The sequence below is a fragment of the Bos indicus x Bos taurus genome, chromosome 29, assembly GCF_003369695.1.
Source record: "Bos indicus x Bos taurus breed Angus x Brahman F1 hybrid chromosome 29, Bos_hybrid_MaternalHap_v2.0, whole genome shotgun sequence".
Classification (NCBI taxonomy): domain Eukaryota; kingdom Metazoa; phylum Chordata; class Mammalia; order Artiodactyla; family Bovidae; genus Bos; species Bos indicus x Bos taurus.
This window is the reverse complement of record NC_040104.1, coordinates 45,908,866-45,980,954: the sequence shown is the minus strand read 5'-3', so window position 1 is coordinate 45,980,954 and position 72,089 is coordinate 45,908,866. Positions and strand designations below refer to the sequence as shown.

At 40.1% G+C, this 72,089-nt stretch overlaps 3 protein-coding genes across 4 annotated transcripts; all 3 read left to right on the top strand.

The window, feature by feature from the left end:
- The first annotated feature begins 30,746 nt into the window (after positions 1-30,746).
- On the top strand, positions 30,747-33,268 carry LOC113886087 (tripartite motif-containing protein 64-like). Its single transcript, XM_027532019.1, has 3 exons — positions 30,747-31,157; positions 31,679-31,774; positions 32,993-33,268. Exons 1-3 carry the CDS (start codon positions 30,747-30,749, stop codon positions 33,266-33,268), a joined length of 783 nt encoding a protein of 260 aa, XP_027387820.1.
- A 5,781-nt stretch (positions 33,269-39,049) lies between these two features.
- On the top strand, positions 39,050-52,035 carry LOC113885836 (endogenous retrovirus group K member 25 Env polyprotein-like). 2 transcript variants are annotated; one of them, XR_003509333.1, is made up of 4 exons: positions 39,050-39,496; positions 46,058-46,329; positions 48,419-48,500; positions 51,791-52,035. XR_003509333.1 is itself a non-coding variant. In XM_027531551.1 (2 exons), exon 2 carries the CDS (start codon positions 46,147-46,149, stop codon positions 47,578-47,580), a length of 1,434 nt encoding a protein of 477 aa, XP_027387352.1. In that variant the 5' UTR covers positions 39,050-39,496; positions 46,058-46,146; the 3' UTR covers positions 47,581-48,395. The 2 variants fall into 2 exon arrangements, 1 of the variants encoding a protein (XP_027387352.1); XM_027531551.1 differs by lacking the exons at positions 48,419-48,500; positions 51,791-52,035 and having other exon boundaries at positions 46,058-48,395.
- Positions 52,036-55,194: 3,159 nt separating this feature from the next.
- On the top strand, positions 55,195-64,119 carry LOC113885840 (tripartite motif-containing protein 64C-like). The gene is made up of 7 exons (XM_027531556.1): positions 55,195-56,227; positions 57,563-57,984; positions 58,478-58,573; positions 59,232-59,462; positions 60,235-60,257; positions 62,681-62,778; positions 63,546-64,119. Exons 4-7 carry the CDS (start codon positions 59,280-59,282, stop codon positions 64,097-64,099), a joined length of 858 nt encoding a protein of 285 aa, XP_027387357.1. The 5' UTR covers positions 55,195-56,227; positions 57,563-57,984; positions 58,478-58,573; positions 59,232-59,279; the 3' UTR covers positions 64,100-64,119.
- Positions 64,120-72,089: the final 7,970 nt, after the last annotated feature.

Below are 72,089 nucleotides of genomic sequence, written 5' to 3'. Positions count from 1 at the left end.
CAAGAAGACTGAGCTCATTGAAAAATAAGGAATTAATCTGTAAAAAAAAAAAAAAAAAAAAAGACAGACAGACAGAAGGAAAGAAAGAAAAAGAGAGAGGATAGAAGTAATAATATTCTGGTAATTTGGTAATTTCAGGTAAAAAGCAAAGAGGCTTGGCCATGAATATACCTGTGTCCATCCTTCACCACACTTCCCTCCCATCCTGGCTGCCACACAAAACTGAGCAGAGTTCCATGTGCTCTACAGTAGTTCCCCAACTGTATATTCATGGGGAATAAAATACTCCACTAAGACATCATGGATGAACAGGAAGTCTCCAAATTCAACACTTTTCATATACAAGAACAATACTTGTGTGATACTAATTGTCCACAAGAATAAAAAATGAAAATAGTCAGCAACGTTTAGAAAAAAAAAGTTTAATGAGATGGCGCTAGCTTTAAATACAGTTGCAAATACATCAATAAACCAAAATAAAAATGTGTCACAGTGGCAGATGAATTCCCAAACAGTTTAATAACTGTGAATTAAAATAGTGACACACAAACTATAAGTCATAATATAATACAATTTGAAAGTGAAAAGTGAAAGTGAAGTCGCTCAGGCGTGTCCCACTCTTTGCGACCCCATGGACTGTAGCCTATCAGGCTCCTCTGTCTATGTGATTTTCCAGGCAAGAGTCCTGGAGTGGATTGCCATTTCCTTCTCCAGGGGATCCTCCTGATGCAGAAATCGAACCTGGGTCTCCCATATTGCAGGCAGACGCTTTACTGTCTGAGCCACCAGGGAAGCCCATGCAATTTGAGTCTATGGTAAAAACATGATTCACTTACAGCCTGGAGCAGGAGGAAGGTTGTGGGGCAGAAACCTGCAGAAATTCAGACATGGCCTGAAAACTCAGGGCCACTGGGTCAAAGGAGGCTGGTTTTAAGGAAAAGCTAATTCAGGTGGAGGGGTTACACGTTTTTAGTTTTGAGGTTTTGATCAGTAAGAAAATCTCATGGACAGTTCACAGGATGCACACACATGGAAATGCTGCTGTCCACGTGCCTGCCCCACTTTGAAGGTAAGGAAAGGCCAGCTCCTCACTTCAGAGAGAAGGGCCAGAGACATCAGGGCCTGACAGCTTTCTTTAAGGCAAGTCTCCTGCTCCTGCTGCTTCTGCTAAGTCGCCTCAGTCGTGTTCGACTCTGTGCGACCCCATAGACGGCAGCCCACCAGGCTCCGCCATCCCTGGGATTCTCCAGGCAAGAACACTGGAGTGGGTTGCCATTTCCTTCTCCAATGCAGGAAAGTGAAAAGTGAAAATGATGTTGCTTAGTCGTGTCCGACTCCTCGAGACCCCATGGACTGCAACCCACCAGGCTCCTCCGTCCATGGGATTTTCCAGGCAAGAGTACTGGAGCCTTACCCAGCTCACTGCCTGAGTCCTGAGGGACAAGGTCACAGAGAAGGGGCTCACAGCCCCCTGGAGCCCCTCACACGTCTGGCAGGCAGAGGGTGAGGAGAGCAAACCTTTCCAGTTCAGGGAGCTCAGTCTAGTCCAGGGTGCCCTGCAGCCCAGTCAGCTCAGGGTTTATTCCACGAGGCGTCATTGCATTGACTCTCTCAGGGTGAACATGGGGTGGATGGAAAGGCTAGAAATTACAGTACAAAATTCATTCTTTCCAACAGGTCCCACTTTGTATGAAGAGGGAGGGAAAGAAGGAAGGCAATGAAAAGGCGTGGAGAGAGAGCCCATGGACTTTTGCTGAAAGTTCTGTCCCTTCAGGTTGTGAACTAAACTCAGTTGGAATCTGAGTCAGAGGAGTCCCCCGAGGACGATGAGCTGGAGCTGCTGTCCTCCGGCTCAGAATCTCCATCTTCATCCTCACTGCTTGGGGCTGAGCAGCGGCTGCCTTCCTCCTCTTCCTCATTTTCTTCTGATCTCCCTGAGGCAGGAGAATGTTCTCCAGTCGTGTCTGATGATGCTAACTCTGCAGTCTGAAGCCCCGGGTCCTCTCTAGTCTTCCTTGCAGACTCCCTGATGATGGGGACTGCAGACCCATCCTTCTAATCTTGGGGTTCAGGCCCCCTGTCACGCTCATGTTCTTACGCTTAACACAGGTCACCTCTCTGTAAGCAGCATATTCTTCAGGAGACAGAGTCCTGAGCCAGAGATCAAGGTCCACCTTGTACTGTGTCTGCAGTCCCTCCGCCTGCTTCTTATAAAGCTCCTTCTGGTCCTGGGGGACCTGCTGCCAGCATCTACTGATCTCCACCATGTGCTCCCTCCGGGGCACCACTTTCAGCTCCCTGCTTGACCAGAGATCCTGGTGGAACTTGTGATAGCCATTCATTGGGGGCTTCTTGGGCTCTCCGTGGAATTTCCACTTCATGGGTAAACTCTTTTCTGGGGGAGACTTCACTGTTTGAACATTCTCCTGAAGCTTCTCTGGCACTTTCATTTCACTTCTTTGAGGGACACCAGATTTCTCAGGGTTTGGGACTAGATCAGGGTGCTGTGCTCTGAACAGAGCTATTTTCTCCCTAATATCCTTTTTCACTTTCTCAAGATCCTGACTTTGTTTCACCCTCAGCTGCTCAGGCACCTTCCTGTGTTCCTCAGAAAGAACCCTGGTCAGATCCTGGTTGCTTATCTTGGGGTGTTTTGGGATGTACTGTGGTCGCATCACTTGGGAAATGTGCCGGTAAGCTGTCAGGGATTTCTGGAACAAATAAACACATTTCTTGTGTTTTCTGGTGTTTTCTTCTGTTTTCTGTGTTTTCTTGTGTTTTTTTTTTGGAAGATTGCTAACATTCTCCTTAGCTTCCAGGACTAATTCTTTCAGCGTGTGGAACTTTCTCACCTTATGGGAAACCTCTAACCATTTGAGTTTGCACATTTCCCCAGAAAAATCTTTAAAAGCTACTTTTTCCCAGTCCATCACTGACTGGGTTGTTTTGAACGTGTGCCCGTCACTGGATGGAATGCTTTTCTCCATACTTTCCAGTAACTGCACAATGTCTTCCTTGGACCAGTCATCTTGGCGTTTAGGCATCGCCATTTCTAGGTCTTTGGGACACTTATGTGATCCCAGCAGTTCAGACACCTCAGCAGAATCTTCAGCTTCTTCACTCTCGAGATTCAGCAGGTGAGTTATTTCTGAAGTCCTGCAGTGTCTGTGATCCTCTGTTTCTGTGGAGAAAGAAAAGGAAAGTTACTCTCCTATGTGACACAGGAGAGAAGCACAGCCTGCTTGAGATATGTCCCTTCTGTAATTTCATTTACCCTCAAGAACGTAAATGAAAAATCTCTCAAAATCTGAGTTGAGAGTCCTGTTGAGCATTATGAAGCTTCTTTCCACAATTAAAAATCCTCAGGCCTGAACCCAACTTGCCTTCTAGTCTCACCACAGTGGGTTTTACATAGAAATGAACAAGAGCCTGAGGATTCACTCACAGGACAAAGGATGAGAGAAAAGGAAGGGAAGTTAAAAATTGAAATGTCTGACAAGCAAGAGGGCTTTAAAATAGCAATGAGATACCACAGCACATGGAGAAGAATGGTCAAAATCCCAAAGAAGGACCAGGTACTGAGGATGGATATCAGGAAATTGGATTTATTTCCTAAGGCAATGAGAAACAGTATAAGCTTTCTGAAAGAGAATAAGGCAATTTGTTATAAAACTAAATATCCTCCTACCACATAAGTCAGGACTCATGCTCCTTTGTATTTGTCCAAATTATTTGAAAACCTATATTCATAAAAAGAAAAAAAGACCTGCAATGGGATGTTTATAGCCACTTTGGGCATAATTACAAAACTTGAAAACCACCAAGATGAATGGATAAAGAAACTCTGGTATATCAAGGCCAAGAAAGAGTACTCAGTTCTAAAATAAATGAGCAATCAAGCCAGCAAGAGACAAGGAGTATTATTTTATTCATATCTCTAAGTGAATGAAGCTAAGCTGAAAAGCATACATATTTCATGAGTCCAAGTATACGACATTCCCGGAAAGAGGAATATGTGGAAAAGAAGAGAAATATATGAGGACAGTGAAATAAACTTTGCTTCCCAGCAGTTAGGATGGTGGGTCTGATGAGTAGGTGATCACAAATGACTTTCAGCAGTCTAACCCTTCTGGATATTATAAAGCTGGATACTTGTCACTGTATATCAGTGAAACCTAACAGAATGCACAACACCAAGAGTGAACACTAATGTGAAACCATAGACTTGGGGTGAGAATGAAGAGTCTGTTTAGGTTCCTAAATCAGAGTAAACACATCACTCTGAGACATAATGTGATAATGGGGGAAAGACGCTTGCTTATTCTGGGGAGGCAGGATGTAGACAGGAATTCTGTACTTTCTGCTCAATGTTACTGTGAATGCAATCTTCTCTAGAATGGTAATACTCCTTAGGACTCTGAGCATAGCTCCCTTCTAAGAAAAGTCCAGAAGGCCATAGACTGAATGTGCAGTGAGATGATAATAGATATAATTCATCTAAGAAACATGTCATAGAAGTACAAAGGGAAGATGAAGAGAGGAGAAGGGTAAACATGTTTATGCAAGGATTACAAAAGAGTTTAAGTGATCAATATTTCATTTCTGGGGAGGTCAATAGACATTATAACAAGGCATATGAAATACAACTGTATACAACAAGACCTTTCCTTGTGACTCAGCTGGTAGAGAATCCGCCTGCAATACGGAAGACCTGGATTTGATCCCTGGGTTGGGAAGATCCCCTGGAGAAGGGAAAGGCTACCCCCTCCAGTATTCTGGCCTGGAGAATTTCATGCACTGGATAGCCCATGGGGTCACAAAGAGTCAGACACGACTGAGCGACTTTCAGTTCACTACTTCACAATAAGCAGGGACTCTCTGTTTTGGCTGAGATATAAAGATGACAAAACATGTCTCATCGGAGCTCATAGAAATGAACAAATAGGAACACTGACCTGTGGAGGAGGCGCAGGTACTCAGGCACTGGCAGGGGAAGCCCTTCTCTTCACGTGTCTCCTGTACTCACACAGGAAGAGCCTTCTTACCACCTCTGACAGAGCAACCTGAGAAACAATGACACATCACACAGTGTATCACAGGCAGTTATCTACACTAAACAAAGGTACTTACGTTCAGTGTTCTATTTTATTCTGTTAAAACTCAGTCCCTTCTATCTCTAATAAAAATGACTCTTAAGCATAACATTTATCTTTAACTATAACTTTCAGTTCTGAGAACTCTAACAATTGAATTTTCTCTTCTCTTTGAAAATGACACTGTTCAATTTAAGTGACCTTAATGTAAGGGGAATCCATTTCTTTGATTAGCACATCAACATAGTCCCAATCATATCAGATTTGCTCTACTATTAGAAAAGTTTTTCCATTTGGAAACATACAAATTCCAGGTTACAATAAGATCAGTTCTGGGACTTCCTCGGAGGTTCAGTGCTTAAGACTCTGTGCTCCCAGTGGACAGGACCAGCATTTGGTCCTTCCTCAGGGAATTAGAACCCACATTCCACAGCAAAGTGTTCACCTGCCAAGACACAGAGTGCCCGTGTGGGGACTAAGAGTTTGCATGCCCCATCTAAAGATCCCTCAAGGTGCAAGAAAGATCTGGTGCAGCCAAATTCATTAAATGCATCAATCAGTAAACACACCATTCCATCTAATATTGTAGTTGTTTAGTCCCTGAGGCCTGTGTGACTCTTCTGAAACCCCTTGACTGTAGCCCCACCAGGTTCCTGTCCATGGGATTTTCCAGGCAAGAATACTGGAGTGGGTTGACATTTCTTTCTCCAGGGGCCCTTGAGATCCACGGATCAAACCTGTGTCTCCTGCAGGCAGTTTCTTACCCCTGAGCCACCAGGGAAGCCAGCCATCTAATATATTGTGCTTCAAAATCAATGACTGAAGTTAATAAAAGTTTTCACTTCTATATCAGAGTGAATACAGAATTTCTTTTTCTTTCAGGTATTTGGCGTGTTACCAATGTTGTTTTGAGAGCCATCATCAGGTCTGGATTGCTATTGGACAATTTAAAGGCAGAAATCCCAACTTTTCCTTACAAATATATTACTCTTCATGTTCTACAGCACAGTTTCTCAATCAAATTTTAGGTATCATGCTAAATGGAAAAACTGTCTAGGACTTCCCATCAAGAAACTCATATTTCCCTTTTATATCATGGAATCCTAAGTTCGTAGAATCACTCATGTTCATTCACAAATACCAATGATTTGAAGGTAAGTCTATAGTTTCAGAGTGAATTCTAAGTAACAACATAATTCTTACGAACCAGTATTTTTCATTTGCTTAAGAAATTCTTAAGCCTGTTACTGCTGAATTAAAATTATTCTTTTTAATTTTTGAGGGAAAGAAATATGAATCCACCTACTCAGAACAATTCACTCACCAGAAAGCTGTAGATTTGGTCTCCTCAATGTTGGTACAAAAATCAGTCCCAACCAGTCAGGAGTTCTGTGTTCTCTGGATGGGTCAGCAGCTGTAACTTTCAGAGTTGACCATGGTCCAGCCAACTCACTACACGTCTGAACAGAAGGAACAGTGTGTCTGAGATCTGACTATCAGGACCCTTGAGGCCCCTTCCTGATTAGATTACCACAGTTCCCTTAGATAAACCCAATCAACACTAACTGCACAGAATCTCTTTCTAATCTCTCTGTGTTAATAGGGTCTACAATTTAAGTCCCAGTCCTCATCACTGATTTTATATTGAATACCCATTCCTCTCTGATTTTAATAATGGCAACCCACTCCAGTATTCTTGCCTGGAGAATCCTAGGGACAGAGGAGCCTAGTGGGCTGCCGTCTATGGGGTTGTACAGAGTCGGACACGACTAAAGTGACGTAGCAGCAGCAGCAGCAGCATTCTTCTTAAATTCCCTCCATATTTGATTATAGTTTACTAAGATATTTGAATATGTATCCTTCTAGTATTTCATAATTTCTGCCCTTTATTCACAAGTTCTAGGGTTTAATAACATTTACAATGGTCATTAAAACCCCTTCAGTTCTAATCCAAATTCTACCAGTGTGTAGAATAGATAAAAATATGAATAATTATTGTAGATTAGTTTAAGAATTTGAGAAAAGTAGGCTCCAAATTCTGGCATCAATGATTGATTTAATTCTGATTTTAGAGTGATTAAATAGGAATATTGCATTTTTTAAAATTCAGTTGCATTGTTGAGAACAATTTGATTCAACCCAACATGGTCAAAAGCATATCTGGCTTGAAATGACTAGTTAATAGACCAAAGAATGCTTTCAATAACAGATTTCATAACAGTCTTGAGATTGACTTCTTCTATTTCCAAAATTATATATAAATATACTTTGCAACTAATACTTGTGAAACATGTAACAGTAGGATATCATTTGGAAAGCCTAAATCAGTGAACTATTTTGATACTTAGCTCCAAAAAACAGTCAATAACTATGACATCATTTGGGGTATATACTTTTACTTATGGATGTGCACAGGCAAAGCTGAAATCATGTATCAAAATATACACTGGATTGCTAAACTTTTTGGAGGATTCCATGGTAGTTAGTAGACGGGATTTGCTAAAAGTAAATGTTTTGCTTTCTATATATAATTCATAGATTTTGATGAACTGCTCTTGAAAAAGCAGAGCTATTTTTATTACATACATAACATTCACATAAATAGTTTGCAGAGGTCAGTAGTTCTAATTAGTTTTAATAAAATATTTTATCATCCATAAAAATTAAGGGAATCAACAATTGTTGCATTATTTATAATGCAAAATTAAGATTAAATATTAGTAGATTCACTATTAGAGAAAATTAAAAAAAAAAAAAAACTTCCAAAATGTTCAGGTTCCAAATAGGGAAAGGAGTACATCAAGGCTGTATATTGTCACCCTGCTTATTTAACTTATATGCAGAGTACATCATGAGGAACACTGTGCTAAATGAAGCACAAGCTGGAATCAAGATTGCCGGGAGAAATATCAATAACCTCAGATACTCAGATGACACCACCCTTTATGGCAGAAAGCAAAGAACTAAAGAGCCTCTTAGATGAAAGTGAAAGAGAAGAGTGAAAAAGTTGGCTTAAAGTCAACATTCAGAAAACAAAGATCATGGCATCTGGTCCCATCATTTCATGGCAAATAGATGGGGAAACACTGACAGACTTTATTTTTTTGGGCTCCAAAATCACTGCTGATAGTGACTGCAGCCATGAAATTAAAAGACGCTTACTCCTTGGAAGAAAAGTTACCACCAACCTAGACAGCATATTAAACATTAGAGATACTTCTTTGCCAACAAAACTCCGTCTAGTCAGAGCGATGGTTTTCCCAGTAGTCATGTATGAATGTGAGAACTGGACTATAAAGGAAGAGCTGAGCACTGAAGAACTGATGCTTTTGAACTTTGGTGTTGGAGAAGACTCTTGAGAGTCCTTTTGACCCCAAGGTGATCCAACCAGCCAATGGACTTTAGGATGTTTTGTATATACGCATTCAAGTCCTTAAAAAGTATATTTGCCTTTGACCCAGTAAATCTAACCTTGAAAAAACCTCAAAGGAATTCACTGGAAAAAAACTCACAAATCTGAAACCTTGCTTTAACTACTTCTCTCTCTATTGCATATAATCTATGTACAAATAAAGAAAAAATATTGAGGTTTTTACTTTCCCCAGAAAAATCTGAGACCTCTTGAATTTAGGATAACATTCTTTCATTCTGTTCACAAAGTAGTGAGTTAATGCACTCATTGTGCTAGGGGCTCAGTCGTGTTCCAACCTCTGCGACCGCATAGGCTGTAGCCTCCAGGCTCCTCTGTCTATGGGATTCTCCAGGCAAAATACTGGAGTGAGTTGCCATGCCCTTCTCCAAAATGTGCCCCTTATCTTCTCCCAAATTATGTCCAAATCCCAACAGCCAGTATCTCTGCGACTTTATTTTTAGAATAGAGTCTGTGCAGACATAATCAGGGTGAAGGTACCATGATGAGACCATCCAGGGTAGAGAGCAGACCCTAAAACTGCTGACAGGTGTCCTGATGAGAGAAAGAAGAAGGATGTTTTAGATGCACCAGAAAAGGTCCTGTAAGGAGGCAGAGATTCAAGTTAAATGTCATAATTTGAGGATTGCCAGGAGCCACCTGGCACTGGAAGAGACAAAAACAAATTCTTTCAGAGCCTTTGGAGGGAGTACGGCCTTGCCCACACCTTGATTTCCAGCCTCCAGATCTGTCAGAGAATACACTGGTTTTAAGCCACCCTGTGTGGGGTCGGGTGTTGTGGGAGCGATAGGAAACTGATAAAATTAGTGACCTCCAGGGACAATGGCTAGGCCTTCATCTTCTCAGCTTTGAGGTCCTTCACCACCTCTTCAGTTCAGTCCAGTCGCTCAATAGTTTCTGACTCTTTGTGACTCCATGGACTGCAGGATGCCAGGCTTCCCTGTCCATCACCAACTCTCAGAGCTTGCTCAAACTCATATCCATTGAGTCGGGGATGCCATCCAACCATCTCATCCTCTGTCATCCCCTTTTCATCCTGCCTTCAATCTTTCATGGAGTCAGAGTCTTAACTAATTAATGAGTTCTTCCCATTAGTTACCAAAGTATTGAAGCTTCAGTTTCAGCACAAGTCCTTCCATCAAATATTCAGGATTGATTTCCTTTAGGATTGACTGATTTCACCTCCTCTCAGTGCAAGGGACTCTCAAGAGTCTTCGCCAACACCACAGTTCAAAAGCATCAATCCTTCAGCACTCAGCTTTGTTTATGGCCCAACTCTCCCATCCATACATGACTAGTGGTAAGACCATAGCTTTGACTAGATGGACCTTGTCGGCAAAATAATGTCTCTGCTTTTTAATATGCTGTCTAGGTTGGTCATGACTTTTCTTCCAAGGAGCAAGCGTCTTTTAATTTCTTGGCTGCAGTCACCATCTGCAATGATTTTGGAGCCCAAGAAAATAAAATCTGTTGCTGCTTCCATTGTTTCCTTATCTACATTCCATGAAGTGATGGGACCAGATGCCATGATCTTCGTTTTCTGAATGTTTAGTTGTAAGCCAGCTTTTTCACTCTCCTCTTTCACTTTCATTATGAGGCTCTTTAGTCCTTCTTTACTTTCTGCCATACAGGTGGTGTCCTCTGCATATCTGAGGTTAGTGATATTTCTCCAGGCAATCTTGATTTTGGCTTGTGCTTCATCAACCCTGGCATTTCACATGGCGTACTCTGCCTGTAAGTTAAATAAGCAGGGGGACAATATACAGCCTAACATAGTCCTTTCCCAATTTTGAACCAGTCTGTTCCATGTCTGGTTCTAATTGTTGCCTCTTGACCTGCATACAGGTTTCTCAGGAGGCAGGTCAGGTGGTCTGATATCTCCATCTCCTGAAGAATTTCCCACCATTTGCCTTGATCCACACAGTCAAAGGCTTTAGTGTAGTGAATGAAGCAGAAGTAGATATTTTTCTGGAATTATCTTGCCTTTTCTATGATCCAGTGGATGTTGGCAATTTGATCTCTTGTTTCTCTGCCTTTTACAAATTCAACTTGAACCTCCAGAGGTTCTCAGTTCATAAAGCCTGGCTTGTAGAATTTTGAGCATTACTTTGCTAGCCTGTGAGGTGAGTGCAATTTGTGTGGTAGTTTGGACATTTTTGGCATTGCCTTTCTTTGGAACTGGAATGAAAATTGACCTTTTCCAGTCCTGTGGCCACTGCTGAGTTTTCCAAATTTGCTGGCATATTGAGACCAGCACTTTAATAGCATCATCTTTTAGGATTTGAAATAGCTCAGCTGGAATTCCATCACCTCCACTAACTTTATTTGCAGTGATACTTCCTAAGGCCCACTTGACTAAGCACTCCAGGATGTCTGGCTCTAGGTGAATGATCACACCATCATTGCTATTAGAGTCACTAAGATCTTTATATATATATATAGTTCTTCTGTGTGTTCTTCCCACTTCCTCTAAATATCTTGTGCTTCCGTTAGGTCCATACAGTTTCTGTCCTTTATTGTGCCCTTCTTTCCATGTTCCCTTGATAGCTCCTGAAGATTTCTATTTTTTTCCCATTATGATTTTCCTCTATTTCTTTGCACTGATCACTTAGGAAGCCTTTCTTATTTCTGCTTGCTATTCTTTGGAGCTCTGCATTCAGATGGACATATCTTTCCTTTTTTGCTTTGCCTTTTGCTTCTCTTCTTCTCTCAGCTGTTGGTAAGAAGTGACCATGTTCCTGTAGAACTATGGATGGAAGTTCACAACATTGTACAGAAGGCGGTGGTCAAAACCATCCCCAGGAAAAATGTTTTTAGGCATTGGGTTAACTCCTGTTATATGATTTAACCATTTTAGTATTCTCAGCAATGTTCACTAAATTTTACCCCCAGTTTATAAATAAAATACTTGACATACTGTGAGTAATATTTTACTTCTCCAAAAATCACATATGGAACAAATGTTTGATGCAGGGCTTAAAAACAGATATCACTGGAAGACAAAAAAAAAAAAATAGCTTTTCTATCCATAATTACCATTAAAGTTTCATTTTTAACTGTATATAGCTCAAATTCATCCTACCTGGATTAGAACTCACCTCAGTACTGTTACAGAAGTCTTCTCTCTTGTTCAGTAACTCTGTTAAATTCAGTTCAGAATTTAGGTGCTCACCTCCTGGTGGCAAACAGGTTCAAGTCTCCACGGTACAATCAATTCCAAAGGCACCAGCTCTGGGCTCTGGAGAAGAATGAGCTTGGATCTTTGCTGGTTGCTTTATACATCCTCTGAACCAGGTCCACTTCCTCAAAGTGATAGGGCTATCAACCCTGCACAAAGGTATAGGGACATGTGATTAGATTTTTCAAGAATTGTAAATCTAGATGCCAAGGATTGAAGTCAAACTTTCAAAAAATTTACTTAATCCAATTACCATAATCCAATCTCAGGTAAAGAGTCACAGATTGAGTTCACACTTCCAATCCATGAATTTTGGTTAATAAATTAACTCCTCACTTATCAATTTCGTATCTCCATTTATAGTTTATTATAGTCCTAGTTGAAGCGACCCATTAGTTTTGGTTACCTGTCTGAATTTGCCTGCATTACTTCCTGGATATTTCTCCAGGAAGAGGAGTTCTTCACATTCTGTTTTTCAACCCAAAACAGTTAAGCTCCCCAGTGAGACCACTTACTACTCTTGGCTTCTGCTGTTTGATGGATGGCCTCAACCACTTCAGAACTAAAGTCTATTAACTTTTATTCATTCAGTTTTCCATGAAATTCTTCCCTCCGAGGCTCACTTTGGTGACACATTATTGTTTTTCTCTGGCTATAACTGCACACAAAACAGCAGTTGGTGGTTATTCTCTAAGACTCTGTTCCTTTTAGTCACTCCCTGCATATCACCTCATACCCTTTCATTCTATTATTCAATAAGTATGTACATTTGAAACATTGATGTTAAGTTGTGAAGTTAAGGATTATTGCATAGTTGTACACTGCAGGATAGACTAAAAAAATCACAGACAATCTGAGAAAGAAATGTGACACTGTCTATGAAGTTTGGACAACTATCTTTTAAGATTTTCTTTATTTTGACTCTGTTTGCATTCTATTCCTCAAAACATTTTCATATTTAATCAAAGATGTTTCATGGTGCTCCACTAAGGGAAAGATACTAGATGGGAAAATTTCTTTACTTATTTTTAATTTTTTGGAAATATAGTTGATGTACAATATTGTATTAGCTTCAGGTGTATAGCAAAGTGAATCATATACATATATATGTATATAATCTCACCTCTGTTTTCCATAATGTTCATAGGTTCTTGGGGCAAGAACACTGAAGTGGTTTGCCATTCCCTTCTCCAGTGCAACACATTTTGTCAGAACTCTCCACCATGACTCGTCCATCTTTGGTGGCCCTGCAAGATATGACTCATAGCTTCCTTGAATTACACAAGGCTGTGATCCATACAATCAGTGCAAGAAGGCAAAGTGCTTGTCTGAGGAGACCTTACAAATAGCTGGGAAACAAGAGAAGCAAACGCAATAGAGAAAGGGAAAGAGATACCCAACTGAATGCAGAGTTCCAGAGAATAGCAAGGAAAGGTAAGAAATACAAAGAAATAGAGGAAAATGGGAAAGACTAGAGATCTCTTCAAGAAAATTGGGGATACCAAAGGAACCCTTCTTGCAAAGATGGACACAATAAAGGACAGAAATATCAAGGACATAACAGAATCAGAGAGATTAAGGAGCAGTGGCAAGAATACACAGAAGAACTATACTAAAAAGGTCTTAATGACCTGGATCACCACAATGGTGTGGTCACTCACCTAGAGTCAGACATCCTGGAGTGTGGAAAAAGTGGGCCTTAAGAGATATTACTAGGAACAAAGCTAGTGGAGGTGATGGAATTCAGGCTGAGCTGTTTCAAATCATTAAAGATGATGCTGTGAAAGTGCTGCACTCAATATGCCAGCAAACTTGGAGAATTTGTAGTGGCCACGGGACTGGAAATGGTCAGTTTTTCTCCCATCTGAAAGAAAGAAATGGCAAAGAATGTTCAGGCTACTGTACAACTGCAATCATTTCACATGCTATCAAGATTATGCTCAAAATCCTTCAAGCAAGGCTTCGGCAGTTTGTGAACAGAGAACTTCCAGATGGGCAGGCTACATTTAGAAAAGGCTGAGGAATCAGAGACCCAATTGCCAACATCTGTTGGACCATAGGAAAAGTAAGGAAATTCCAAAAAATGAATTACATCTGCTTCATTGACTACTCTAAGGCCTTTAACTATGTGAATCAAATAAAACTGTGGAAAATTCTTAAAAAGATGGGAATACCAGACTACCTTCCCTGTTTTCTAAGAAGACTGTATGCAGGAAAGGAAGCAAGAATTGTAACCAGACTTGGAACAAGATAGTGGTTCAACATTGGGAAAGGAGGATGTCAAGGCTATATATTGTCACCCTGCTTCTTTAACTTCTATGCAGAGTACATCATGCCAAATGCCAGGCTGAATGACTCACAAGTAGAGTCAAGATTGCTGGAAGAAATATCACAACCTCAGATATGCAGATGATACCACTTTTACAGCAGAAAACAAAGAGGAATTTAAAAGCTTCTTGATGAGGATGAAATAGGAGAGTGAAAAAGCTGGCTTCAAACTCATCATTCAAAAAAATAAATCCTGGCATCTGGTTCCATGGCAAGTAGATGGAGGAAAAGTGGAACCTGTGACACATTTTATTTTCTTGGGCTCCAAAATCTCTGCAGCCAATAACTATAGCCACAAAATTGAAAGCCACTTGCTCCTGGGAAGAAAAGCTATGACAAACCTAGACATCATATTAAAAAGCAGAGACATCTCTTTGCCAACAAAGGTCCCTATAGTAAAAGCTGTGATTTTTCCAGTAGTCATGTGAGAGTTGGATCATAAAGAAGGCTGAGTGCCAAAGAATTGGTGCTTTCAAGCTGTGGTGCTGGAGAAGACTCTTCAGAGTTCCTTGGACAACAGGGAGATCAAACCAGTCAATCCTAAAGAAAATCAACCCTGAGTGTTCATTGGAAGGACTGAAGCTGAAGCTGAAGCTTCAGTACTTTTTGCCACCTGATTCAAAGAGCTAGCTCATTTGAAAAGACCGTGATACAGGGAAAGATTGAAGACAGGAGAAGGGGGTGACAGAGCCTGACACGGTTGAATGGCATCATTGACTCAATGGACATGAGTTTGAGCAAACTTCTGGAGATAGTGAAGGACAAGGAAGCCTGGCATGCTGCAGTTCATGGGGTTGCAAAGAGTTGGACATGACTTATTTCCTGAATAACAACAAGAACTCTTTTTTAAGATTATTTTTTATATGCAGCATTCCCAAGTATTCACTTGAGTTTCCTGTGCTATACAGTAGGTTCTTATTAATTATTGATTTCATATGTAGTAACGTGTATGTGTCAATCCCAGTCTCCTAATTAATCCCTCACCCCTTCTTAGCCCCAAGTTACATATTATTTTTTCTACACCTGTGATTCTGTTTTATAAATCACTATTTACATCATTTTCTTAGATTCCAATATCATATGATACTGCTTTTCTTTTCTGACCTACTTAATGCAGTATGACAGACTCCATTTCTTGCATGTCACCGCACGTGGCATTTTGTTTCTTCTTATGTCTAAGTAATATTCCACTGTATACATGTAATACACTTTCTGCATCCATTCATCTGTCCTTGGACATTTATGTTCCTTCCATGTATTGACAGTTGCAAACCACTTGTCAAAGAACATGGAAGTGCATGTATCCTTTTGAACCACATTTTCCCCTGGATATATGCCCAGGAGTGGGATTGTTAGATCATATAGTAGCTTTATTTTTGTTTCTTAAGGAAGATTTTACTGTTCTCCACAGTGGTTTACCAATGTATATTCCGATGAATAAAGGAGGAAGTTTCCCTTTTCTCCACACTCTTGAGAGAGTTAATGCTTAGGCGTCCAGGTCGCCTTTAAGGAGGAAGTGAACATTCTCACTCATGCTTTCCTTATGCCTTGTGCAACAAGGTGTCTTGCCTGAGAATTGGCCTCTCTAGGAACTAATGGTCACAAGCACACTGTCTTACTGGTGGAAATGCTTTTATTTGGCTCTGTGTTAATGATTATAATTGTGACAAATCTTGCCCTGGAACCTGTTTCTCAAAACTCGTACCCCTGAGCCATTGCCCAGTACTGTTCTCCCCGGCTAATCTTGTGCCAAATTATCTCAGGATGTGTGCCTTGGGGAAAGGGTCTAGTGGAACTCTGACAATCTTGAGGTCTTTTTTTTATCTATTCTCAGCATCCAGTTGAGAAGTACATAAGGCCCCGCTTAAACTAGTGAGGCAGGCACTCTCCTGACTCTTCCAGTGACTTTGCTGGAAGCCTTCTCCATCAAGCTTTCACTGTTACTTTAATAAACTTTATTGCACAAAGTGCTGAGTGGGCCTGCATCTTTTGGTCTCGGGTTGAACCCATGCTTCCGGGGGCCACGTTCATGCACGTGTTAGCAGTCTCAACGCTGAGCTTCCACTCTCCCCAGCATTTACTGCTTGTAGTAGCTTTGATGATGGTCATTCTGACTCATGTGAGGTTAGATCTCATTGTAGCTTTGGTTTGCATTTCTCCCTTAATATTGATGTCAAGAATCTTTCATGTGTTTCTTGGCCATTTGTATGTTTTCTTTGGAAAAAATGTCTGTTTAGCTCATCTGCCCATTTTCTACTTTTTTTTTATGCTGAGCCACATGAGCTCTTTATACATTTTTGGAGATAAATCTCTTGTTGGTCTCATCTTTTTCAAATATTTTCTCCCATCCTGTGGGTTTTCTTTCTGTTTTGTTTACAGTTTCCCTTGCTGTGGAGAAGCTTTTGAGTTTAATTAGATTCCATTTGCTTATTTTTTAAAAAATTTTCCTTTAGGAGAAGGCTCAAAAAAAATCTTGCTATGATTTATGGTAAAAACTGTTCTGTCTATGTTTTCTTCTAAGCGTTTTATAGTATATAGTCTCACATTTACTATATACTATAGTAAGAGAAGGCAATGGCACCCCACTCCAGTACTCTTGCCTGGAAAATCCCATGGACTGAGGAGCCTGGTAGGCTGCAGTCCATGGGGTCACGAAGAGTCGGACACTTAGTGAGTTCACTTTCACTTTTCTTTCATGCATTGGAGAAGGAAATGGCAACTCACTCCATTGTTCTTGCCTGGAGAATCCCAGGGATGGCAGAGCCTGGTGGTCTGCCATCTGTGGGGTTGCACAGAGTCGGACATGACTGAAGTGACTTAGCAGCAGCAGCAGCAGTCTCACATTTAGGTCTTTAATCCATTTTGAGTTTATTGCATAGAGTTGGACACCACTGAGCAACTTCACTTTCACTTTTCACTTTCATGCACTGGAGAAGGAAATGACAACCCACTCCAGTATTCTTGCCTGGAGAATCTAGGGGACAGAGGAGCCTGGTGGGCTGCTGTCTATGGGGTCGCACAGTTTTGGACATGACTGACGTGATTGTAGCAGCAGCAGCAACAGCATGTGTATCAGAGCAGTCAATCCTAAAGGAAATTAGCCTTGAATATTTATTGGAATGACTGTTGCTGAAGACAAAGCTCCAATACTTCGGCCACCTGATGCAAAGAGCCAACTCACTGGAAAAGATCTTGATGCTGGGAAAGATTGAAGGCAAAAGGAGAAGGGGGCCACAGAAAAGATGGTTAGATAGTACCGCCAACTCAATGGATATGAATTTGAGCAAACTCTGGGAAACAGTGGGGGACTGTGGAGCACGGTGAGCTACAGTTTTGGGGGGTTGCAAGGCATTGGATACGACTTAGCGACTGAACAGTTAAAGAATGTTCTATTACATATTTTCACTTGGAGCTATGTGTTCTCCCAGAACCGCTTGTTTAAAAAACTATATGTTCTGCATTTAAAGAAATTAAGATATTTTAAAGTGGTAATTTAGGCTACTATATGTTTTGTGTGTGTGTAAGCTGTTATTTATTAACGTTTTGAGACTAATCTATCTATTGAAAACAATGATCACCAGGAAAAAAAAAAATGACTTCATACACTAAAGATGATAAAATTAAAGACTGAAAGGCTAATGTCAGTCAACTTCACATAAGGTGATTTAAGATACTAATATTTCAGTTATTATCATTGCTAGCATTTCCATATCATTGACATTGAAATTAGAAATGTTCACTAAAATGATGCATTTATTGGGAAATGGAGTGCATATTCCAGTCATTTTGAGAATAGGCAATCATGTGTAGTAAGCAGAAAATAAGAGAATATTTATAATTTTATGCCAAATGGCATATGACCTTGTCATGTATTTTTAGTTACGTCTGAAATAAGGATAGCAAGAGATTAGTTGGTTCGTTGGTTCTAGACAGAAGCTTTGGTTGCCAGTGTAGCAGTCCATCACGTAAGTTTATTCAATTTATTTCATTTTTGAGGTTTTAAGTATGGCATTGCTTGGTTTTAATTTGCTCTCTATTACTGTTGCATCTGTTATGCATTGTACACAAATTGTTGTTATTTTTATAATTATTAACTTTTGAGGAAATAGATGAAAATTGTCTTAGGTAGAATACATGTAATGCTGATAGATAATATCAAAACAACAGAAAGGCAAGGAGTATGTGAACATGGTTTGTCAGAACATCCATTCAAAAGCTTGCAAACAAGACATGGATGAATTTCTCTCAAATATTTTTACTTTGAAAACTTAAGAGGTAGAGACTATGGTCCCCAAAATACCCATGTAATAGTAAAGTGCTGTTTATATATTAAATAATATTAAAAACAAGTGACACAAATACATTTTCTAAAGTAATGAAAAAGTTAAATTTTATGTGTTCTTGAAGTAAGCTGTCAAGATTTTGACACTGCCAGATTTCACAGAGTTCATGATATATCTGTATTTTTTCTTTACTTTTTCTACATGATTTGAGGAGTTTCCATATGCAATAGCTGTTGTTCTTCATAGAATCATCTGTTTGAACTCCCTTTTGTATTCATTTCCTGTATTTTTGGAGGAAAGAAAATGAAAAGACTCATTGTGTAGAGAGCCTCTACCTCCCCGGACATGGAAATACCACATGCTAATCTGATTTTTGCTCTTTCTGCAGTGGATAACGTTCTGACTCAGACAATGACCACTCACAATATAAGCCTTTCTCAGATGACTGCCATGACCTGTCCAGACAGCCCAGGGTGGAGAGACTCTTGTGGTGTGGGGAGCTCAGGCCTTCCACTTCTGGGAGGCAGTACTGAAAGGCAGATGTGACCCACTCCTCCGACTGGATTGTGGGAGTCTGTACAAATAGCTCGACAAGTCATTCCATATAGGTATTGATTCTGAAGAAGCATTTCTTCTATTTTCTATGAAGGGGAACAATCATTAATTTCTGCCCCCCAGCTTCCTACCCGAAGTTCAGTGTGTAAAAAGGCCTCTGGGACAGACTGGAGTGTTTCTGGATTATGACAATGGAGCTGTGAGCTTCTGGTGTTTCCAAAGGATCCCTCATATATAGTCTCCTTCCTTCCTCCTTCTCCTCCCATCTGGAGCTTTTGGTTGCCTTAGGTCTCCATGAATTGTCAAGTTCTGTGATGGTTTATTTGATAACCTTCTTGTCTGAGGAACATACAGCCCTGAAACATCACATGAGGCTACAGGATGATACCTGACTGTTTCTGATCTCACTGTGATTTAATGGAACATTATGATTGTGTGTTTATAAAGTAGCATAACAAGGTTGAAAGTATAACTTTGTTAATTAAATTATCTATTAAAACTCTTGTGGAACATTTCTTGAATATAATCAGTGGATATTCTGTTTACATATAATAGTTTTATTAGAATAAAAGTTGCATGCCATAAGTTTCATGTACAGTTAAAGAAATGTGTCTTCCTTGCATTGTTGAATCATATTTGAGAAGAACGAAGTGGTATATACCTCAGCCTAGTAAACTAAAGAAATGACTCAGTTTTTCTTCAAGTGTGACCTACTTGTGTGGATTCATTTATTTGACAGACACTGTGAAACCCTTTCTCTTTGTCAAACATTTGGACTTTCTCTAAACCCTAGTCATTCACCATATCATAGCTCATCAACAGCTTTTCCAGGAAGTTTTTCCTGACTGTCCAGACCAGTTTGCTTTCGATTAAAACATACTCTCTGGTCAGATACCATTTCATCATAATATTCAACAAAATTTCTTTAAATAACTAGGTGCATCTTACTAGGGGACTGCAAATTCTGAGAGAGTAAGCACAATCTTTGCCTTATTTACTTCTCTGTTTCCACTATCCAGTTCAGCACTTAGAACGTGGCACACATAAATATAAGGTGGATGAATAAGCAAATACATGAGTGAAAGAGTTAAAAGTCTGAAATATTACTCTATGGTTATTAAAGTTTTCCAAAATCTACCCAACATATTACAGATAAAATAATAATCAATAATGTCAACAAGAGATAGGAAATTGATTTTCAGAGTCATAACCAATAAAAATTCCATTAGCTTGAGATTTGAAATATCTATCATGTGATATTATTATACGGGGCTTCCCAGGTGGCACAGAGGTAAAAAATCTGCCTGCCAATGTAAGAAACACAAAAGATGTGAGTTCGATCCTTGATCAGGAATATTTCCCAGAGAGGGAAACAGCAGACAGCTCTAGTATTCTTGCCTGGAAAATTCAGCTCCAGGAGTCTTGCCTGGAAAATTCCATGGACAGGGCTCCTAGCATATTTTTCTCACTGGCAAATTTAGAAACTTCTCCCTGCTATGCATATCCAGCATCATCTTCCTTCATCATGTCTAAGTTTGAAAGTCATTATTTCATAGATTTATTTTTAAAGTTACTGACCGAATGAGATCATTTTTTTGGATAGACTTGGCACATCTCATATTTTTTTCTGTTTAAAGCTCACAGCCTAATATTGCTCCCCCTCCCATTTAGTTTACCTATTAGAAGAACATGTGTATCTACCATCTGTACAGATAAATTCTACACAAGTAGCACAAATCTATCTGTCTAAAATATGTGTGTTTGAGTAAGTTAATATAGGTAGCAGGTCATATATAAAAACTTAATCTACCAATATATTTTTTAGGTAACTTAGTTTTATTTTCTGCTGTAACCAGCACTGAAGCATCCCACTCTTCAAGCAGCACGGAAACAAAGCCAGTGAACCAAGAGATACCGAAGGCCAGTGCAGACAACAAATGAGACTCAAACAATGAGGGGGCGATTCGGCTTCAGTGTGAGCTCCCTGTGTCCCCCGAGCAGCAGACAGGATCAGGCCTCAGCCCCTTTCCTCAGCCTAGGCTTCTGGGAGGGGGGAGCCCCAGGCGCCAAAAGTTCCAGATCACCAGGGTAAGCTGATGGAGGGTTGGTTGATGGAAATTCAGAAGAAAGCAAGGCCTTCAGCATCCACCAACCCTCAGATCACTGCCATTCCCTGTCATTTCCTCCCGATCACTCCTTGGTTGCCGTGTCAGGCTGGGATCAGAGATCTGTGCCTACGTCCACCTCCGGGGTCGGGAAAGGTGCTGAGTGTGAGCTCTAGTCCACTTACCGGCCTGAAGGCCAGTGGCGCTGCACCCGATACAAGGTTGGGCCCCGGGCGGCTCCCAGCACGAGCTGCAGCGGCTCTGTCCGCCTCCTCTGCGGGCCTTGCCTCCTGGGCCAGACCGTCCTCACCCACAGCCTCTCCGGCAGGAGGCGCCATGGAGCCCAGGATCACCTCAGCCTCTCCCCAGGACTCCCTGAGGCTACAGGGACCGCACAGCTCCTCTGGACACCACACATCATCCACCGACTTTCAAAACTGAGTCAGCTGGAGGCATCCGGCTCCCTGACCTCAGACTATACTAGTGATCAGGAGAGCAGGGTACTGACCCTGAAACAGAAATGCAGATCAAGGAGACAGGACAGGAATCGCAGAGAAAACCCACACACCTATGGTAACCTTACTGTTGACAAAAAAGGCAACAATATACAGTGGAACAGACAACCTCTTCAGTAAGTGGTGCTGGGAAAACTGGACAGCAAGCCCCACTCCAGTACTCTTGCCTGGAAAATCCCATGGACGGAGGAGCCTGGTGGGCTGCAGTCCATGGGGTCGCTAGAGTCGGACAGGACTGAGCGACTTCACCTTCAGGCATTGGAGAAGGAAATGGCACCCATTCCAGTGTTCTTGCCTGGAGAATCCCAGGGACGGGGAAGTCTGGTGGGCTGCCGTCTATGGAGTCGAAGAGTCGGACACGACTGAAGTGACTTAGCAGCAGCAGCAGCTGTAAAATAATTAAATCAGAGCAAACCCTAACACTATACATCAAAACTCAAAATGGATTAAAGACCTAAATGGAAGATCATGCTCTATAAAATTCTATAGGAAAACATAAGCTGAACATGCTTTGATGTAAATCACAGCAAGATACTCTTTGACCCACCTACTAGGGTAATGAAAATTCAAACAAAAATCTTGAAAGTTTTAATGAATAGTACCTTCCTATCACATGGTCCTAAATTAGTATATATTCCCTTAATTTCACTTCTGGGTCTTTATTAGAAAAAAATCAAACAGACTACATGGAAAACATATATGCACTCCAATATTCATCATAGTGAATATGATCTCTTGTGTCTCTGAATATGAAGTTATTCTGGGCTCTTTTTTCCCACTGACCTCTTTTGTTGCAGTGGTATGTTTTGAAGGCTTCAAGGTATAAACTGCTAAACATTTGCTACCTATGCTTTTAAGATTCAAATTCATAAACTTCTTCAAGCTTGTAGGCTAATTTTCCCCAGGTTGCAGGTAACAGAGGCAAGTGCCTCTGAGAGTCAGGACAGTGGAAGCAGACAGGCAAAAAAAAAAAAAAAAAAAAATTGGAAAGATTTTCTAAGAATGATACAAATTCACCTGATGTTTCTGCCTGATTAGTATAATATGAGAAAAAGTTCTGATGAACTCTTTCAGGTTAATGTGTATTAGTAAACACTGATGAAGCCTGTGGCACCAAAAGAGGAACTCTTTCGGGAATCCTCACTGCAGGAAGGAGTCAGTCTTGCTGTCCTTGTGTGGGCCTGTGACCCTAGAGCTCATTTCAGGAGCCATCACTTGGCGATGGTCAGGCTCAGCCACTTGCTATGAACTTGCAGCAATACACAGGTCACAACTTTCCTGTGCCGTGAAAAGAAATCAGAGAAACATAGCTACGATTTCCCTACCCTTTATAATCTCAGAATGTTTACATTTCCCAGTTTTTTCTGTAGACTGTGCTTGGCACTGATATTTTTCCATTCAGAATTCCCAGAATGTCATAGCCTGTTACTTTTTTCCAGAAAGATTCTAGGTGGAGGCTCTTCTATGAGAGACAATTTTATTGTTAAAAAGGATTTTACTGGACTCCCCTTTGGTTTCCAAGGTGTAAAGTTCCTAACAGTACAGGACTTTGCCCTCTTCTGGTCTCCTGCCTCTATGTCATCTGAAAGTGAAAGGCACTCAGTCCTGTGCAACTCTTTGCCACCCATGGACTATACAGTGCATGGAGTTCTCCAGGCAAGAATACTGGAGTGGGTAGCCATTCCCTTTTCCAGGGGATCTTTCCAACCAAGGGATCAAACCCAAGTCTCCCACGTTGCAGGAAAATTCTTTACCAGCTGAGCCACAAGGGAAGCCCAAGAACACTGGAGTGGATAGCCTATCCTTTCTTCACTGGATCTTCCTGAGTTAGGAATAAAACCGGGATCTCCTGCATTGCAGCCAGATTCTTTACCAACTGAGCTATCAGGGAAGCCCCTATGTCATCTAGGTTTTTGGTTTGTTTGTTGGTTGGTTGGTTTGTTTTTTCCTCCTGATGGCTCAGTGGGTAAAGAGTTCACATAAAATGTAACGCAGGGGACACATGAGACACGGGTTTGATCCCTGGGTTGGAAAGAACCCCTGGAGGAGGAAATGACAACCTACTCCAGTATTCTTGACTGAAAAACTCAACGGACAGAGAACCTTGGTGGGCTACAGTCCAAAGGGCCCCAAAGAGTCAGACATGGCTAAGGGCACGTGCACTGTGCACACCAAACAAGTATTTTGGAAACTTTCTCAATTTCCTAAACCCTTCCATGGCAATAAGTTTTTAACTCCAATATATACAATGAATTCAAACTTGTCTTACTCTAAAGAATATGTGGTCAACATGGGAAGCTATTAAGTGAAATGAAACTTGGAAATTAAGACAAAAATCTCTTAAATCTTCCCATTAAAGAGCTGTAACTTCCTAGACAACCTGTTCATGTTGGTGGTAGGAATGATACAGACAGGAAACTGCATGAGAGCGTGGAATTGTGGGAGGAAGAAAGGAAAGGGAGCAGCATGGTTTCAAATCTCACTAGACTCCTTTGATACAAGTTCTTCTCATGTGTATATACACACACACACACACATACACAAAAGTATGGATATATATATATACATACACAAAAATATGTACATATGTATGTATATGTGTGTTTCGTATATATGTCTTTACATATTTCATTCTGGTGAAGTCACACCATGGTTTACACTTGTTATCCATGAAGTTGTTGTTTGGAAATAATTAAAATCCTCAAATATGAATTTCATACCTTCATTTCATGAACAATATAATAGTCTTAATTTCATTGATCCATCCAGGCTCATCACCCACTAGATTTACTTGTCTGTCTGAATTTGCTTGCAATCACTCTGACACTTCTTCAGAAAGCAGAGTCCTTCAGATTCTATTTTTCAACACGGGACACTCAGTCTCCCCCAAATACCACTGACTGCACTGACATAGCCCGCTAGTCTCTGACAGGTATTCTCAACCTCATCTGAACTAAAATCCTTTCATGTTTTATTCTTTTCATTCAGTTCTGCATGAAATTTTTTCCTTCAGAGTTTTTTTATTTGCTTATTTTTTGTTTTGTTCTTTTGTTTCGGTTACACACTATTGTTTTTTTCTCTTTATGTCTGTAACTCCACACACAATAGCTGTTGGTGGTTTTTTTCTAAGACTCTATACCTATTCCTCATTCCTGCATATGACCTCATGTCCTCGCACTCTATTATTCAATATATATGCACAGTGGAAATATTGATGCTAGGTTGTGGAGTTAATGATTATGTCATTGTTTTGTACAATACAAGATTGACTAGAAAATAATAGACAATTTGGGAAAGAAATATGACATTGTCTGTTAAGTTTGGGCAACTATCTCTTCAGGTTTTCTTTATTGAACTGTGTTTGCATTCTAGTCCTGAAAACGCTTTTCTATTTATTATGATGGGCCATGACACTTCACTCACGGAAGGTTACTAGATGAGAAAATTTATTTATTTTTAAATTTTCATTGGAATATCCTTGATTTTCAAGGTTGTGTTAGTTTCTCTTGTATAGCCTGGTTAATCAATTACATAAATACATATATCCACACTTAAAAAAATTTTTTTTTCCCATACAGGTTATTGCAGAGTATAGAATAGAATTTCCCGTGCTACACAGTAGATCCTTATTTATTAAAGTTTCATGCATAATAATGGGTGTATGATCATCCAGATCTCCACTTTATCCCTCCCATCCTCCACCCCATTTCTTAGTGCCTGGTAACTTTAAGCTTGCTTTCTACATCTGTGTCTTTCTTTTGTAAATAACCTCAGTTGTACCATTATTTTAGAGCCACATATGGTCAATATCACATGATATTTATCTTTCTTTTTCTGACTCAGTCATTTCTCTCCTGAGTTCACCCTGGACAGAGAACCACCATAGGGGCCTTGCACAGGAAGAGGCAGTGGGTGGGCAGTTGCAATGTCGGGGAACCTGCAGGGTTCAGGCGCCAGCGGAGCTCCTGAGAGCCTCGATGAGGTCGCAGGCCCAGAATCCACACTGACCCCCTCTGGCTCAATGGTCCAGCACCCGTTTCCAACACTGACTCTCACCAAGACCCACACATGGTGCCCGCGGATCTGAGTTCCTTTCTGACCTTGGGCCACTTTCATCGGGAGACAGTACCCTCAGAATTGCCTGGACTCCGGGGCTCCATCAGGCACTTGCAGACAAAAAGATATGGGAGTTCCCTGGAGCAGTCGGTTTAACATCCGGGAATACAGCCATTCTCCCATCGCCACACACGTCCTCCTGACTCCCTACTGGGCCTGTGGATTCCTGGGTGGATAGAAGCCAAGATCCTTCCCAGAAATGTGGGCTCTGAGCTCTGTGATCATGCGGACTTGGCATCCCTCCCGAAGCCCCAGAGCGGGTGTCCGAGCGCCTCCAGCCCCGTGCCCCCTTGGGAGGGTCCCACAGCAGTGGGCCGGAGCCCACTGACCACCAGGACGGCCCCGGCTCAGACCCCGGTGACCGGGTTCTCCTGAAAGACACGCTGCTCTTGGGGAAAGCAGGTCTCAGTGGAAGGAGATAGCTCCATCAGCAATGATGACAGAAAAAGGACACTGTCTAAGGTCTCCTTAGGACTCCAAATGCCCATCTCCAGGTGGAAACCTTGACCCTGAGTCGGGGTTGGGGCTGCTTGTCTCCAGCCCTGCAGGTCAGAGGGGCCTGAGGACCGCTTTCTGCTCTCCCTCCCACTGCAGTGGCCTTGGAATTCTGGGCTGTAGGGGTTCAAACTATGGAGCTGAAGCCTTTATATACTGTTTTTGATTCAATATTTTTCTGTAGTAACACTTACATTTTTTGCTATATGTTTATTTTTCAAAATAAAAAATCAGTAATGGTGATTTCAAAACATCACACTTGTATCGTCCTCTGAAAGGCCCACATTGTGAATGGTAATTTTCTGACTGAGAATGTTATCCAAGGGAGAAAGAGAAAAACCAGGTCAGTTAATGGCATTTCCATATCCTCAGAGAGAAAGTCTCTCTATTCAATGAGTTAGTTCAGTTTCCCTTCTCCAAGGAAAGACAGAGCACAAACCCCAAAGAGTTCAGACTGACTTTTCTCAGAAGAAAAGAAGTTATTAGTATCACTACCGCATATAGAAACACCTCCAATCACATAGAGAGAGTAAAACAAAAGCAAGAGAGGTATGTTATAAACTGTGAAGTCTGATTTAATGTCAGCCTCTTGATACTTTGGGGATTCGAAGGAGGGTCTGTGGCAAAAAAAAAAAAAAAAAAAAATCTGCCTGCTAATACAGCTGACCCAGGAGATCAGGTTTGATCTCTCAGTCAGGAAGACCCCCTGGAAAAGGAAATGGCAACCTCCTCCAGTATTCTTACCTGGGAAATCCCATGGACAGAGGAGCCTGGCAGGCTATAGTCCATGGAGTCACAGAGTCAGACACACCTGAGCATGCACATTCTCTGTAATCTTGATACTTTTTTTCAGGACTCACCCAAAACATTATTTTTATCTTTCAGTAGAAACTTTTTCTTGTGTCCATTCTTTAAACGCATGGAGCATGCAGATGGCACTTTGCTATCATGTGCATATTTATTGGGGGTTTTCTCTACCTATTACATTTTCAAAGGTCCAAAAATTTTATAGCAATTCATCAGTGAATACAGGAAATTTAAAAAAGAATGTTCTGGATAACCATGTTCACATATCTCTTGCCTTTCAGTTACTTGATATTGATCTAATATTTAGATTCTGCATATGCTCCTTACAATTATTTGGCCTAAAACAATTTAAATCTTTTTTGTCAATTCTTCCCGATTTTACAAATAATAAATATTCTTTGTGCAATGAATAATAGACTCAGTTATAATACAGAGAAAATGAAAAACCAGCAATGGCACCTTTGGGAATATAAAATCTTACCATGTTATGTTTTCAAACTATAAATTATATTCAATTTAAACTTTCCTCTTTTTCTCAGACATTATTTCAATTTTCAACTCATTGAACTTCATTCCCTTCCCCTATCCAGTCAGGTGAGGCAAAGTTTGCTGCATTTTAGAGAACAAGCGGGCTTGCTGTGATGGAAGAAGCTGAGTCACCGCGACTCCTAGAAGGAAAATCACGTCCCTTTTCTCACCTGTGGGCTTCCCAGGTGGCACTAGTGGTAAAGAACCTGCCAATGCAGGACACATAGAGCTGAGGGTTTGAGCCCTTGGTTGGGAAGATCCCCTGGACGAGGGCATGGTAATCCAATCCAGGATTCTTGCCGAGAGAATCCCACAGACAAAAGAGTCTGGTGGGCTATGGTGCATGGGGTCCCAAAGAGTCTGACTCAACTAAAGAGACTTAGCACGCACACATTCTCACGTGTTACTGTTGAGATTACTGGTTGCTGTAATTAGGGCTATCATATAGTTTGTGAAAGAAGATATGAAATTCTATCCTGGGGAGTTCAGTTCTTTCCAAACAACAACTTCTGGCTATCTTAGTCAGAGCAGTATGTGGTATTTTGGGGAGCTTGTGTACCCTGGTTGAAAAATAGAATATGAAGGACGGCTGATTCTGAAGAAATATCACCGAATGAATGCAGGCAAATTCAGAAAAGCAAGTAAATCTAGTGGGTGATAGGTCTAGATGGGTAAGACAGTTAGTCAGTTCAGTCTCCCAGTCGTTTCTGACACTTTGCAGGCCCATGAATCGCAGCACGCCAGGCCTCCCTGTCCATCACTAACTCCCGGTCTTTACTCAAACTCATGTCTATCGAGTCAGTGATGCCATCCAGCCATCTCTTCCTCTGTCGTCCCCTTCTCCTTCTGTCCCCAATCCCTCCCAGCATCAGGGTCTTTTCCAATGAGTCACCTCTTCTCATGAGGTAGCCAAAGTATTGGAGTTTCAGCTTCAGCATCAGTACTTCCAATGAACACCCAGGGCTGATCTCCTTCAGAATGGACTGGTTGGATTTCCTTGCAGTCCAAGGGACTCCCAAGAGTTTTCTCCAACACCACAGTTCAAAAGCATCAATTCTTCAGTGCTCAGATTTCTTCACAGTCCAACTCTCACATCCATACATGACCACTGGAAAAACCATAGCCTTGACTATATGGACCTTTGTTGACAAAGTCATGTCTCTGCTTTTTAATATTATATCTAGCTTGGTCATAACTTTTCTTCCAAGGAGTAAGCGTCTTGTAATTTCATCACCAATCACCATCTGCAGTGATTTTGGAGCCCCAAAATATAAAGTCTGACACTGTTTCCACTATTTCCCCATCTATTTTCCCATGAATTGACTGGACTAGATGCCATGATCTTAGTTTTCTGAATGTTAAGCTTTAAGCCAACTTTTTCACTCTCCTCTCTCACTTTCATTAAGAGGCTTTTTAGTTCCTCTTCACTTTCTGCCATAAGGGTGGTGTCATCTAGATGGGTAGGTGCTATTAAAACTATAATATAGTTCATTAAATAGAGATGTGAAATTCATACTTGGATAGTTTATTCCAAAACAAAATCTTCGTGCATTACAAAGGTAAATGCATGGTGAGACTTTTGTCAGATGTTGGATTGTGGCAATTGGATTAAGTAGGTTTCAGTTTCAGTTCAATCATTGGCACTCTGATGTGTTTCCAAGTTTGCAAAATCTAATCATGTGCACCTATACCTTTTCAAGGAGTTGATAACCCTATCACTTGGGAGAAATGGGCGTGGTCATTGGAGAATATAAAGCATCCAGCAAGAACCAAGCTCAATCTTCTCTGGAGCCCAGAACTGTGGTGTGTGGAGTTGGCTGAGCTGTGAGGAGTTGGCTGAGCTGTGAAGACTTTTGAAAGTTTCTGCCACCAGCAGTGGAGCACCTAAATCCTGAACTGAATTTGAGAGTTACCTACTGAAAAAGAGTGGAAATTTTTATTAACTACAACCGAAGGTGAGTTCTGATCAAAGTAGAATGAAATTCTGATATGTTAAGTTAAAAATAAAACTTTAATGGCAGTCCTGCACACAAAAGCTAGTTGTATTTATTCTGTCAGTACTATCTATGTTTGAGCATTTCTTCAAGCATTTATTCCATGTGGGATTTGCTGACAAGTAACTTATTTTTATCCACACTATATCATGTAACGTCCTTATAAAATGTGAGTAAAAATAGAAAATTAGTAAATATTGTTGAGATGATAAAAACAGTTAATCCATAGGAAAGGATTTAACTCAATGTTGAGAAATACTAGGCAACACATATTAAGTTCTCCTATTGTTTTAATATTATCATGGTCATTGATGCTATCAGTCTACAAATGATTATATTTATGCTGACTATTGTTTCCTGATTATTGTGATACTTGAACATTCACCAGTTCAAAATATGACATACTCTGATGATATGAACCGACTCCAGGAAAACTTGCTTTCCTGAACTAGAAATGACTTTTTCTTTTCCTTTTTGTGTTGAAAGGAGCAGTTTTGTTATTTAAGTTGGAAGCAAGCTCTGAACTCTTTAGTGTTAAGACAGCAGATTAAAGCCAACATTGATTGTATGAAGTTTAAGTTCTTTGTAAACAAATTTATTTGTCTTTAGTAAAGCACTTCTCTCACTTTGATGATGGAAGGAACTGAGGCCATGAGGAGAGAAACAAAGGGTGTGCTAGTGTGGCTTCCAGTCAGGGAATCCTGGAGAATGAGAGAGAGAGACAGACAGGTTCTGTGTGTGCTTCTGTCAGAATCAGCTAATAAACGTAACTCTGAAGTCATCCCAACACTTACTCTCCATTCTAATCTTTAAGGGGCTTCCCAGGTGGTTCCATGGTAAAGTATCCACCTGCCAATGAGGAGATGCAGGAAACACAGATTCAGCCACTGAGTTGGGAACATCTCTTGGAGAGGGAAATGGCAACCCTTTAGAGGGTTCTTGCCTGGGAAATCTCAAGGGCAGGAGAGCCTGGTGGGCTACAGTCCATGGCATAGCAACAACTCAGACAGTACTGAGCACACTCACACTAATCTTTAAGCTTCTCCATGTATTAATAATTTTAGTATGATTGAAATCCTGGTTTATTTTAAACAAAAAAAGGTTGCTAAGGACTCTTACTGTATTTCATCTTTTGTATAATAGTTCAAATCCATGGTGTATGTAGTCACCATTTCTAGGTTTATTCTGGGGAGGTAAGTAAATAGGGAAATTAGAGTTCAAGACAGGATTTTGTTGAAAGGATTTATCTTTCCTGATGAGGGCAGAAGAAAGACTTTTTCTCTTACCCTGTCTTATTTCTTTCTTTAGTTTTCAGAAACATGGATTCAGACACACTGCAGGTCTTCCAGAGTGAACTCACCTGCTCCATCTGCACGAAGTGCTTCCTGGACCCCGTCACCATAGACTGTGGGCACAGCTTCTGCCGTCCCTGTCTGAGCCTTTGCTGGGAAGAAAGCCAGACCCCAAGGAGCTGCCCTGAGTGCAGGGAAATACCAGAGTGGTCTGATTTCAAAACCAACATTGCCCTCAAGAGGCTGGCTTCCCTTGCCAGACAGGCCAGAGCTGACCACGACCACAGCTCTGAGGAGCAGATCTGTGTGACACACCAGGAAGCCAAAGGCCTCTTCTGTGAGGTTGACCAGACCCTGCTCTGTGGGCCCTGCTCTGAACTCCCCGAGCACGCAGCTCACAGCCACAGTCCAATACACAGGGCTGCTGAGGAGTCCCGGGTAGGTGATGCCTCTCAAGCAGTTTGGGATCTAGAGGCTCCTAAGTCAGAGAGGAAAACGAAGATGCTATGGGGATGGAGATAGTGGAGGTGGGATTTCTGAACGTGGATCCTCACATACAATGTGTCCTCTCAGTGTTGTTGCCCAATTGTCTACACATGTGGAAATGCAGCATTCCTGGGCGGGTGGCACCAGGGACACAGGCTTCTGATGGGAGCTTGAGGCTTTCTTAGTCAGGCTATATTAAAGTGTGAGACTTAATTTTTTAGGAAATAGATTCCATTATTGTAAAGTTCCCCCAGTTCTCTAGTATTTACTTCTGTAAAGTCACAGAAGTAAATACCGATACTGATATACTATGATATCAGTATTAGAATCAAATTAGAATAATGTGGAAAACTCTGACCATAGCATTCTATGCAAGATTTCCATGTAACCAAAAACTGCCTTTCTTCATCATGAACAGGATGAAATTTATGGTGTCATCTTCTGGGTCACTAAATCTCATGGGTATTTTGCAGGAGAAACTTGTGAAGAGAATGAGAACTTTATGGAAACTGAGAGAAGAAATGAAAATCAGTCTGAATCAGGAAGCTAATAAAACTCAGTCATTTGAGGTAAGAATAAAAATGTTCCAATTTATTTGTATAGACATTGATATGATTCTAGATTTTAAGTCCGTTTAAGTTTCCATTAAAGGATATTTGTCTCTTCCCTGGAAAAGTAATAGTTTAAAATGACTTACTGGTAATCACAATTAGAACAAGCTAATGCAAGTTGCTTTTCAACAGTGTGTTGAAACACAGAGACTTTTCTCTGCATACAAATATCTGTATAGTCTCAGGCTATAGTCTTCCCAGTGTTGACGTATGGTTGTGAGAGCTGAACCATAAAGAAGGCTGAGCACTGAATAATTGATGCCTTTGATCTCTGGTGATGGAGGTGACTCCTGAGAGTCCCATGGACAATGAGGAGATCAAACAAGTCAATTTTAAGGGAAATCAACCCTGAAGACTTGTTGGAAGGACTGATGCTAAAGCTGAAACTCCACTACTTTGGTCATATGATGCAAACAGACAGTTCATTGGAAGAGTCCCTCATGCTGGGAAAGATTGAGGGCAGAAGAAGAGGGTGTCAGAGGATAAGGTGGCTGGACAGTATCACTGATGAAGGATCATGAACTTGGGCAAACTCTGGGAGATGGTGAGGGACAGTGGAGCCTGGCATGCTGTGGTCCATGGGGTCACAAAGAGTCAGACACAACTGGGCAACTGAACAACAACAAAAATGCAAGTTAGCTCAAAGAAAGCTAGTAAATAGGAAAAGCAAGGCATGAAAAGTATTCTTAGGCCAAATTTTGAAGATTTGAATAAACCTTCTCAAACATGGAAAATAAGATGACATTGCCCTAAGAGTGACACTGAAGGAGAAGATAAAAATATAGTGTTACCTAGAGGAAAAATAGAGCATATTTTATGAACTGTGGTAGATGGGGTTTATCTCATAAAAGAATATTTATAAAAATCAGGGTGAGGAGCAAGAGGAAAACAAGCTTCAGGGAAGAGGGGAAATAATTGATGGAGTAAGAACCCTGAAAAATCCTCCTAGGAAGGGAACCTGGGACTCTTTGGATGGTTTGATTTAAACAAGGAAAGAGAATAGGAATTCAGAGAAAGGACAGATAGGAAGGACCAGCAAATATTCAAGACCATTAGATGTGTGAGGCAGAAAGTTTGTAAAAAAAAAAAAAGGTTCTCAATGGTATTAGGGAAATAATATTCGAAGCTTTCTTTTGAATGTGAGCATAAGTAATCCTCTGAATCCACTGTCTGCAGAATTATGTGGCCTTAAGGAAGGCCATGATTACAGTTCAATATCAGAGGATACCTCTATTGCTTCATGAGGACGAGAAAATGCATCTGGAGGCCCTGGAGCAAGAAGCCAAGGAGATTTGTCAACAACTCAAGGGGAGTGTGTTCACAATGACTGAACAGGCAGAAAGTATGAGGGAAATGTACAGAGAGCTGACTGAGATGTGTCACAAGCCAGACATGGAGCTGCTCCAGGTGAGAAAGGAGGATCCATTCTCAGAGAGAGAAACAGTCTTCTAGACAAGTTGCTGTAACATTGAAATGTTACCTCACATATGGTTACTTTCAGCTGAGGGATGGTACTCCTTGACTCCCATTATATTTCTCAAATCCCTCTCTCATCATATCCTGGTAATCTTTGAAATATTTTTGCCCTTTTCCTAGTTCACATAGGACCAGATTTTCCAATGTGGTCAGGAGTACTATCCAGACAGATGATCCAAAATCAGCAAAATTCTGTGACCAGGGGACAGTTAACTTTCTTGGAGTAAATCTCAATATATGTTCTGCTAAACCCTTATCACTCTCTGTTATCTCACACTTCCTGGGGACACTGAGATTTTGCCAGTTTTCTGTGCAAGATTGTTAGAAATCATCATCTGTTCCACTTCATTCTATAAATCCTTCTTATGGGTCCCTGTTTTGCTTTAATTGTTATCATAGATGGTGAGATCTCTTTGGGAGTAGCATGGGATCCTAGATGTGGCTGCATCATTGCACACACTCTTCCTGGCCTCCTTCCTTCCTTAATGTGCCCTGAGGAAGCCCATTATGTTCTAGTTTAAGCTCTGTTATTAAGATAGCTTCTGACTGTTCCTTAGAAGAGAATGAGAAAGTAATACCTTTTCAACAAACAGAAGTAGGAAAGAAGATACAAAGGGACAGAAATCTCATGAATAATCTGGTCTTTTTTCCTTGCAGTCCTTGGGAAGTGTCCCTTCTTGCAGGAGTAAGTCAGTGCAGCTACACCTGCCCCAGCCTGTAGTTCCTGAGTTCAATGTGTGGCCCATCCCTGGACTCATAGACTGGCTCAGACAATTCCAAGGTAACAGGCAGCTCCCTGGTTGGGGAGCTGAATGCATGTCTCTTTTCATGTTCTTTCTGAGACTTTCCTCATTGCCCAACCTGTGGACTTATTTTGGGAACTTTTATAACCAAATTTACCCTTAGAGTAGACTTCCTATAGCTCAAACAGTAAAGAATCTGCCTGCGAGGCAGGAGACCAGGGTTAGATCCCTGGGTTCAGAAGTTCCTCTGGGGAAGGGAATGGCAACCCACTCCAGTATTCTTGCCTGGAAAATTCCATGGACAGAGAAGCCTGGCAGGCTACACTCCATGGGGTCACAAAGAGTCCTACGTGACTAAGTGACTAACAATACAGCTTTATAGTAGAATAATACACAATGTTGGGCTGGCCAAATAGTTCTTTTGGCTTTTTTCCATAAGATCTTAAAAAGAAGAAATCTTGGCAAACTCTCTGTGTATATACACTTGCTTTTTCCCTAGATACCAGTGTTTCTCACATATATATCTGGTATCTAGGGAAAAAAGCAAGTAAATAATGGGAAAAGATAATTGATGTCCAATGGCAGGCTGGCATGCTGTTGACTATTTCCTTGAAATATGTAAGTCTGTCTGTACATTCAGTACATTCCAAGTTTTAGGGAAGGGAGGTTATCACTGGTTGTGAGATATTTGGAGAGTATTAAGTTGGTCTATAAAATGATTTGTAATAAATTCAAATCATGTTTTCTGGACATTGAACAAAATCCTCTCTATGATCAGTTTTATTACAAACAAGCATACTATGAAATTTTATAAAGTTTATTAGCAAGATTGGCAAAGTAAGCTGGCAACTTATTTTAATAGATTTATGCTTCTTTTGTTTTTCAAGGTATAAGAGCAGAAAATTCTCACAAAGAAACCACTTCAAAAATATGATTTTTTAAAAATTTTAGCTTAATCTTGAATTCTTTAATGAAAATCCTTGTCAGGAAAAGTGATCACTCTTGAAGTTATCATTGATATTATATTTATTATTGAACATTTTCTAATGATATGGGCAAACTATTTTTTTTCTGATAGTGAATTTTATTTCATTGCCTATTTCAAATGTTCCAGAGAAAACAATGGCCAAAACTAAGCAGTAGGTCTCCTAGATAAAATTCATGTTTTCTCCCATTTGGTCTGGCTCAAATTTTCTTCTTACGAAGACAGACAAGAAGATCTTAGACGGCACTCTTGCATTCCTCATGCTCTCTTGCTGTCCTGCCTCCAAGTTCTACTTATAAGCTAAGAAACTCAGACACTGTATAAAGCTCATGGCCAGCAGGAATTTAAAACACCATTCATTAATATAATTTTGTTTCCTTTTTCCTACAGTGTACATTGAGTTGCATAATGAAAGAGTCACTCATCACCTCCCTGTGTTTGAAGATCTGAGATGTCTTCTGGCTGGTCCTGATGGTCCTGATGTCGACTACACTCCACCAAGATCTATATATTTTCTTTCCTGGGGAGCTGAGTCATTCACTTCTGGTCAGCACTACTGGGAGGTGGATGTGGCGGGCTGTTGCAACTGGGCCATTGGACTTTGTAATGACTCCTGGGCAAGGGAAAGCGACATGGCCCTTGATTCCAAGGGAATTTTTCTACTTCTTTGTATCAAAGAGAACAGTCAGCACAGTCTCTTTACCTCCTTTCCACCGTTACCTCAATATGTCAAAAAGCCTCTGGGCCAGGTGGGGATGTTCCTGGATTATGATGGTGGAATCCTGAGCTTTTATGATGTGGCCAATAGTTCCCTCATTTGTAGTTTCCTCTACTGCTCCTTCTCATCGCCACTCAAACCATTTCTTTGCTCTAGATACCCATGATCAGAGGTCAAAACCTGACCCCAAGTGTCAGGAATGTGAATAATTGAGATTGTTAAGTAAGCACCCACTTGACTTTCTGAAACTTCACCTTTCTTCATGAAATGTATTGCTTAATTTTTTTTGAGTTTGATATATTAAGTGTATAAATTTATTTCTGTTTTCATGAAATAAAATCTCTCCTGGAATACTGTGCAGTCATTATTCTATGTCCTGTGTGTTCACTGGTTTCTAGTCTCCCTGGAGACCAAAGAACACCTGTCATGCTTTCCTAACTTTGTGTGGTAAAGCAAGAACACAGGGTTCTTTTGACCGGCAGACTTGGAATTCTTGTCTCCCTGCTATGCATCTCTAACATCGTTTTCCTTCATCATGTCTCCATTTCAAAACCATTAGTCATAGATATATTGTTAAAGTTACCAGACTAATTAAAATCATCTTGCTGGATAGACTTGGAACATCTTATATTTTTCTTTGCAAAGCTAACAGCCTAATATTGGCCATCCCATCCAGTTTACCAATTATAAGAAGGTTTATCTGTTTATGTACAGATAAATTCCACACACATAGCACAAACATAAGTGTCTTAAATATATCTACTGAGTTAATAGAGATACTACATCATATATAAAATCATAATCTACGCATTTTGAAAAGCTTATTGAGCCGGAGAAATCTGTCTCCCTGGCTTCAGCGTATACTACAAACTACAGCAATCAAGCTAGAACAGTACTGGCACAAAAACAGAAATATAGACTGGTGGAACAGGATAGAACTCCCAGAGAAACCCACACACGTATTATCACTTTATCTTTGACAGAAAGGCAACAGTATAGAATGGAGAAAAGACCACCTCTTCAGCATGTGGTGCTGGGAAAACTGGACAATTGTATGTAAAAGAATGAAATGAGAATACTTCCTTTACCATGGACACATGTGCTAAGTGGCTTCAGTCATATCCAACTCTATGGACTATAGCCCTTCAGGCTCCTCTGTCCATGAGGATTCTCTAGGCAAGAATACTGGAATGGGTTGCCATGTCCTCCAGGGGATCTTCCCAACCCAGGGACCAAACCCACGTCTCTAATGTCTCCTCCATTGACAGGTGTGTGCTTTGCCACTAGTGCCACCTATGTAAAAATAAACTCAAAATGGATTAAAGACCTAAATGTAAGGTCACACTCTGTAAAATTCAGAAGGAAAACATAGGCAGAACAGACTTTGATGTAAACTGCAGCAAGGTCCTTTTCGACCCACCTCCTGGAGTAATGAAAATGCAAATATTTTACAAACGGGAGCTGATTAAACTTAAAACTTTGTGCACAGAAACTTCTTGTGGTCCAGCATTTGGAATCCCTATTGCAATCAGGGGATGAGGGTTTGATTCCTGTTCAAGGAAGTAAGATTCCACATGCCTCAGAACAACAAAGCAGGAGACAAAACTCCTGAGCCCACGTGCTCTGAAGCCCATGCATCACGACCATCAAGCCTGCAGGCCACAACCAGAGACTCTGTGCATCGCAATAACAGATCCTGAATGATGTAAAAGAGATCCCGTACAGCAACTAAGATCTGGGGGAGCCAAATAGATAAGTAAATAGTTTTAAATGTTTTTGTACAACAAAGAAACCATAAATAAGACAAAAACACAACCTTAAGAACAGGAGAAAACATTTGCAAATGAAGCAACTGACAAAAGGTTAATGTCTAAAATACATAAGCAACACATGCTGCTCAATATCAAATGATGAAACAACCCAACCAATAAACGAATGGTTAATATGTGTCTTGGGGTGTTTATCCCTAGGTTTATCCTGTTTGGGACTCTCTGGGATTCATGGACTTGGGTGGCTATTTCCTTCCCCATTTTAGGTAAGTTTTCAACTATTGTTTCCTCAAGTATTTTCTCATGGCCTTTCTTTTTGTCTTCTTCTTCTGGGACTTCAATGATTCAAATGTTGGGGCATTTAACATCGTCCCAGAGGTCTCTGAGGTTTTCCTCATTTCTTTTAATTCTCCTTTTTTCCCCTCTCTGCTTAATTAATGATGATCGAACACAAAGAGCAAATATTAAAAGCAGTAAGAGAAAAGCAACAAATAACACACAAGGGGATTCCCATAAGGATAACAGGTGACCTTTCAATAGAAATTCTTCAGGCCAGAAGGGAATGGCAGGATGTACTTAAAGTGATGAAAGAGAAAACCCTACAACCCAGATTACTATACCCAGTAAGGATCTCATTCAAATATGAAGGAAAAATGAAAAGCTTTATGAACAAGCAAAAGCTGAGAGAATTCAGCACCACCAAACAAGCTCTTCAACAAATGGTAAAGGATCTTCTCTAGATAGGAAGCACAGGAAAAGTTTATAAACTTGAACCCAAAACCACAAAGTAAATGGCAATGGGATCATACTTATCTATAATTACCTTAGATGTAAATAGGTTGAATGCCCCAAGCAAAAGACAAAGACTGGCTGAATACATACTTAAGACCCCTATATATGCTCTGTACAAGAGACCCACCTCAAAATAAGGGACACATACAGACTGAAAGTGAAAGGCTGGAAAAAGATATTTCACACAAATGGAAACCAAAATACAGCAGGAGTAGCAATACTAATGGAGAAGGCAATGGCACCCCAATCCAGTACTCTTACCTGGAAAATGCCATGGATGGAGGAACCTGGTAGGCTGCAGACCATGGGGTCGCTAAGAGTGGGAAACAATTGAGTGACTTCACTTTCACTTTTCACTTTCACACATTGGAGAAGGAAATGGCAACCCACTCCAGTGTTCTTGCCTGGAGAATCCCAGGGATGGCGGAGCCTGGTGGGCTGCCATCTATGGGGTTGCACAGAGTCAGACACGACTGAAGTGACTTAGCAGCAGCAGCAGCAATACTCATATCAGATAAAATAGACTTTAAAGTAAACGCCATGAAAAGAGACAAGGAAAGACAGTACATAATGATCAAAGGATCAACCCAAGAAGAAGACATAACAATTATAAATATATATGCACCCAACATAGGAGCACTGTAATATGTAAGGCAAATGCTAACAAGTATGAAAGAGGAAATTATCAATAACACAATAATAGTGGGAGACTGGAGCTATCCCACGTTGAAGGTTGTTGGGAAACGTAGTGCAAAATAGCCGTAAAAGGAGAAAGTCCTTGGGAAAATGGTGAAGGGCCAGAAGTACGCAGCTTTGCACTACGGACAGAAAGACATCTCCTGCCTTTGGTTATGCTCGGCGCCAAGAGTTAATAATAAATAGGGATGTTACTTGTGAGAGCGGGTGGTGGGAGAAGCCCATGAGTCGTTTAGAGCACACTGTCCTTGAAATGTTTCTACTGATTATGTGTTAACTCCGTATGCGCTCTGCTGGCCGCATACTTTAAGCTCTGTTCCTACTTCTATAAAAAAGCTTGACTGAGGAAATAAACTTGTCAGTCCTTGCAAGAGACTGTCCAAGTGTCCTTCTTTCAGGTTCGACGCTTCCAAGTCCCAGGGAGAAAAACCCCAACAAGTGGCACCCAAACAGGGACTTGAGAGAAAGGCTGAACAAAGCGACGAGCCCCTGCAGAAAGAGGTAAGCAGGATGGGACAACATAGCAGTAAAATTCCTTTCATTTCTATAATGCATCATTTTTTGAAACAAAATGGTATTAATGTTTCAAGAGATCAGCTGTATGACTGCTATCATATACTAGTGGAACATAATCCATGGTTCCTGGAGGAGGGGACTCTTGATCTTGATGTATGGAAAAGGGTTAAGAATAATGTTTTGTGAGCATATGGGCAAGGAGTTCGCATTCCTTCTCAATGGTGGGTTACCTGGTCACTCATACGGGCTGTCATAGAACAAATTGAAGGACATAATGTTGATTTGGAGGTAGAGACTGTTCAGTCTTTGCATGAATACGAGCTTGATGAACAAGACATGCAAGGTGCTTTGAACAGCAAGAATGTCATGCTCAATCAAACACAAACCCTGGAAAAACAACTTGAGGATGTATCTATTAAGGATGTGCCAAAACCGAAACTGCTTAAGGCGGAAGTCATTTTGTTCAGTAGACAGCCCAAATCTGAGGCTTTTCCTTCTGCTCCATCTGTAACTGCAGTCGCTAACCTTGCTCGTAGTAACCGCTTCACTCCTCCTCGGGAGATGCCTGCTTGTGCTTTCGCTTTCCCAATACAATTTGATCAACCCGTCCAGGGTCAAAATTCTTGGGATGTTATAGATTTTAGCATGTTGTTTAATTTTAAGAAAGCATGTACTCTGTGTGGACCTACTTCTCCTTACTGTATAGAATTTCTCAGCGGATGGGCTGACCATTGGATGCCATATGATTTTTTTCAAGTAGCAAAGATGGTTTTAAATCCTCAACAATTACTGCAGTGGCAAATGTGGGGTGGTGATGAGGCCTGACAGCTGATGATTGACCAGCAATCTCGTGGTAACCCTGCCAATTTAACCTATGATATACTGACTGGAACAGGGACTATGGCCGATGTAATGGCACAATTAGCTAATGTTACCCTTGAGATGTTACATTTCATTAAAGAAACTGCCTGCAGGGCATGGGCAAAGGTTGATAGCGCTAACTCTGATGGTTCATTTGTTAAGATTATTCAAGGACATGAGGAGGAATATTCTCAATTTATAGGAAAATTAAAGGATGCAGTTGAAATATCTATTAAGGATGTGACTTTACAAAATATTATTTTAAAACAACTTGCTTTTGAAAATGCTAATGAGGAATGTCGATCTGTGCTCAGACCTATTCAAGAGACTGGCTATCTTATGGAATATTTGAAAGCATGTAGGGACATCGGATCTATGTCCCATAGAGCAAAATTGGCAGCATTGGAAACCTTTAATGTACAAAAGGCTGCTAATACCAAATGTTTTAACTGTGGGAAGCCAGGCCATATGAAAAAACAATGTCGCCTGCCAACACAGGCCAGAAAAAATAATACTACTTCTAATAGGAAGAGACCCCCAGGAGTATGTCCAAGATGTAAAAGGGGGTTTCATTGGCTGAATGAATGTCATTCTAAATTTGATAAGGATAGAAACACTTTGAACCTCAGTGCACAGCAAAAACAACAGGGAAACTGATAAAGGGACCATCCTCTAGCCCCACTACAAAAGGAGGACCTAGCGTTATGACGCTACAAGCAGCTACATCTAAGAGTGCTTGCATTGATATACCTAGTCCTTATGATATGGAACTAATAGAATTATACAACCCCCACAAAATTCCCACTGGACATTATGGCCCGATTCCACCCGGGACAGTGGGACTGATTTTGGGACACAGTAGCTGCACAATGAGAGGTTTAATGGTTTTGACCAGTGTTGTGGATGAAGATTATGAAGGGGAAATACATGTTATGGTAAATGTTGTGAAAACGGGAAATGCATACTTATAAAAAAGGGAACGTTTTGCACAGTTATTACTTTTGCCATATGTTAAACCAATGAAGGCATCTGATAAAGTTCGGCAGGGAGGCTTTGGCAGTACCAACCTTACTGCTGCACTATCCACCTTATTAAAGGAACATCAGAAACCCATGCTTACTTTACGCATACGGGGAAAGAATTTCACAGGCAAGTTAGATACTGGAGTTGACATTTCAATCATTAGAGCTGCAGAGTGGTCCCTCAATTGGGGTAAGGTTGTGGCTCCTTCTAGACTATTAGGAGTCGGTGAAGCTGATGCCACACAAACTTTTGTCAGTGCATCCTATTTACAAGTGTATGGCCCTGATCAAATTGTAGCTTATCTTAAACCACATATTACTAATATCCCTATCAATTTATGGGGATGGGATTTTCTTGAACAAACGAAAGCCACAATTTCTTTAAATGAACCTTTTTAATGGGGGCCATTGAGTTAACAACGCTGCCCCTCGAATGGGAATCTGATACCCCAGTATGGACACCTCAATGGCCCCTAACTAAAGAAAAATTGGCAGCTCTTATGCAATTAATGAACAATTACAAAAAGCTCATATAGAACCTTCATTTTCCCTGTGGAATTCCCCTGTTTTTGTAATAAAAAAAGAAGTCAGGAAAATGGCGAATGTTGAAAGATTTAAGAAATGTTAATAATACCGTGTCACCTAGGGGCCCTTACAGCCCGGATTGCCTTCCCCTTCTATGGTACCAAAAGGATGGTCTGTAGTTATTATTGACTTACAAGACTGCTTTTTTACTATACCTTTGCACCCTAAAGATAGAAAACGTTTTGCCTGAGAAAGAGTGAAAGGGTTAGTTGCTGAGTAGTGTCTAACTCTTTGCAACCCCACCAGGCTTCTTTGTCCATGGAATTTGCCAGGTAAGGTTACTGGAGTGAGTAGACATTCCCTTCTCCAGGGGATCTTCCAGACCCTGGGACTGAACCTGGGTCTATCTCATTGAAGGCAAATTCTTTACTGTCTGACCTTCAAGGAAGCCTAGTCTAACCTAAATGTGCTCAGAACACTTGTGGTAGCTTATAGTTGGGCAAAATTATCTAACACAAATCCTATTTTATAATAAAGCATTAAATACTTTATTAATATAAAGTTGATGTAATTTACTGAATGCTATACTGAAAGTGAAAAACAGAATGGTTGTTTGGGTGCAGAGTAGTTCTTTACCCTCAAGACCGCATGGTTTACTGAAAGCTGTGGCTAGCTACTGTGGCCCAGCATCATGAGAGAGAAAAACAGAGAGAGAATTGTACTGAATATCAGTAGCTAGGGAAAAAATCAAAATTCAAAACATGGTTTCTACTGAATGCATATAACTTTTATACCACTGTAAAGCTGAAAAATCACAAGGACCATCTGTATTTAATGGTGATTTTCAGTTGATAACACTGTATTGTATAGTTGGATTTTGCTGAGTGTAGAACTTAAATGTTCTCTCACACAAAAAAATGATAAATATGTGAGGTGATGTATGGGGGGAATTCTTTCATAATATATACCATAATATACATCAAATAATGGACAATTATACTTCAATAAAGCCAAAGAGGAAAATGACTGAAACTAGGTTAAATGTATTAAATGTATTTTGACAATATTTTCAACTCATGATGGGTTTTTGGGGACCTAACTATGTAAGTCAAGGAATATATTTGGATATTATGCATCATGTAACTAAAAATTTGTACCTTTTTACCAACCATTTCTTTTCCCCCACCCCTGGCAACCACTTTTCTACTCTCAGTTTCTAGGAGTTTATTTTATTTTTTTGATTCCACATATGATGCCATGCAGTATTTATCTTCATCTGTCTGGCTTATTTTGCTTAGCATAATGCTCTTCAGATGCATCCATGTTGTTACAAATTACAGAATTTTCTTCTTCTTTTTTAAAAAATCAAGTCGCCAGTGCAGGTTCGATGCACGATACTGGATGCTTGGGGCTGGTGCACTGGGACGACCCAGAGGGATGGTATGGGGAGGGAGGAGGGAGGAGGGTTCAGGATAGGGAACACATGTATACCTGTGGCGGGTTCATTTTGATATATGGCAAAACCAATACAATATTGTAAAGTTTAAAAATAAAATAAAATATATTAAAAAAAAAAAAGAAAACGTTTTGCCTTTTCAGTTCCTTCTATAAATCACATGGCTCCTGTTAAAAGATTCCAGTGGAAGGTGTTACCTCAGGGGATGATGAACTCCCCTACCATTTGCCAATATCTCATATCTGTTTTATTACAACCCATTAGAGACAAGTATGCTACTGCATTTATAATTCATTATATGGATGATATACTTCTCTCTATGGAATCTGAACTCTGTTTACAACAGTTATATAATGAAGTTACTATTACTCTTCAAAATCATGGCCTGCTTGTTGCACCAGATAAAATTCAGTGGAAAGCACCCTTTAATTATTTAGGACGTGTTATGGAAGAATCTAAAATCAAACCTCAAAAAACTCAAATTTCTGTGCAATCTCTACGCACGCTGAATGATTTTCAAAAATTGCTAGGAGATATTAATTGGCTGCGGCCATCTGTCGGCATCCCCACCTATGCCTTACAAAGTCTATTTAAAATTTTATTTTTATTTATTTATTTTTTTCTTCCAATTTTATTTTATTTTTAAACTTTACATAATTGTATTAGTTTTGCCAAATATCAAAATGAATCCTCCACAGGTATACATGCGCTCCCCATCCCGAACCCTCCTCCCTCCTCCCTCCCCATACCATCCCTCTGGGCCGTCCCAGTGCACCAGCCCCAAGCATCCAGCATCATGCATCGAACCTGGACTGGCAACTCGTTTCCTACATGATATTTTATATGTTTCATTGCCATTCTCCCAAATCTTCCCACCCTCTCCCTCTCCCACAGAGTTATTTTTTTTTATTCTTATATTCCATTTCCAATGTAATATTTGAAGTTTTGGTTTTCTTTTATTTCCGTAACTTCTTTTATTTTAAATTCATGTTTCTTTTCTCTTATATGGAAAATATTGTTAACCAACAACATTAAACAATTACTTATGCATAGAGGGATCCCCCGACCCTAATAGCCCTAGGCATCTAACAAAAGAGGCCAAAGAAGAACTGGCCTTAATGGAGAAACGCATTCAACAATCTTTCAACTCGGCTAGATTATGATCAACCAGTTTCTTTATATATATTCCCCACAGAACATTTGCCCACAGCAATTATAGCTCAACATAGCCCAATACAATGGGTATATTTACACACTAAACAGTCTAAAAAATTGTATCATTTATTGAGAAAATAGGGCACTTAATTGTGTCAGGAAGAAGCCGTGTACAAACTTTGACTGGATTTGATCCATATGCAATACACGTTCCCTTGACAAGAAAGGAATTGCAAATTGCCTTATAGTATAACCTGACCATGCAAATGGCATTAAGTGATTTTCAGAATGTTATCTCATTTCATCTGCCGAAAGGAAAATTTTGGGACTTTCTACAATGTACTAAATTCATTGTAACGAATATCATTCATCCCAGCCTATTATCAATGCACCCACCTATTTCATTGATGGCAACAAGAAAGGCATAGCTGGGATTGTCGGCCCTGATATCAAAGAGAAATTACCCACTACCTATTCTTCAGTACAAAGAGTTGAATTGTATGCTTTATATGCTCTTTTGTCGCTTCAACCATTATCCTTCAACATATATACTGATTCCAAATACCTTGCTTCCCTTTTTCCTGATTTTGTTACCGCCTTTTTATACAACCTAGATGAAGAATTATGTACTCTCTTTTCACACTCAAGCTTTAATTCATTCACGTACAGAACCTTTCTTTATTGCACGTATACACGCTCATTCAGGTTTACCTGGCCCTCTGGTCGCAGGAAATGATGCTGTTGATAGGCTCATAGCTCCCATTTTTACATCTGCCAATGATGAACATGCTAATCTTCATACCAATGCTAACAGATTGCACTCTAAATACCATATTCCTCTCACGGAAGCGTGGCATGTTATTAAAACCTGTGATGTCTGTGCCCCTCTGCACGTGCATACTATGATTTCAGGAGTTAATCCCTGAGGGCAACAGCCTAATTCCCTTTGGCAATCTGATTTCACTCACTGCTCCTTAGGAAAGTTTTCTTTGCTTCTTGTCTCAGTTGATACATTTTCAGGCTTTATCTGGGCAGAAACTGTCTCTTCAGAATTCAGAAAACACAATATTTCTGCACTCTTACTCACCTTTCCTGTTATGGGGATTCCTTTTGTCTTGAAAACCGACAATGGACCTGCATTCACCTCGCATTCGTTTCATTCATTTTTATCAGAATGGAACGTCACACACATTAGAGGAATACCCTATAATCCTCAGGGGCAAGCCATTATCGAAAGAGCCCACTGCACCCTAAAAACTCATTTACTAAAACAGAAAGGGGGAATATGGAAGAGGAGGTACACTTCTTATCCTATGAACCCTCAATTACTATTATCTTTAACTCTTTATTCCCTAAATTTTTTAAACTTAACAAAAAATAATTCTGACACTCATGCATATAGACATTTTGCAGAAGACCAAAACAGCAAATTAGAAATCAATACACCAATATGGTATAAGCAGTTTAATCAGTGGCTGCCAGGAATCTTACGACTCCTAGACAAGGGTTATGGTCTTGTCATTGCAGATGGAGAGGAAATCTGGGTTCCCCTTTGCCATGTCCGTTGCCGAGAGGGACCCCAAGACTGGACTCCCTTGGGAAGTGATGAAGTTGACATGAAGGGTCTCATCAATGACCCTGGAGGAGCCAATGAGGATCGTCTGAATCCTTACCCGACATGGGCTCAAGTGAAAAACATGACTCGTCAGGCTGAGCAGACACTGAAGAGCACTGGAACTCCTATGACTCCAGATAAGCTGTTTCTGACAATGTTATCTGTTCTTTCCTGTTCCTCTGGGGTAAGTGCAGAGTATGTTTATTGGGCATACATGCCCAACCCACCACTTCTGTCCATAATGGATTGGGTAGATAAAGCCCCTATGATCTTTACTAATGATAGCATGCATTTCCCAAGTCCCTGGTCAACAAAGCGACCAATCCATGAAGAAGATGAGGGAAAGCCAATCAATATTTCCATGGGATTCAAAACCTGTTTTGGATCTCATCCCCTTTGCATGACTATCTTCCCGCAGTGGTGGGCACACTCTGCTAACAATGGGACTGCTTCACATCTGGGAATGTTTGCCGTGGCATCTTTCTTACTTGATGGTTCCGAGCGACATTATCCAGGCCAGATAGCCAACTATTTGAACTCGTTTTTTCAACCAGAGGAACCTACATGTCATACTGTATCTTGGAGAAGAAAACAGGAGATACAACTGTTACATTGGTCTGATTGTCGAAGCCAATTTGGGAAAGTTTCTATAATTCAGCAAAATCATACCAATCATACATTTATATTTGTTGACTGGGGACCTCACGGTTTGTTTGTAAACTGTTCTGAAGAGCAGGAGGAACATCATAATTGCTCCTGGTTTAATAGATCAAACATTGGAGGCTTTCATAAATCCAAGACAAGTTTCTGGACTGATAAGGACATACTGCTGAATTGGTATAACGGGGGCTTATCACCCCCACGACCCAGGATTGTCGTCCCCATTGTGGGGCCAGAGCAATGGCACATTTGGAAAATTCCAGCAGCTTTAGAGCACTTCGCTAGTGTTTTGGGGACTGTGGGTGTGTTTCATCCTTCTAATTACACCTTCCTATATAATAGTACTGGCTATATTCAATCATGTGTTCACCTTCCATACTTGTTTATTGTAGGGCATTTTGATATTGACTTATCAGCCAAGATTGTCAATTGTACTGCATGTGCATTGTATACCTGCCTTAATCACACCATTTCATATCACAATGCTAGCATTGCACTAGTTAAACAAAGATCTGAGTTATGGCTTCCCATAAACTTAACTGAGCCTTGGACTGATTCTATATTTCTTTCTGTACTGTTAAAAACTGGGTTTAGGCGATCTAAGCGCATCCTTGGGTGGATTATTGCAGGCATCTTAAGCCTTATCTCCATTGTGACTGTAGGAACTTTGTCTGGTATGGCTTTACATAATTCTATACAAAATCATGATTTTATCAGTGCTTGGCACAAAGACTCTCATGATCTGTGGACTCGACAAGCTCAAATAGATCAGTAATTACAAACACGAATTAATGAGTTACAAACTGTGGTTATCTACTTAGGAGATCAAATGTAGCAACTGACTTTCCAAACACCTATGGGCTGTCACTGAAATTTTACTTCTTTTTGTCTGACTAACATGCCCTATAATAGCACTGAATATCCTTGGAATAAGGTTAAGGCACATTTGCAGGATCTCACAAGTAACTCAAGTTTAGACATTTATTTGTTGAAACAACAAGTTGCTAATTTTCAAATTAGGGTACCTAGGGAATTGTATAGTACTCAATTCTATGATACTTTAACCAAAACCCTATTGTCTCTAGACCCTAGAGCTTGGCTTTCAGGAAGCAATATTTTCATATATGTATTCATCACCCTGCTCTTTTTGTCCTTGATTATAGGATACAGAAGTCTCTAAAGACTCCATGCTTCCCACAATGGAGTCCAACTAGCCGCCGCTGTGCTTAATTTAAAAACAAAAGGAGGATATGTTGGGAAATGTAGTGCAAAATAGCCATAAAAGGAGAAAGTCCTTGGGAAAATGGTGAAGGGCCAGAAGTACGCGGCTTTGCACTATGGACAGAAAGACACCTCCTCCCTTTGGTTATGCTCAGGGCCAAGAGTTAATAATAAATAAGGATGTTACTTGTGAGAGCGGGTGGTGGGAGAAGCCCATGAGTCATTTAGAGCACACTGTCCTTGAAATGTTTCTACTGATTATGTGTTAACTCCGTATGCACTCTGCTGGCTGCATACTTTAAGCTCTTTGTTCCTGCTTCTATAAAAAAGCTTGACTGTGGAAATAAACTTGTCAGTCCTTGCAAGAGACTGTCCAAGTGTCCTTCTTTCAGGTTCGTCGCTTCCAAGTCCCGGGGAGAAAAACCCCAACAAAGGTCAGGAAGAGTGGTGGTGAGGAGATACCCCTCGTCCAAGGTAAGGAGCAGTGGCTGCACTTTGCTGGAGCAGCCATGAAGAGATAACCCACGCCCAATGTAAGAGAAACCCAAGTAAGACGGTAGGTGTTGCAAGAGGGCATCAGAGGACAGACACACTGAAACCATACTTATAGAAAACTAGTCAATCTAATCACACTAGGACCACAGCCTTTTCTAACTCAGTGAAACTAAGACATGCCCTTGGGGCAAACCGAGATGGGCGGGTCATGGTGGAGAGATCTGATAGAATGTGGTCCACTGGAGAAGGGAATGGCAAACCACTTCAGTATTCTTGCCTTGAGAACCCCATGAACAGTATGAAAAGGCAAAATGATAAGATACTGAAAGAGGAACTCCCCAGGTCAGTAGGTGCCCGATATGCTACTGGAGATCAGTGGAGAAATAACTCCAGAAAGAATGAAGGGGTGGAGCCAAAGCAAACACAATACCCAGCTGTGGATGTGACTGGTGATAGAAGCAAGGTCCGATGCTGTAAAGAGCAATATTGCATAGGAACCTGGAATGTCAGGTCCATGAATCAAGGCAAATTGGAAGTGGTCAAACAAGAGATGGCAAGAGTGAATGTCGACATTCTAGGAATCAGCAAACTCAAATAGACTGAAATGGGTGAATTTAACTCAGATGACCATTATATCTACTACTGCAGGCAGGAATCCCTCAGAAGAAATGGAGTAGCCATCATGGTCAACAAAAGAGTCTGAAATGCAGTACTTGGATGCAATCTCAAAAACGACAGAATGATCTTTGTTCGTTTCCAAGGTAAACCATTCAATATCACAGTAATCCAAGTCTATGCCCCAACCAGTAACACTGAAGAAGCTGAAGTTGAACGGTTCTATAAAGACCTACAAGACCTTTTAGAACTAACACCCAAAAAAGACGTCCTTTTCATTATAGGGGACTGGAATGCAAACGTAGGAAGTCAAGAAACACCTGGAGTAACAGGCAAATTTGGCCTTGGAATACGGAATGAAGCAGGGCAAACACTAATAGAGTTTTACCAAGAAAATGCACGGGTCATAACAAACACCCTCTTCCAACAACACAAGAGAAGACTCTACACATGGACATCACCAGATGGTCAACACCAAAATCAGATTGATTATATTCTTTGCAGCCAAAGATGGAGAAGATCTATACAGTCAACAAAAACAAGACCAGGAGCTGACTGTGGCTCTGATCATGAACTCCTTATTGCCAAATTCAGACTGAAATTGAAGAAAGTAAGGAAAACCACTAGACCATTCAGGTATGACCTAAATCAAATTCCTTACAATTATACAGTGGAAGTGAGAAATAGATTTGAGGGACTAGATCTGATAGATAGAGTGCCTGATGAACCATGGAATGAGATTCGTGACATTGTACAGGAGACAGGGATCAAGACCATCCCCATAAAAAAGAAATGCAAAAAAGCAAAATGGCTGTCTGGGAGGCCTTACAAATAGCTGTGAAAGAAGAGAAGTAAAAAGCAAAGGAGAAAAGGAAAGATATAAGCATCTGAATGCAGAGTTCCAAAGAATAGCAAGAAGAGATAAGAAAGCCTTCTTCAGTGAGCAATGCAAAGAAATAAAGGAAAACAACAGAATGGGAAAGACTAGAGATCTCTTCAAGAAAATCAGAGATAACAAGGGAACATTTCATGCAAAGATGGGCTCGATAAAGGACAGAAATGGTATTGACCTAACAGAAGCAGAAGATATTAAGAAGAGGTGGCAAGAATACACCGAAGAACTGTACAAAAAAGATCTTCAAGACCCAGATAATCACGATGGTGTGATCACTGACCTAGAGCCAGACATTCTGGAATATGAAGTCAAGTGGGCCTTAGAAAGCATCACTATGAACAAAGCTAGTGGAGGTAATGGAATTCCAGTGGATCTATCTCAAATTCTGAAAGATGATGCTGTGAAAGTGCTGCACTCAATATGCCAGCAAATTTGGAAAACTCTACAGTGGCCACAGGAACGGAAAAGGTCAGTTTTCATTCCAATCCCAAAGAAAGGCAATGCCAAAGAATGCTCAAACTACTGCACAATTGCACTCATCTCACATGCTAGTAAAGTACTGCTCAAAATTCTCCAAGCCAGGCTTCAGCAATACGTGAACCGTGAACTTCCTGATGTTCAAGCTGGTTTTAGAAAAGGCAGAGGAACCAGAGATCAAATTGCCAACATCCGCTGGATCATGGAAAAAGCAAGAGAGTTCCAGAAAAACGTCTATCTCTGCTTTATTGACTATGCCAACGCCTTTGACTGTGTGGATCACAATAAACTGTGAGAAATTCTGAAAGAGATGGGAATACCAAACCACCTGACCTGCTCCTTGAGAAATCTGTATGCAGGTCAGGAAGCAACAGTTAGGACTGGACATGGAACAACAGACTGGTTCCAAATAGGAAAAGGAGTCCGTCAAGGCTGTATATTGTCACCCTGCTTATTTGACTTCTATGCAGAGTACATCATGAGAAACGCTGGACTGGAAGAAACACAAGCTGGAAGCAAGATTGCCGGGAGAAATATCAAGAACCTCAGATATGCAGATGACACCACCCTTATGGCAGAAAGTGAAGAGGAACTAAAAAGCCTCTTGATGAAACTAAAAGTGGAGAGTGAAAAAGTTGGCTTAAAGCTCAACCTCCATAGATACCACAAAAGAGAAGAGGGAGCATCAAGCAGAACTGAGAGGAAAAGCAGAACCTGCTGTGGAGATTCAGATGGATGTTCCCCCATTACACTTCCACCATCACATCAGGCTTCCTCCCAATACACACACTGAACTTGTGACATGAAAAGCAATGCTATTTTACAGAAAAGCAATCATATTGTACAGTTTTTTTTTAACCGATATTTTACAGAAACTCAGTTATGTAAATTCTTCCAGAATTTTCCTTCATTAGAGAAATAAGCCATGAAGATCTTTCATATTAGTACACGCAGATTTTTATACTTTTCATCTTCTATATAGTATTACTTTGTGTGAGTTTAACAGGTCATACAGAAATTCCATTCTTGAAATGCTGATCTTTAAAAGTTTAGGAAATTTTTGCATCTTATTGTGAAATAATTGTAGAACTGTAGAAAAATTGAACAAAAATGACACAAAAGAGATTTATCAAATACCCCTTCACCCAGATTATTATTCCCCTGAAATTATCAGTCTCTTAAGTTGTATTTGTCAAAGCAACTATTATCTCTAAATTTTTTAATTCCAAAATTTATTTATGTTGCAACTGTTTTTTACAATATTTTCTTTTTCCTTTTCCAGGAACCCATCCAGGAATGTCTATTGTGCCCATTGTCATGTCTCTTCTGGTTTGCGACAGCTTTTTTCTTGATTTTCATAACCTTTACCATCTTCAAACATACTGTCCAGGTCTTTTGTAAAATGACCCTCTGTGGTGGATTTTCTTATAATTAGACTGGGTTTGTGTTTTTGAGGTCCATATAGTCAAAGCTACGGTTTTTCCTGGTGGCTCAGGTGGTAAAGAATCTGCCTACAATGCAGGAGACCCAGGTTCTATCCCTGGGTTGGGAAGATCCCCCAGAGAAGGAAATTGCAACCTAATTCAATATTCTTGCCAGCAAAATCCCATGGACAGAGGAGCCTGGGAGCTACAGTTCATGGGTCATAAAGAGTCAGACACAACTGAGCAATTAACACTTTGAGAGATGTGTTTTCCATAGTCATGTAAAGATGTGAGAGTTGGACAGTAAAGAAGGCTGAGAGTTGAAGGATTGGTGCTTTCAAATTGTGGTGCTGGAAAATACTCTTGAGAGTCCCTTGGACAATCAATCCTAAAGGAAATCAACCTTGAATATTCATTGGAAGGACTGAGGCTGAAGCTGAGGCTTCAATACTTAGGCCACTTGATGCGAGGCATGGACTCGTTGGAAAAGACTCTGGTGCTGGGAAAGACTAAGGGCAGGAGGAGAAGGGAGCAACAGACAACAAGATGGTTGGATTGCATCACCAACTCAATGGACATGAGTCTGAGCAAACTTTGCTGAAGTCTCCAGAGTTGCAAAAAGTTGGACACAACTTAGCCACTGAACAACAGCAATTGTTTTAGAGAGAAACAGCACAAAGATGCATCATTCTTCTTACTGCATCCAATCAGAAGTATCTGGTATCAACCTGACATAACTGTTGATGTTAAACATGATTGCTTGGTTAAGATAGTATTTGGAAGATCTCTCACCTGTAAAGTGAAAATTATCTATTATTATTCTGTTCTATGAAATAAAACAAAGTAACTAAATCTTGTCTATTCTTTTTAAAAAGGTAGATTATGCTTTGATTTCTGAGGGTTGATGTTGTTGTTCAGTCACTAAGTTATGGCAGAATTTTTGCTATGCCATGAAATGTAGTGCACCAGGCTCTTCTCTCTGCCACTGTGTCCCAGAGTTTACTGAAACTGATGTCCACTGAGTTTGTGATGCTATCTCACTGTCCCATCTTCTACCACCTACTTATCTGTTTCTCTTCAATCTTGCCTAGAATCAAGATTTTTCCCATGAATTGGCTCTTTGCATCAGGTGGCCAAGATATTAAAGCTTCAGCAACAGTCCTTCCAATGAATATTCAGGGTTGATTTACTTTAGAATTGAGTGTCTTGATCTCCTTGAAGTTCCAGGAACTCTCAAGAGTCTTCACCAACATCACAATTTGAAAGCATAAATTTTTTCAGTGCTCAGCCAATGTGAGCATTATGGACCAACTCCCACATCTGTACAAGACTACTGGAAAAACCATAGCTTTTACTATTTGAACCTTTGTCAGCAAGATGATGTCTCTGCTTTTTAATACACTGTCTCGGTTTGTCATACCTTTTCTTCCAAGAAGCAAGCATCTTTTAATTTCACAGTGGCAGTCATTGTCCACAGTGATTTTTGAGTTCAAGAAAAAAAAAATCTGTCAGTACTTCCACTTTCTTTCCTTGGATATTAGCCATTAAGTGATGGGATTGGATGCTATGATTTTAGGATTTTTAATGTTAAGTTTCAAGTCAACTTATTCATTCTCCTTTTTTACTCTCATCAAGACTCTTTAGTTCCTTTTCACTTTCTGCCATTAGAATGATATCATCTTCATATCTGAGGTTGTTGATATTTCTCCCAGCAATCTTGATTCCAGCTTGTGATTCATCCACCCTGGCATTTTGCCTGATGCTCTCTGCATATAAGGGCTTCCCCAGTGCCTTAGCGATAAAGAACCTGCCCTCAATGCAGAAGATGTAGGAGATATAGGTTCCATCTCTGGGTAGGAAAGATCCCCTGGAAGAGGACATGGAAATAAGCTCCAGTATTCTTGCCTGGAGAATCCCATGGACAGAGGAGCCTGGTAGGCTTCAGTCCACAGTGTCGCAAAGAGTCAGACACAACTGTAGTAACTGAGTGTGTGCGTGTGCACACACACACACACACACACTCCATATAAGTTAAATGAGCAAGGTGACAAAATACAGCCTTATCATATTCCTTTCCCAATTTGGAAGTGGTTCCTTTTTCCCTGTCTGGTTCTAACTGTTCCTTTTGATGCACATACAGGTTTCTCAGGAGATAGGTAAGGTGGTCCAGTACTCCTATGTCTTAAGAATTTCCTACAATTTGTTGTAATCCACACAGTCCAAGTTTTAGTGTAGTCAGTGAAGCAGAAATAGATGGTTTTCTGGAATTCCTTTGCAGAATTTGATCCAACAAATGTTGGCAATTGGATTTCTTGTTCCTCTGCCTTTTTGAAATCCATCTTGTACATCTGAAAGTTTTCAGTGCATGTACTGCTGAAGCCTAGCATGAAGGATTTTGAGCATAACCTTGCTAGCATGTGAAATGAGGACAATTGTAGGGTAGTTTGGACATTCTTTAGCATGTCCTTTTTTGAGATTGGATTGAAAAGTGGCATTTTCCAGTTCTGTGGCCTCTACTGAGCTTTCCAAATTTGCTGACATATTGAGTGCAACAGTTAAATGGTATCATCTTTTAGGAATTAACTTGTTCAACTGGAATTCTATCACCTCCACTAGCTTTATTTGCAGTAATGCTTCCTAAGACCCACTTGACTTCATATTCCAGGATGTCTGGCTCTAGGTTAATGACCACACTATCGTGGTTATTCAGGTCATTAAGAACCTTCTTATACAGTTATTCTGTGTATTCTTGCCACGTCTTCTTAATCCCTTGTGTTTCTGTTCAGTCCTTACCATTTCTGTCCTTTATTATTCCCATCATTGTAAGAAATATTCCCTTCATATCTCCAATTTTCTAGAAGAGATCTCTAGTTTTTCCCATTCTATGGTTTACCTTTATTTTTTACATTGTTCATTTACAAAGGCCTTCTTATCTCTCCTTGCTATTTTCTGGAACTCTGCATTCGGTTGGGTATATCTTTCCTTTTCTCCTTTGCCTTTAATTATTCTTCTTTCCTCAGCTATTTCTAAAACCTTCTCAGACATCCACTTTGCCTTCTTGCGTTTCCTTTTTATTGGGATGGTTTTGGTCACTGCCAGCTGTACAGTGTTATGAACCTCCATCCATAGTTCTTCAGGCATTCTCGCTACCAAATCTAATGCATTGAATTTATGTATGACCTCCACTGAATAAAGGTTTTGATTTAGGTCATACTTGAAGAGCCTAGTGGTTTCCCCTACTTTCTTCAATTTAAGTCTGAATTTTGTAATAAGAACTCACAATCTGAGCCACAATCAACTCCAGGTCTTGTTTTTACTGACTGTATAGAGCTTCCTCACTTTGGGCTGTAAAAAACATAATCAATGTGATTTTGGTATTGACCATCTGGTGATGTCCATGTGTAGAGTCATCTCTTGGGTTGTTGGAAAGGGTGTTTGCTTTGACAAGTGTGTTCTTTTGAAAAATGTCTATTAGCCTTTGCCCTGCTTCATTTGCAATATGAGGCCAAACTTGAATGATATTCTGGGTTTTTCTTGACTTTCTACTTTTGCATTTCATGTTGTATAATGTAAAGGACATCTTTTTTTGGTGTTAGTTCTAGAAGGTGCTGTAGGTCTTCATAGAACAAATAAACTTCATTTCTTCCATATCAGTGGTTGGAGCACAGATTTGGATATTTGTGGTACTGAATCATTCACCTTGGAAACAAACTGACATCATTTTATCATTTTTGAGATTCCACCCAAGTACTGCATTTCAGACTCTTGTTGACTATGAGAACTATTCCATTTCTTCTAAGGGATTTTTACCCAAAGTAATAGATATAATTGTCATCTAGAATTAGAAATATAGTTCATTAAATGGAGATATTAAATTCATACAGTGTTTTTCATTTATTGTCCAAACAACTATAAATTCAGCATATGACTTTTTAGTGAAGATTGGATTGTGATAATTGGATTAAGTAGGTTTCAAAAGTTTGACTTCAATCATGGCATCTTACAGTGTTTTCAACACTGCAAAATCTAATCATGTGCACCTATATCTATTTACAGGGCCCATAACACTATCACTTGGAGGAAATGGGTGTGGTCTTCAGAGAATTTATAAAGCATCTCTTGAAGATGCAAACTCCTTCTTCTCCAGAGTCTAATAGATGTCTGGATTGAAGTAGGTTGCACTGTGGAGACTTTGGAAACTTTCTGCCAGGAGGAGGTGAGCACCTAAGCTGAACTGAATTTAACAAAGTTACTTAAGGAACAGGAGTAGAACATTTCATCAACTGTATCCAAAGGTGAGTTCTATCAAGGTACAATGAAATTCTGCTATGTTCACTTCAAAATGAAACTTTCAGTGACTGTGAACAGAAAGGTAATTTTTTTTATCAGAAATATCTATAAGTGAACGCTGCATCAAGCATTTATTCCATGTGGGATTTTTAAACTAGTAACTTATTTTACCAATACTATGTTAAGAAGTGAAAGAAAGTGAAAGTCACTCAGTCATGTCTGACTCTTTGTGACCCCATGGACTCTGTCTCTTTTTTTGACCAGGCCTATATTCTCACCCTTGGAAAGAAGTCACCTCTCCTATTCAATTTCTTATAGACAGGGAAGAAAACAGGAATAATATAGTTAAAGTAAATATTTGGTCACAGAATATGATAACTGAAAGTATATATTCATGCCCACTTTCTCTCATCCAAATGCTTTTCATTACCTCTTTACTTGTATGGGTCTCATCCAAGAAAACAAGTTGTTTTTTTTTTTTAAGTTTTTTAAATGACTTAAAATTTTAAAATAACTGTTAATAAGTTAGTTTTAATATATTTCTATTTATAATATTAAGCTATTTCATCACTATTTCATGACCATATGTTATTATATGTTTTTATGTCTTAAAAGAGTTTTCTAGAGACATGAATATTTATAAAACACACGTGTGTGTGCTTAGCCCCTCAACTGTCTGACTCTTTGTGAACCCATGGACTGTAGTCTGCCAGGCTCCTCTGTCTATGGGATTTTCCAGGCTAGAATACAGGAATGGGTTGTCATTCCCTTCTCCAGAGGATCTTCCCAACCCAGGGAAATAAAACATATAATACTCCTAAAATGTTCAACATAATGTCTACAATTCATAGATGAATATGAATTAATGGATTAAATTAATCAGAAAGTCTTCTTGAGATGGTCACATTTGCTATCATTTTAAAGTCCTCACTTTTCAGTCCATAAGTGAAAAGTGTTCAAAATAGATCCAATCAACTGGTAAAGATTCCAAAGAAGTGGAATGGGCAAAAAGGGAAATATAAGAAAATAAAGAATCTGATGTTTTTCTATTAACCAAATGTCTGGAATTTCTATTGTAGAGAGGAAATCCTTGTATATAATAAAACATATTTCTTTGGTTTATTAAATAATTGATTATTTTTTTACTGATTATTGTTAGCTGGGAATATTCACCAGTTCAAACTATGACAGGCTCTGGTGGTTTAAATTGACTCCAGGAAAAATTGTTTTCCTGAACGAGCAATGACATATTTTTTTTTTCTCTTGTAAGGAGTAGTTTTGTTATTTAAGTTATAAGCAAACACTGACCTGTTTACAGTTTTTCCTATTTCTGTATTTAGCATTTAGAAATATGGATTCAGACACACTGGAAACTTTCCAGAATGAACTCACCTACTCCATCTGCATGAACTACTTCCTGGACCCCGTCACCATAGACTGTGGGCACAGCTTCTGCTGTCCCTGTCTGAGCCTTTGCTGGGAAGAAGACTGGATTCCAAAGAGCTGCCCTGAGTGCAGGAAAATATCAGCAAAGCCCCATTTCACAACGAATATTGTCCTCAAGAGCCTGGCTTCCCTTGCCAGAAAGGCCAGAGCTGACCACGACCACAGTTCTGAGGAGCAGATCTGTGTGACACACCAGGAAGCCAAAGGCCTCTTCTGTGAGGCTGACCAGACCCTGCTTTGTGGGCCCTGCTCTGAATGCCCCGAGCATGGAGCTCACAGCCACAGTTGGATACAAAGGGCTGCTGAGGAATCCCAGGTAGGTGATGCCTCTAGAGCAGTTTGGGATCTAGAGGCTCCTAAGTCAGAGAAGAAGACGAGGATGCTATCATGGTGATGGGATGGAGATAGTGGAGGTGGGATTTTTCAGTGTGGATCCTCACATATAATGTGTCCTTTCAGTGTTGTTGCCCAATTGTCCGCACATTGAAACGCAGCATCCCGGGGTGGGTGGCGCCAGGGACACAGGTTTCTGATGGGAGCTTGATGCTTTCCTAATAAAGCTATATAAATATGAGTCTCAATTTCTTAGGACATGTATTTGAGTATCTGTAATGTTTCCCCAATTCTCTAGCATACACTTCTGTCACTCTAATATTCAAGCGTTAGATGCAGATTAGTGTGGGAAATTCTGACCACAGCATTCTAACTCAAGGTTTCTGTGTAACCAACAGCTGTCTTTGATCATGAATAGATGGATGAAATTTTCATTTTCATCTTCTATGTCACTAAATCCCATGGATATTTTGCAGGAGAAATTGCTGAAGAGAATGGGCTTCTTCAGGAAAATAAGAAAAGAAATGGACACCATTCTGAATCAGGAAGCTTAAAAAACTTGGTCATTTAAGGTAAGAAGAAAAAGTTACTATTTATTTGTATAGATATTGATATACTTCTAGCTTTTAGACCTGTTTACATTCTCATTAAAGGATATTAATCTCTTCCCTTGAAAAGGTGTGGTTTCAAATGACCTATCAGTTATCACAATGAAACAGGCCAATACATGCTAGTTCAAGGAATGCTAGTACATGGGAAAACCTCGGCATGAAAAGTGTTCCTAGGCCAAATGTTGAGGATTTGGTTAAAACTTCTCAGAAATGAAGTATAATACAACACTGCACTCAATGTTACTCTCAAGTAGAGAAGAGGAATAGAGTAGTACCTAAGGGGAAAAGAGGGCATATTTTAAAAACTGTACAAAATTAGACTTACCTCATTAAAGAATATTTAGAAAAATCATGGCAAGGAACAAGCAGAAAACAAGATCCACATTAGAGAGGAAATAATTGATGGAGTAAGAACCCTGAAGAATCCTGAGGGCAGAATTTCAGACCCTTCAGATGGCTTGATTCAAACAGGGAAAAACTAGAATTCAGAGAAATCATGGATAGAAAGATATGTGAGGCAAACAGTTTGTCAAGAAATTTCTTGATGACATCTAGGAAATGATATTTGATTTTTTTTAATGTAAACATAAGCAATGCTTTGAATCCTCTATCCCCTCAGAAATATGTGGCCTTAAGGAAGATGATGATTAAATTTGAATATTAGAGGATGCATCCGTTGCTTCAGGGGGAGGAGAAACTGCATCTGGAGGCCCTGAAGAAAGAAGCCAAGGATATTTGTCTACAACTCAAGGACAGTGTGTTCAGAATGGCTCAGTACAGAGAAAGTCTGAGAGAAATGTATGGAGAGCTGACTGGGATGTGCCACAAGCTGGACACAGAGCTGCTCCAGGTGAGAAAGGAATGTCCAGCCTCAGAGAGAGAAACACTCTTCTAGATGAGCTGCTGTGACACTGAAATATTACCTGCATATACTGTTACTCTCAGCTAGGGTATGATGCCAGTAGACTCCGATCATTATATTTGTCTAATCACTTATTTCACTGTATCCTGGTAATCTTTGAAAGATTTTTGCCCATTTCCTAGCTAAAATATGACTATATTTTTCAGTGTGATCAGGAGTACTATCCAGGCCAATGATCCAAAATCAGAAAAATTCTGTGACCAGGTGAAAGTTAATATTCTTGGAGTAAATCTCAATATGTGTTCCCCTAAATCTTTGTCACTCTCCATTATCCCAAATTTTCTGGAGACATTGAAGTTTTGCCTGTTCTCTAGGCAAGATTTTTAGAACAGTCATCAATTTCACTCTAATTTGTTTTATATGGTTCCCTGTTTTGACTCAATTGTTTTGTTAAATGGTGAGCTCCGTCCTTTGGAATAGCCCTGGCAATTAGTAATAATGGAATCCTAGGTGTTGCTGCATCATTACACACTCTTCTGACCTCCTTCCTTCCTTAATGTGCCCCAAGGGAGCCCCTCATGTTTTAGCTTAGGGTGAGTTATTAAGATGTCTTCTGAGTATGCCTTAGAAGAGAATTAGCAAAACAATCTTATAGAACAAAGAATAGAGAAGAAATAGAGAAGTAGCAAAACAATATTATTGAGTGAAGGGATGGAAATCTCATGACCGTTTTTTTTTTTTTTTTTTCCCCTTGTTGCAGGCCTTGGGAAACATATTGCAAACATGAGTATATACTAATGCTTTTTGAATTCTAGAACGGTTGTTCTCTTTTTTAATAAACTGGATGCACAGTCATTCCTTAGTATTGTTGCAGGAAAGGGGACCCCTTCCAGGGCCTTAAAGCAGGCCTTTGTCTAACACTTGGAAATGAATTATCCAAGGAGACACATGTGCTGACAAAGCAAGAGACTTTTTTAGGAAGGGCGCTGAGGCAGAGAGCAGGAGGGAAAGGGAACCCAGGAGGACTGCTCTGTCACCTGGCTTTCAGCCTCAGGGTTTATGGTGATGGAACTCGTTTCCGGGTTGTCTTTGGCCAGTCATTCTGACTCAGAGTCCTTCCTGGTGATGCACACGCTGTTCAGCCAAGATGGATGCCAGAGAGAAGGATTCTGGGGGGTGGTCGGACTTGTGGTGTCTCCTTTTGAACTTTCCCAAACTCTTCTGGTTGGTGGTGGCTTATTAGTTCTATGTTCCTTACCAGGGCCTCCTGTCATAAAACAACTCATGCAAATGGTTACTATGGTGCCTGGCCAGGGTGGGCAGTTTCAGTCAGCATGCTTCCCCTAACAGTAGCATGGGAGATTGTTTTCAGGTCCTCCCCAATATCTAAATTCCAGGATGCAGGATTCCTTATACAAAATGCCATAGTATTTGCAGTTAACTTACAAGCATGCTCCAGTACATTTTGTCATCTATAGACAATTTATAACAACTAACATATACAATGTAAGTTAAATGCAATGTCAATAGGTCCTTGGCCTGTGGAATATTCAATATTACTTTCTGGAATTTTTTCTCAGTGTTTTCCATCAGAACCAGGGATAAGGTTGTGAAAATGGATAGATTGGGAATTTCATATTGACATGTACACATTGCTAAGTTGCTTCAGTCATGTCCGACTCTGTGCGACCTCATAGACGGTCTCCCACCAGGCTCCCCCATTCCTGGGATTCTCCAGGCAAGAACACTGGAGTGGGTTGTCATTTCCTTCAATGCATGAAAGTCAAAAGTGAAAGTGAAGTCGCTCAGTCGTGTATGACGCTTAGCAACCTCATGGACTGCAGCCTATGAGGCTCTTCCTTCCATGGGATTTTCTAGGCAAGATTATTGGAGTGGAGTGAGGTGCCATTGCCTTCTCCATATGTAGTACACACTACTACATTTAATATATACTTTAAATAGCTTTGTCCCAGAAGTACTTCTTATAAAATACATAAATAAATGCATAAATAAACAACCCAGAATTTACAAATTTAATCCTTGTATAATTCTATAGGAGTAGAACCTTCATATATAGATGACCAATATTGTCTTTTTGGTTATTTTCTATTTTATTTCAGAAGAATTTGAATCCTTGGCCTCTAAAGTTTTCTTTTTCATTTGGCTGAAATCAGTATATCTGAAAACATTCTGGCATTCTGGGCTATGTTTTACCCACTCACTCCATCCTCTCCAGCCTCACCACAATAAAACTTTAGAAGGAATTTTCTAATATCTCATAGAGGAAATACTACCCCAGTGAGTTGGAAGGTAAAAACGGCCCGAAAGAGGCAAATTCCCTAAGAATAATAAGAGGAACTGTGCTTTCATTCTGAGGAGTAGTAGTGACTCAGTCTTTCATCATTGCAAGCTCCCTTGTAGGCAGGACCTCAGAGTGGCTTTGCTCTGCCCACTGAGAAGTTAAGACCTTTTGGACTAAGGTAACCAGATTGGAAGGACTGATGCTAAGGCTGAAACTCCAATACTTTGGCCACCTCATGCGAAGAGTTCACTCATTGGAAAAGACTCTGATGCTGGGAGGGATTGGGGGCAGGAGGAGAAGGGGATGACAGAGGATGAGATGGCTGGATGGCATCGCCAACTTGATGGACATGAGTTTGGGTGAATTCCGGGAGTTGGTGATGGACAGGGAGGCCTGGTGTGCTGCAAATCATGGGGTTGCAAAGAGTCAGACATGGATGAGTGACTGAACTGACTGACTGAACCAGGTTGCAATTAGAGACCCTAGCTGACCTGACAAGAGCTAACAGGTCTGGTTCAATGACCTCTTCCCTGTAGACACTGAATATATCCTTGATGACAACTTGCTGACTGAAATCTCTTGCTGACTGAACTTTTTCTCTCTGTACAATGCCCAGGATCTTTGTATTACATGAGATGGAATAGAGGAAGGGAATGAGGTTCAGTGAGTTGAAAACTGGACTAATGTCTGAGAACAATGAGGAAGTTGAAATTTGATATAATTTATATTTAGGAAAAGATATGGTAAAATTTTTATATTCCCCACTGTGTAGAATATTTTATATATACAATTCACCTCAAATTGGAGAATTCTAACAAAATGTCCTGGGTTAAAAACTACTTTCTTTTAATGGTCACATGATTACACTTTGGCCTTGAAATGTAACGGGTGTCATTTGTTACAGGACTGACTTGGCAGAGATGCAGAAGCCTCAGCCCATGAACCCAGAGCTCACTTATTGGCGTGTCTCTGGAATTCTGGACATGCTTAACAACTTCAGAGGTAAGGGTCAGCCCTTTGGTGATCAGAACTGCATTTCTTTAGAGCTTCCTAGGAAGGTGATTTGTATTGTTATTTTTCTGAAATAATGGTAGTACATAACTTCCTAGAGTTGTTACATCTTCTCTGTCTCTATAGTTGGATTGCAAAGATCAAAGGTGGACTTTCCAACCTGTAGTTTAATGAAAATTCAAAGTCATATACACGTTTAGTTACATTTGACATAGACAAAGCAAAAGGGAGCAAGCTAGTTGCTCATGTGGTTCCAAAGAGACAGAATATTTAGGTTTCAGAGTAGTCATCAATATTGTGTTTATTCAGGTTATTTCACTTTTGGAAGGTTAAATGTGGCATTGCTGGATTTTAATGTGTTCTGCATTTCATGTGCATTTTTTACCCATTGTACAAAGAACATTTATTGTCCCTAAAATCAGGAGGCAGTGACACAAAATGACACAAAACGCACAAAACGACAAGTGGCCTAGGTAGAAGAACTGCAATGCTATTAGATAAACCTCAAAACAATCAAAAGGCAAGGAATATGTGAACAAAGTTAGCCAGACACCCTTTCAGAAGCTTTCAAGCTGTTCATTTATGGATTTCTATCAAATGTCATGACCTTTGGAGATATCTTTGCTTTGGGTTTCTTTGGAGAAGGGAAAAGGGAAAAAAAAAAAAAAAACACAACTCACTAGGTAGGGAACTCTACCTTCTGCCTCTCAGAGACCTGGAAATCCCACTTGCTAACCTGATTTCTGCTCTTTCTGCAGTGGATAACATTCTGAGTCAGACAACGACCATTCACCATGCGATCCTCGATGATGCAAGTGTGATGTTCAGCGATAACGACCACGGTGCGTCCAGACAGCCCCGGGTTGTGGAGGGTGTTGTGTCCTGGGAAGCTCAGGCCTTTTCCTCTGGGAGGCATTACTGGGAGGTCTTTGTGACTCAGTCCTCCAGCTGGATTCTGGGGGTCAGTAAGGACATCTTGGTAAGCGATACTAACTTCAGTATTTATTCTGAAGAAGCATTTGTTCTATTTTCTAAGAAGATGAATGACCATTATATTCTCTTCACCAATTCCCTACCCTTAGTTCAGTTTGTGAAAAAGCCCCTGAGTAGGATTGGTGTGTTCCTGGATTATGACAATGGAGCTGTGAGCTGCTATGATGCTTTCAGGAGTTCCTTCATATATAGTTTCCTTCCTTCCTCCCTCTCCTCCCCTCTGAAGCCTTTCCTTTCCCTTGGATCTCTGTGCATGTCAGGTTCTGTGACCATTTATTTTTCCTTCTCCTCTGAGGAAATCAGAAGTAGAAGATATTAAGAAGAGGTGCTAAGAATACACAGGAAAACTGTATAAAAAAGATCTTCACGACCAAGATAATCACGATGGTATGATCACTCACCTAGAGCCAGACATCTTGGGATGTGAAGTCAAGTGGGCCTTAGCATCACTATGAACAAAGCTAGTGGAGATGATGGAATTCCAGTTGAACTATTTCAAATCCTAAAAGATGATGCTGTGAAAGTGCTGCACTCAACATGCCAGCAAATTTGGAAAACTCAGCAGTGGCCACAGGACTGGAAAAGTCAGTTTTCATTCCAATCCCCAAAAAAAGGCAATGCCAAAGAATGCTCAAACTGTCACATAATTGCACTCATCTCACACGCTAGTAAAGTAATGCTCAAAATTCTCCAATCCAGGCTTCAGCAATATGTGAACTTCCAGATGTTCAAGCTGGTTTTAGAAAAGGCAGAGGAACCAGAGATCAAATTGCCAACATCCACTGGATCGTGGAAAAAGCAAGAGAGTTCCAAAAAAACATCTATTTCTGTTTTATTGACTATGCCAAAGGCTTTGACTGTGTGGATCACAATAAACTGTGGAAAATTCTGAAACAGATGGGAACACCAGACCACCTGACCTGCCTCTTGAGAAACCTGTATGCAGGTCAGGAAGCAACAGTTAGAACTGGACATGGAACAACAGACTGATTCCAAATAGGAAAAGGAGTATGTCAAGGCTGTATATTGTCACCCTGCTTATTTAACTTATATGCAAAGTACATCATGAGAAACCCTGGACTGGAAGAAGCACAAGCTGGAATCAAGATTGCCAGGAGAAATATCAATAACCTCAGATATACAGATGACACGACTCTTATGGCAGAAAGTGAAGAGGAACTAAAAAGCCTCTTGATGAAAGTGAAAGTGGAGAGTGAAAAAGTTGGCTTAAAGCTCAACATTCAAAATACAAAGATCATGGCATCTGGTCCCATCACTTCATGGGAAATAGATGGGGAAACAGTGGAAACAGTGTCAGACTTTATTTTTCTGGGCTCCAAAGTCACTGCAGATGGTGACTGCAGGCATGGAATTAGAAGATGCTTACTCCTTGGAACAAAAGTTATGACCAACCTGGATAGCGTATTCAAAAGCAGAGACATTACTTTGCCAACAAGGATCCACCTAGTCAGTGCTATGTTTTTTCCTAAAGTCATGTATGGATGTGAGAGTTGGACTGTGAAGAAAGCTGAGCACTGAAGAATTGATGCTTTTGAACTGTGGTTTTGGAGAAGACTCTTGAGAGTCCCTTGGACTGCAAGGACATCCAACTTATCTATTCTGAAGGAGATCAGCCCTGGGATTTCTTTGGAAGGAATGATGCTAAAGCTGAAACTCTAGTACTTTGGCCACCCCATGCGAAGAGTTGACTCATTGGAAAAGACTCTGATGCTGGGAAGGATTGGGGGCAGGCGGAGAAGGGAACGACAGAGGATGAGATGGCTGGATGATATCACCAACTTGATGGACGTGAGTTTGAGTGAACTCCGGGAGATGGTGATGGATAGGCAGGCCTGGCATGCTATGATTCATGGCGTCACAAAGAGTTGGACACAACTGAGTGACTGAACTGAACTGAACTGAATGGCAATATGTTTATAAAATGGCATGATCATGTTGAATGTATAAGTTTGTTAATTAAATTTTCTTTTAATAAAAATTTATTATGGAGTATTTCATAGAATACAACCAATTGCTTTTCTTTTTAAAATAATATAATACGTTTTTTAAATTTAATTTTTATTTTTAAACTTTATAAGTTGTATTAGTTTTGCCAAATATGAAAACGAACACGCCACAGGTATACATGTGTTCCCCATCCTGAACCCTCCTCCCTCCCCATACCATCCCTCTGGGTCGTCCAAGCGCACTAGCCCCAAGCATCCAGTATCGTGCATCAAACCTGGACTGGCATCTCATTTCATACATGATATTATACATGTTTCAGTGCCATTCTCCCAAATCTTCCCACCCTCTCCCTCTGCAACAGAGTCCATAAAACTGTTCTATACATCAGTGTCTCTTATGCTGTCTCGTTCACAGGGTTATTGTTACCATCTTTCTAAATTCCATATATATGTGTTAGTATACTGTATTGGTGTTTTTCTTTCTGGCTTACTTCACTCTGTATAATAGGCTCCAGTTTCATCCACCTCATTAGAACTGATTCAAATGTATTCTTTTTAATGGCTGAGTAATACTCCATTGTGTATACATACCATAGCTTTCTTATCCATTCATCTGCTGATGGACATCTAGATTGCTTCCATGTCCTGGCTATTATAAACAGTGCTGCGATGAACATTGGGGTACACGTGTCTCTTTCCCTTCTGGTTTCCTCAGTGTGTATGCCCAGCAGTGGGATTGCTGGATCATAAGGCACTTCTATTTCCAGTTTTTTAAGGAATCTCCACACAGTTCTCCATAGTGGCTGTACTAGTTTGCATTCCCACCAACAGTGTAAGAGGGTTCCCTTTTCTCCACACCCTCTCCAGCATTTATTATTTGTAGACTTTTGGATCGCAGCCATTCTGACTGGTGTGAAATGGTACCTCATAGTGGTTTTGATTTGCATTTCTCTGATAATGAGTGATGTTGAGCATCTTTTCATGTGTTTGTTAGCCATCTGTATGTCTTCTTTGGAGAAATGTCTATTTAGTTCTTTGGCCCATTTTTTGATTGGGTCATTTATTTTTCTGGAGTTGAGCTGTAGGAGTTGCTTGTATATTTTTGAGATTAGTTGTTTGTCAGTTGCTTCATTTGCTATTATTTTCTCCCATTCTGAAGGCTGTCTTTTCACCTTGCTAATAGTTTCCTTTGATGTGCAGAAGCTTTTAAGGTTAATTAGGTCCCATTTGTTTATTTTTGCTTTTATTTCCAATATTCTGGGAGGTGGGTCATAGAGGATCCTGCTGTGATTTATGTCGGAGAGTGTTTTGCCTATGTTCTCCTCTAGGAGTTTTATAGTTTCTGGTCTTACGTTTAGATCTTTAATCCATTTTGAGTTTCTTTTTGTGTATGGTGTTAGAAAGTGTTCTAGTTTCATTCTTTTACAAGTGGTTGACCAGATTTCCCAGCACCACTTGTTAAAGAGATTGTCTTTAATCCATTGTATATTCTTGCCTCCTTTGTCAAAAATAAGATGTCCATATGTGTGTGGATTTATCTCTGGGCTTTCTATTTTGTTCCATTGATCTATATTTCTGTCTTTGTGCCAGTACCATACTGTCTTGATGACTGTGGCTTTGTAGTAGTGCCTGAAGTCAGGTAGGTTGATTCCTCCAGTTCCATTCTTCTTTCTCAAGATAGCTTTGGCTATTCGAGGTCTTTTGTATTTCCATACAAATTGTGAAATTATTTGTTCTAGCTCTGTGAAGAATACCATTGGTAGCTTGATAGGGATTGCATTGAATCTATATATTGCTTTGGGTAGTATACTCATTTTCACTATATTGATACTTCCAATCCATGAACATGGTATATTTCTCCATCTATTAGTGTCCTCTTTGATTTCTTTCACCAGTGTTTTATAGTTTTCTATATATAGGTCTTTAGTTTCTCTAGGTAGATATATTCCTAAGTATTTTATTCTTTCCAATGCAATGGTGAATGGAATTGTTTCCTTAATTTCTCTTTCTGTTTTCTAATTATTAGTGTATAGGAATGCAAGGGATTTCTGTGTGTTGATTTTATATCCTGCAACTTTACTATAGTCATTGATTAGTTCTAGTAATTTTCTGGTGGAGTCTTTAGGGTTTTCTATGTAGAGGATCATGTAATGTGCAAATAGTGAGAGTTTTACTTCTTCTTTTCTAATTTGGATTCCTTTTATTTCTTTTTCTGCTCTGATTGCTGTGGCCAAAACTTCCAACACTATGTTGAATAGTAATGGTGAAAGTGGGCACCCTTGTCTTGTTCCTGACTTTAGAGGAAATGCTTTCAATTTTTCACCATTGAGGATAATGTTTGCTGTGGGTTTGTCATATATAGCTTTTATTATGTTGACGTCTGTTCCTTCTATTCCTGCTTTCTTGAGAGTTTTTATCATAAATGGATGTTGAATTTTGCCAAAGGCTTTCTCTGCATCTATTGAGATAATCATATGGTTTTTATTTTTCAATTTGTTAATGTGGTGTATTACATTGATTGATTTGCGGATATTGAAGAATCCTTGCATCCCTGGGATAAAGTTCACTTGGTCATGGTATATGATCTTTTTAATGTGTTGTTGGATTCTGATTGCTTGAATTTTGTTAAGGATTTTTGCATCTATGTTAATCAGTGATATTGGCCTGTAGTTTTCTTTTTTTGTGTGGGATCTTTGTCAGGTTTTGGTATTAGGGTGATGGTGGCCTCATAGAATGAGTTTGGAAGTTTACCTTCCTCTGCAATTTTCTGGAAGAGTTTGAATAGGATAGGTGTTAGCTCTTCTCTAAATTTTTGCTGGAATTAAGCTGTGAAACTGTATGGATCTGGGCTTTTGTTTGCTGGAAGATTTTTGATTACAGTTTCTTCTGTGATTTGTTGGTTATTCAGCAGCGTGTTGTTCAGCCTCCATATGTTGGAATTTTTAATAGTTTTTCTCCTGTAATTGAGATCTAATCTTACTGCATAGTGGTCAGAAAAGATGCTTGGAATGATTTCTATTGTTTTGAATTTACCAAGGCTAGATTTATGGCCCAGGATGTGATCTATCCTGGAGAAGGTTCCATGTGGGCTTGAGAAAAAGGTGAAATTCATTGTTTTGGGATGAAATGTCCTACAGATATCAATTAGGTCTAACTGGTCTATTGTATCCTTTAAAGTTTGTGTTTCCTTGTTAATTTTCTGTTTAGTTAATCTATCCATAGGTGTGAGTGGGGTATTAAAGTCTCCCACTATTATTGTGTTATTGTTAATTTCTCCTTTCATAGTTGTTAGCATTTGTCTTACATACTGTGGTGCTCCCATGTTGGGTGCATATATATTTATAATTGTTATATCTTCTTCTTAGTTTGATCCTTTGATCATTATGTAGTGACCTTCTTTGTCTCTTTTCACAGCCTTTGTTTTAAAGTCTATTTTATCTGATATGAGTATTGCTACTCCTGCTTTCTTTTGGTCCCTATTTGCATGGAAAATCTTTTTCCGGCCCTTCACTTTCAGTCTGTATGTGTCCCCTGTTTTGAGGTGGGTCTCTTTTGGACAACATATGTAGGGGTCTTGTTTTTGTATCCATTCAGCCAGTCTTTGTCTTTTGGTTGGGGCATTCAACCCATTTACGTTTAAGGTAATTACTGATAAGTATGATCCTGTTGCCATTTGCTTTATTGTTTTGGGTTTGAATTTATACACCATTTTTGTGTTTCCTGTCTAGAGAATATCCTTTAGTATTTGTTGGAGAGCTGGTTTGGTGGTGCAGAATTCTCTCAACTTTTGCTTGTCTGTAAAGCTTTTGATTTCTCCTTCATACTTGAATGAGATCCTTGCTGGGTACAATAATCTGGGCTGTAGGTTATTTTCTTTCATCATTTTCAGTATGTCTTGCCATTCCCTCCTGGCTTGAAGAGTTTCTATTGAAAGATCAGCTGTTATCCTTATGGGAATCCCCTTGTGTGTTATTTGTTGTTTTTCCCTTGCTGCTTTTAATATTTGTTCTTTGCCGGGAGCCGGCGAGAGACATTCCGCTTGTGACAAAGGTCATGAGGAAGGAGGCTTGGCATACGCAAAGGCGGGATCGAGCCTCGGGAGTCCCCCCAGATATTCTCGAGCATCTTCCCCCCAAAACCAGAGTCTGCCTACTTTATTGCTTTGTGTTCTCACCTCTGACTTTACTGGGGGCTGTCCCCCACCACCATCTCACTCTCTCTGTCAAAGAGCTAACTTACAGCTCCAATTAATGAAGTTCCTGGGCAACTAGGAGTGTTTAAATCCAAACCCCTCAGATGGCTCTCTAACTCGCCTGACAAGTTTACCCGGACTCCTACAGCTATACATATGATAGTTTACAGTCTCCCAGCCTCGAAAGGCATGGGAAGCTTAAGATATTCAAATAGCTTAGAGCCTCTCAGAGAGTTAGAAATTGTCAGAGTAAAACTAGTAAAAGATTTCATCAATGAACCAATGCTTGTTGCCAAGTTTTCACATCCTCTGAATTGTATCCTTGAATGTGTATTAATTAATATATTTGGTATGTAGAAAAAATAAGTAGTGGCCTTGGTGTTAGTAACTTTAGACCCTTAAGGTAATAAATTCTTTCCTTTGTAAACCCATTACACATCCGTCCTATAGGAATGCATAGGAATGCAATTTTATCTTTGGAAGATGGCGCCAAACCTTAAAATAATTACTCTTAGAGAAAATAAGTCTTATGGTTGATAAGTCTTTGTCAAGGGCCATAAAATGTTAATAGGCCTTCTGGCCAGAAGATGATGTAAATCACCTAAACCATTTGTATACAATAAATTTGCAGGAAAGAAACCCTGGTTTTTGATAAGGATCAAAAACTGCTGACTTTATATACCCTATTATCCGCTATGTGTAACTTAGAGTATAAAAGCCCCTGTTGAAAATAAAGCTACGGGCCTTGCTCACCAGAGCTTGGTCTCCCCATGTCATTCTTTTCACATTCTGGCTGAAGTCTCCATCTGGAGTGCGGATATCCTCTGCAACCATTTATTTGCCTGGGCTTCTAAGACCCACTCGAGAAGGTGTCTAAGGTGGGGCACCTTCCGCTATTTGAGAGGGCACCTGCGGCCTCCGTGGTCAGAGCTAACCTGGTGTCACGGGTTATATTGATTTTCCGCGTAAACCAAGCTACTCAGCCTCTTTTCTCCACTGAATTTTCCTACTGAGCTATCCTCATTCTATTACTCTTTATATTTCTAATTACCATTTGAATAGGTCGCCGACGCCGTCTCCCCTTCAAATACCCTGGATCAGCTGGGGCTGGACCTCAGCAGTTCTTTGTGTTTGATCTTTGTTAATTTGATTAATATGTGTCTTGGGGTGTTTCACCTTGGATTTATCCTGTTTGGGACTCTCTGGGTTTCTTGGACTTGGGTGACTATTTCCTTCCCCATTTTAGGGAAGTTTTCAACTATTATCTCCTCAAGTATTTTCTCATGGTCTTTCTTTTTGTCTTCTTCTTCTGGGACCCCTATGATTCGAATGTTGTAGTGTTTAATATTGTCCTGGAGGTCTCTGAGATTGTCCTCATTTCTTTTAATTTGTTTCTCTTTTATCCTCTCTGATTCATTTATTTCTGCCATTCTATCTTCTAATTGACTAATCCTATCTTCTGCCTCTGTTATTCTACTATTTGTTGCCTCCAGAGTGTTTTAATTTCATTTATTGCATTATTCATTATATATTGACTCTTTTTTATTTCTTCTAGGTCCTTGTTGAAACTTTCTTGCATCTTCTCAATCCTTGTCTCCAGGCTATTTATCTGTGATTCCATTTTGATTTCAAGATTTTGGATCAATTTCACTATCATTATTCAGAATTCTTTATCAGGTAGATTCCCTATCTCTTCCTCTTTTGTTTGGTTTGGTGGGTATTTATCCTGTTCCTTTATCTGTTGGGTATTCCTCTGTCTCTTCATCTTGTTTAAATTGCTGAGTTTGTGGTGTCCTTTCTGTATTCTGGCAGTTTGTGGAGTTCTCTTTATTGTGGCGTTTCCTCATTGTGTGTGGGTTTGTACAGGTGGCTTGTCAAGGTTTCCTGGTTAGGGAAGCTTGTGTTGGTGTTCTGGTGTGTGGAGCTGGATTTCTTCTCTCTGGAGTGCAATGAAGTGTCCAGTAATGAGTTATGAGATGTCTATGGTTTTGGGGTGACTTTCGGCAGCCTGTATATTGAAGCTCAGGGCTGTGTTCCTTTGTTGCTGGAGAATTTGCTTGGTATGTCTTGCCCTGGGACTTGTTGGCCCTTGTGTGGTGCTTGGTTTCAGTTTCGGGATGGAGGCATTTGATGAGCTCCTGTCAATTAAT

Coding starts and splice junctions, on each gene's coding strand:
- LOC113885840 (XM_027531556.1), top strand. CDS start 59,280: ATGCATCCGTTGCTTCAGGGGGAGGAGAAACTGCATCTGGAGGCCCTG. Junction 59,463..60,234: donor TGGACACAGAGCTGCTCCAG/GTGAGAAAGGAA, acceptor CCCTTGTTGCAG/GCCTTGGGAAACATATTGCA. Junction 62,779..63,545: donor CATGCTTAACAACTTCAGAG/GTAAGGGTCAGC, acceptor CTCTTTCTGCAG/TGGATAACATTCTGAGTCAG.
- LOC113885836 (XM_027531551.1), top strand. CDS start 46,147: ATGAAGGGTCTCATCAATGACCCTGGAGGAGCCAATGAGGATCGTCTG.
- LOC113886087 (XM_027532019.1), top strand. CDS start 30,747: ATGGATTCAGACACACTGCAGGTCTTCCAGAGTGAACTCACCTGCTCC. Junction 31,158..31,678: donor GGGCTGCTGAGGAGTCCCGG/GTAGGTGATGCC, acceptor GGTATTTTGCAG/GAGAAACTTGTGAAGAGAAT. Junction 31,775..32,992: donor ATAAAACTCAGTCATTTGAG/GTAAGAATAAAA, acceptor CACTGTCTGCAG/AATTATGTGGCCTTAAGGAA.